Raw genomic sequence first — 72,089 nt, 5'->3', positions numbered from 1 at the left:
GTCGTGTCAGAAATATGCAAAATTATGATTTTACGATTTTAGCCTTTGTCAAAAATCCACCGTCAACACCACTTTGTTGATGAAGTTCCCTAAACGTTTTCGTTTGATCGTCAGTCTTCAATCTTCGAGGATTATTTAGTGATCTATGATACTCAACTACCATACTCTAATCCTACTCTGAGACTTTACTTTTATAGACTCGAATTCAAGATATAGTTTTGTGCTACTAACATTGACAACAAGCTTCAGATAGCAAAATTACAAATTCGACCGAGCGATGCTCTAATAACTGGGTAAAAGAGGAATAAATTTTGTGAGAATTGCAATAATGATCTTTCAACAATTACATTTTGTGAACATATTGCAGGGATTCCCTAAAATGGTCTTAGTCAACGTTTTATCTCACTTGGTCTGTAACTGGCAAGGAATAAAGTATAGACGTCCGTAACTGACGTAGAGAATAATTTTTATGTGAGTCATATCGCTTAAATTATATTGTTTGTTTGTAATTGGCATTGAGTGATGAATCTTAATTCCTCTAGCATTAAGACCGTTATTTTTAACTTCTTTGTTAGTAACTAGAGATAAGAGAGAAAATATGTTGGGATACAAATTTACTCGTAAATTTATCAGTGTCCAATAAATCCTTTTCTTATAGGAGAAAAGCTGCAATTACAGAAAAATTCTAGGACCTCGTCCAGCTTTAAACACCACATTTTAGTAAACCGCTACAAAGACTAGCCCACGATAACATTTAGGATTGGATTGTAGTTGATACCAAATTAACCCTCCAAGCAATTCAGCTTACATTGTGCTCATGTACTTATCTGAATCCAACATGGTTCTACGCACTTGATTCCATTATATAACATCCTTTACAACCTAAAAGTTTTTCAGCCTCAGTGAAGACATTTAATACTTATCTGCCTCTAACACACAATCCTATTTGATTTTCCTTCTGATATGTTTCAATCAAGGTTTGGAAATCTGTTTGCAGTAGAAAAGTCTAGCAAACCTCAAGGATCCTCAACACTTACACTCTTATCAAAGAGAAGCCTAGGTGACTACCAATTCACAAGAACAATCCAAACTAATCAGTCAAGAGTTTAGATATCTATCTTGCGGAATCACAAATTTTGAGATGAAGAAAACTTTGTGATTTCGGTATGTCTTTTTCCTGATCTAAAGTTCTTAAAATTTGATGACCAGTAGAACAAGATCCGGATATAGAAACTATCAGGTAAAAATAGTCTGACCGGGATTCAGGAATCCCTAAGCAAAGTCTTCAAATTCCCAACTTAATACAATTTCGTAAAGATACCTAGGTTATAGAGGACGACTTTATCCTTGAAACTTGGACACAAGAGTGCTATGAATTGAGAAATCCACCTGCAAGAGTCTCTTTATTTATATATTTTCAAGGCTACAGGTAGATTTGAATTCAAGATAAGGTTACTTAAAATCCAAGCTAAATTTTTTCCAGTTTAGATGAAATTCCAAGTTAGAGGTTAATGTAAGCATGTGAAAAGGTTGCCTTGAAATTACCAAGAAGAATATGCATTATGGTACAGACAGTAAAGGAACTGTACACAACGATATCTCACAGGGACTAATCAATTACGTGATGTCCAAGCAATAATGATGTTCAAGAACACTCAAGACTAATAAATAATCCACAATCCCAATAAGAAATTGTGATAAAGCTGTCTTAGGAGTATTTATGAGATATCTAGACAAAGTATAAGGATCCTTAATAATTAGTGTACAAAAGTACAAGGACTCCTTAAAAAATAGTTTCCTTTTTAATTTCTCAAAAAGTATATATGAAAACACGGGGTACCAAAATACACCACCAAATTTTTCGTTTGGACCTATAAGACAAAAATTGCAAGGAAACCAACCTAATGATCCTTGAACAATATGTATATACAGTTTATCTTTCTTGTACAATCGATGTTTTAGATCAAAGATCCGTGAACCTGATTGAGTACAATAACTCTTGGACGGTATCAAAAGACAATATCCAAGACAACCGGGTATGCACCGTAACAGTACGTGAACGGAATTCCAACAAAAACAAGTCTTGTAATCTTTATTTCAAGATACGAATTTTCAAGAACAAGTCTTGTAAGTTCTATATAGTTTTAGTTAAAAACTGTCTAGGTTGATTATCGAATCACTTGCTTTTACTTTAATGATATCAAACACAAATATAATGCGGAAGTAAAAGTAAAGCAAGATATAAATAAAATTTGTTAACGAGGAAAACTGAACCTGTAGAAAAACCTCGGGACCTCGTCTAGTTTGAACACCAATTCGTATTAAACCGATACAGATACTAGCCTACTATCAAACTTCAGACTGGAATGTAGTTGAGACCGAATCCACCCTCCAAGCAACTCAGTCACGCTGTTCTCCTTACGTCTCTTGAACCTCGCAAGGATCTGCGCACTTGATTCCCTTCGCTGACGGCCTTTATAGCCTAAGAGTTACTTCAGCCGCAGTGAAGACTTTTTGGGTTTTGAATCCACAAAACATCGGTTTTGATTTCCCTTTTGATGTGATCAAGGTTTGGAAATCTTGTGTTTGTACTGAATAATTACAAGGTAAAAGTAATATCAAAACAAACTTGTAGATTAAGGATTATTATACTCTTCAAAACAAGAAGAGAAACGTAATTATTCTACAAAACGAACAACTAGAATAAATCTAGAGATATCTTGTTAAAACTTCTTAAGGAATTTATAAGACGTCTTAGTTGAAGTTTTCTTTCTAGTTCGGAATTCGACCAACTAGTGTCAGTATACGTTCGTGAACCAAAATCTATCAAACCTAGGGTTTTTGATCAACAATTCTTGAATGATCTTATATCAGAAGAGAAAGACCTTACAAATAGACAAGAATTATTGAATTAACCTAGATTAAAAGTTTTGTAACTATCAATAAGATTATTACCAACTCGTGCTTTGTGATACGCAAAATAAAGTTTTATTGTCTCACTCTTGTTCACGAAAAACATAAGTAGTGAAAAACAACCTTATGAAGCTTACAACAATTTTCTAAGGGATGAAATGTGTAGCTTACATGAGCCCTATATTTATAGTAAACGGTTGCCTGAAACCTAAGCAAGTTCGTGAATTATTTCCTTTTTCAAAGACTCTCCTTATTTTGAGAGTCTTTCCTAAGTTAAAACTCTTGCATAAATAATTTAAATGAGTAATTACTTTAACATAAAGTGTATTTTTTGTAAAGTAAATTCCAATTTAACTTAGGAAGGAGTTTAACACATCACACACACTTGAATATGGAAATCAATTGTGTATGGGAAAAATAGCCGTCTTGCCTAAATAAGGAAACATCAAAAACTTGACCAGAAAAGGCATCTAGTCATGTTTTCACGCTCAAGTCCATGAACCATTACAAATAGTTCGTGGAGTGTTTCCTATTCACGAACTGCAACACTTAATAAGTGTTGCTTTAATAAATCACTCATAACTTCTTCGTTATAACTCGGAATTGAGTGATTCTTGGCTCGTTGAATTCATATGCTCATTCACTACAACATGATTGAGGACCTTTCCAGGGACAAAGGTTATTATCACTAAATTCATGGCTCAAATATCCTCGAGTCCATACATAAATGCATGTTTACCTTCATAGGAATTGATCCATAAAGTGAGCACTTGTTTTGATAAATTTGAAAGGTAGAATTAGGGATGTCAATGGGTACCCATTACCCGGATCTGGAACCGGACCCGGTATATTAAGTTCCGGTTCCGGGTCCTAAAGTTGGACCCATTAGCTACTTAGGACCCGGCGGGTAATTACCCGATTGGACTCGAATTTAAACGGGTCCAAACGGGTAATACCCATTGGGTACCCGCGGGTATCGGGTACCCGTTTATTCATTCTTTTATTCATGTTTTTAGCAAAATTATAAGTATTTTTTCTAGTTTTAGCTTTGATATTTTACTCATTTAAATTTTTTCTCTTACATTTAATCTTTATTTAGTACATTCATAAGAAATAATAATAATTTTTTATAAAAATTACTTAAATCCAAGATAAAAAGAGAAATATATTAAGTTTTTGAGATTTTTTAAATAATTTTCTTTAGACCCAATGGGTACCCGGAACCGACGGGTACCCAGGTATTTAAACGGGTCAGGTTCTGGGTCAACAAGTTTAGGAACCGGACCCGACCTTTATAAGTAGGGTCCGGGTCCGGAACTAGTGATACCCGGGAGGACCCGGACCCGTTGACACCCCCTAGGTAGAATTGAACAAGAGTCCAAATGAAATCAGTCACCACATACCTTTGTTGATGAAGTCCTCGTTGATGTCTTCGTTTGATCTTCAATCTTCGAGGGTTATTCAGTGATGTATGACTATACACTACTGATTCTAGTCCGAGACTTGACTTTAGTAGACCAGAAATCAAGATATAGTTTTGTTCATCTAATATTGAAAACAAGCTTGAGATATCAAATCTTGTGGGTTCAACCGAGCAGTGCTCTAACAATATAGAAATATGTCAAAAGTGACATGGTATGTATACCGAGTTTACATACCCCTTGGAGAATTCGTGAACTTTTGCCTTTGTAAAAGATAATGTACATACTGGGTATGCATACCTTAGGCATACCTTGAACTTTTTCCTTTATAAATAAAGTCAACAGAATTATGTCATAAATAGAGACAATATATGCACTGGGAATACATACCCTTGGCAGTTTGGGTACTTTGCCTTTCAAATCTAAATCCTATAGAACTATGTCCAAAACGACATGGTATACATACTAGGTATACATACCCTAAGCGATTCGTGTAATTTTTCTCTCATATTCAAATTCTAAAACATTCCTAATATCCATAGGTATACATACTAGGTATGTATACTCAAAACAGTTCGTGAACTATTTGCTTAGGTAATTTTCCAAAGATCAATTTATACAAAAATAGTTCGTGAACAGTAAATTGTTCTTGACTAAGGTTGTCAATGATCTATGGAGTCTTATTACTCGAATCATATTTCGGGAGTTTATATAAACAAGCTTGAAATAAAAGTTTCTTTTTCGCAATATTAAATCAACTAAAATTATACGGCATGTTCTCATAAGATAGAATGATAGATACAATGAGTAAATAGGATAAGTCAGTCTTCACATACCTCTTGCTGATGAAGTTTTTGCAAATGTCTCTGTTTGTTCTTCCGTCTTTAATCTTCAAGGGTGTTCGGTGATATCTGATACTCAACTACCATGCTCTAATCCTAGGCCAAGACTTGACTTTAGTATCTAGAAACAAAATATAATTTTTTACATCTAGCATTAACAATAATCTTGAGATAACAAAACTTGTGAGCTTTACCGAACAATGCTCTAACAAAAATATATACTCTTTTGTTAAACTACATTTTAGTTTTTGTTTTTAGTGGTTAGTTGAAATCTGTTTTAGTAAATTTTATTGTAGTTTTCGTTTTTTGAGTAGTTAAGAAAATGTTACGGTCATGCTTTCACCGCGCGGCCATCTCTTCATTTATACCGCGGTTCTTCTTTTGTCTGTTTTTAGGTATTTCCCATAGTGAAGAATTGTATTTGCCTATCTATGTGGCCTAGAAAAAAAACTTAACCCATTACTATAGGAACTGCCTGGTTGATTTAAAGCTAATGTCTGACATGTTTGGTGGCTCAATAAAAATTGTATTTCCTATTACTATAGGAATTTTCCAAATATAATATATTTTGGTGAATACTGTTGGAATCTTGCAACAATTAACAACACGTTAGATTATCAAAATAATATGTAAAGAACTGAATCAAAACAACTCTACTGAAACAACTTGACGAGGGAAGAATCACAGGTTCAACAAGTTGTCCTTAACGCATTAGTTCGCGGGTATACGCAAGATGAATAATGCTAAACCCCTCACAGCGAAGATGTTTCCAGGATAAGACTGCCCGATATAACTTGAATTATCACAACACAAGTTACCCACTCTTGAACTTAGCAACATGGATTGGAAGTGAACACGCCGGGAAAAACAAAGCAAGAAGAAGTTAAAAGAAGCCTAGAAAGTAGTCGCTTCTGGTATATCTAGAAAACAAATTTTCGAATTGTATTTATTGGAGAAAATTACTTGTAAATCAAGTTAGGTTTAAGGTTTCCGTATAAAACAAGTTTCTTGTAAAACAATTCAAAAACGAAAAAGGAATTCTCCTAAAAATAAAACACTTAAAGAAATCTATCATACTTATCATTCTTTTGATGCTCGAAGTTCAACTATTGCTACTGCTAGCTGGTACTGGGTCTATGATTTTCTATGAGTATTAAGAATTGTGCCCAACGATTTGATCATACCCCTGCTATGAACCGTACGAGCACGTCCCCTGTCACCCCATCGCGCTTATGGATCTATACCCCAACCCAACTTGCTCTGGCCTCGGGTCCTACCTTTCTCTTCCTCGGTAAGGGACCGTACTTCATTTGAGTTGCCAACATGGCAAGGAATTGAGACTACTACTACAAGCTTCAGGACTCGACCAGGTCTTGCTTAGGGTTCTAAGCTCTTTCATAGCTATTTCTTTGATCATACCATCTCATATGAGAAGTGAATATAAAGATTTGGCGCCGCTCACTAAATTATGTGGTTAGTGAGATTTGTAAATCGGTGATTCCTGTTTGGAGAAGAATCAACGGCCAAGAACCAAGGAACGAATCAGCTGATATGATCCCACTTTCTTCAGATCATGCCTAATCAACAAGCACATAACCTTTTCTCTTTGGACTCAGACTATACCACTTTCTTCACTAAACCCAGTGATTTCAAGTCCAGTAACTTCCCCAGAATCACCAGTCATTTCACGATCACCAGTAAATTAAGTGGTCATTACTAAGTAAGAGGTCTTTTTAGGGCCTTGTTAGATCTTCGATTCATTTGGACATTGCTGTTATACGCTGTGGATGCCAACTCAACAATGCAAAGGAACGAAACTCATAACTAACACTTACAATCCCTAACCTTTTGAGGACGTTGAGATAACCTTCAGCATGCCGCGGTGAATGAGAGATCTTGGGAAGAACCTTACATGCCTTGATACCAGTACTCAATAGTCACGAAGGCATGAGAATCAAATAAGAGCATGAGAAAGGAGAAGTCATTGTCACTTCGGCCAACACACAAGATGAGACTTTATCATCATGGAGCAGATTTCTTTCTTTGTGCATCAAGTTCAAAGAATATCTCAATTTATAATGAAGAAATGATAGTAGCTGGTTGTTTTATAGGTTTCATTATATTTAGTCGAAAGAGTTTGGAATGTCTTAGAAAGATAATGGCGTTTTCAAGATCATTTGTTGGTCCAGGACCCAGGACGGGATCGTGAATCAATGATATCAGGGAGAAAGACCATGCGGTTAGCTTCCCTTCTTTCGTCGCATACCACGCGCGTTTTTTAAAGCATGGGAGTTTCCTGACTTATTTTTGGGCGCAAATTTCTTGGGTTGGGCCATGTAACTTTCGCCTCACCCGTTCCATCCTCGTTTGTCGATATATCCATAGGAATATGGTTGTATAGTGGAGCTCCTTCTCTAGTATACTTAATGTGGGACTAAAGAAATTCATTCACTCAAAGAAATAAGTGAGCATCCATAGACCCTTAGGTCCTAAGATCAAATCACACCAAGACCAAATATTTAAACCAAAAATTCATTTTTCTCCAACAAATACCACTTCCATGTCACACACTTTTAGATCATATGGATCATACAATAGTGATTATTCACAGACCGAGTATCAGAATACCTCCAATGGAATCGTACACCGGTTCCTCCATGTCATTTCTTTGAAGAAATCCTCAAAGTAAGTTGGAACTAACTTCTCTATGTACAATGAAGTTTACAAATCATCTCTATGGGTGATATGTCTTACAGGAATATTTGAATTATTTACAAGAATCTAAATTGTTAAACAATTTTCAAAAAGTGAATTATAAGAAACGCTAGACATTGAAGAAAAATGATGATCAGGGATCTTCACCCTTAACGCGCGGTAATGTAGTTTTACCAAAAGACATCGAGTTAACCGTTTTTCACCTGAACTTCATATTTATTACATTCCTAGTTGGAGACTATTTTTCCTTTGGTAAAATGAAAATAATTTCTAAGTGACCACTAAAATAAGGAATATAAGGACGGGCCTAGGACAATTTAGCCTAGGGATGAAACAAAATTTGTTTGGCACTTACAAACTCTTTTGACTGCATTAGGGACATAAAACTGCTGCCCTACATATTCTAAAGTGAGAACTACTGTCGCACCCATTTCTCAATCTTTTTCCACCCTCAAATCCACGTGCGGAAAAACACATGCGCGCACCCATCTAATCTGAAGAAATTTTTCAGACACCCATATATTCTAAAACTCAGGTTTTCTTTTCGTAAGATAAAGAGAAACTGAGAGGAGATTTTATTCTTAGATCAGAACCGGCTGATGTAAGATCTGTTTTTTTTTTTTGTTGTTGATTTTCGTAGGGTTTCTGAAGGATACTTACAGGGGACGGAGCTATTCAAGATGAGTTTCCGGATTCGTTTTTTGACTTTTTTTGTTCCACCTGGTTCGATTTGATTTTTCATTAGATCTGTTCATTGTTGCATATTGTGTTCTTCGCCTTCTTCATAGCACTTTCAGGTAAATTTCATTTTTTAATGAAAAAATTAAATTATAATAGATTCCTTGAAACTCAGCACCAACATTAGAATAATTTCATGGTTCAGTTTCTTGCTTGGTTAATGGTATGCCTTTTTAGTGGGTTCATCTTCTTAATACTTTCACCTTACCATCAGAAAGCTTTGTGATTGAAATGTTACATTTTTATTTTTCTAATCCTGGATTAGTAATCCATACTTAGGAATTGAATGACTAGTTTTACGTTGCTGGTTTTGAGTGATGAAGAAACCATGTACAGTGATATAATGAAGTTGAGAAGGAATGGGGGAAGTGAGTCACGAGTTTGCACAACATTGGACAGATTTTTGAAGCAACAAAATAAGGATTTGATGTGCTGACGTTGATTGTTTGATGACCAGTGACATATTTTGTATAGTTTAGTGCTTGAATGGGATTTGAATTTTTGGGTTCTTATCCGTATTGCAGCTAGAAAAGAGCTATAAAATAAAAAATACAAGTTGCTGAAAGAAGAACATCCATACCCACTCACTACTGCTTACGGTTCCAACAGAGAGGAGCTCTCCAAAACCAGCAGTTCTTCTCTTTCCCTCTCCAGTTCACATCCATCACCCTATATTCCACTTGCAATTCTAGGTACGGAGTTCATGGGTTGTTACCTACTCTATTCTTTTTAATACTTAACTCCTGGCACATGATACTAACAGCGGTTCGGCTAGTGGTTCTATGTTTCTTCTTGACATGGCGTGTTCAACATCCAAACGAGGATGCAGTGCGGCTTTGGTTAATGTCGACTTGTATGAGATATGACTCGCATTTTCATGGATCCTAGACCAAATCCCAAAGATATGACTCGCTATAAAATATGTTTGAGAATGTCTTTTGTTGGTCTCAGAGCTGGCCAAATGGAACATTTTTCTTTCACGGAACTATGATAGTAAGCCAGTGCAAGCTTTTTATTTGCAACACTAGGCATGGTATGTTTATGTGGATCAGTGAAGTGAGTTAGGAATGGTGATGTTGATGTTGGTTTCAATGGGTTATGCATTTCAAAAAAAATGGAGCTAAAAGGATGTTGCAGTGGCAAGGTAAAGGAGATGGAAGTGCAAATGGGTTTGGTGTGTGTGTGACGTACATTTAAAAGAAAATGGAGGTGTGAATAATGATGCATAACAGGTTACGCATCTACAAAATTTGTTGTATAACTTGTTATGCATTCTCGAAATTGGTTGCATAACACGTTCTGCAGTTTTTTTTTTTGCATAACTTGTTATGCAGTTCAGAAAACGGTTGCATAACACGTTATGCAGCTACTTTTTTCTTAGTATCGAAACCAACAAAAAATAAGGCTGCATAACTTGTCATGCACCTACAATAATATCTACATAACATGTTATGCAGTCGTGAAAATGGATGCATAACCTGTTATGCATCCGAAAATATGACCGCATAATGCATTATGCATCGAGAAATTGTTGCACAATCTTTTATGCATCGAGAAAATAGATGCATAACCTGATATGCATCCGTAAATATGGATGCATACTGCATTATGCATCAATTTTTTTATGTACGCGCTAAAATCAACCAAAACAATGGTTACATAACTTGTTATAGATGCATAACCAAATACATAATTTGTTATGCAGTGGAGAAAATGGTTGCATAATTCGTTATGCGTCGGCAGAATGTGTTATGCATCTTTTTTGGTGGCTGCATAATGTATCAAGTTTTCGAAAATTTTGCCTAAAATGATGATCACCTCCGATTTTTTCGTGAAAAACAAAAATTTGATATTCTTGTTTGTATTCGTTGCGTAGCTCTCTTAAAAAGATTTCCAACGATATAAAATTTGTAAAATTCTAAGGTGCGGATTTTTAGATATGTTATATCCAAGTTGCGTTGCCAATTATACCCCTGATGCATAACCCGTCATGCGGATGCATAATCCTTTATGCAGACATTTTTAATAATTTTATATAATTATGGGTGTCAGTGAAATAATTATGGGTGTCACGGTACCTAAAATTAATTATGGGCATGACAATGAGAATATTTTTTTTTGGACATGCGCCTAATTTTCCCTATTCTAAACACAAATCTATTCCACTCAAACCCAAAATCATGTTAAGTCTGTACATAGATGTATAAAACATGCCAACCCAGCACTACCCGGCCCATGAAGTCACACACGCTTAGGATATTGCATGTCGTGTTATTTTATGCCAGAGTTTCAGGAGAATTATTTTGTGTTGTGTTGTGTCGGCACACTTATTTTATGTTTTCAACATAAAATATATTCAGATGCTCAGATATTATATGCATTATTATAGAATAAATCAACATAGTAATGTAAAACATCAAACATTGGCTAAAAAGAAAAAATATAATTGTGAAAATGCATTAAGTTTGAAAGTTCATACCGTGTTGTGTAGTGTTATGTGCATGTCATGACGTTTTTATTTAGTCTATGTGTTTGTGTTATGCGGCGTGCATACCGTGCCGCGTGCTAATGTTGTGCCGATGTGCGATTAGTCTTGTATAACAGATCATACTAAGCTAAAATGATGTGACGCGTCTTATTGTAATGTGTTGTGTTCGAGTTTTAGCATGGAGTGTTTTGGAGTCTTGTTATTAAGAGGGAAAGAATGGATACGAGGAGGAAAGGATTAGGAGGAGGGAATTAAAAATTTTAAGTAGGGATCGACTTTTTTAAGGAACGATGAAATGCCTATAATGTCCCTGATTTTAATTGCAGTTAGTGTTAGGTTTACCAAACAAACAACTCTTAAGTAAGAACGTACGGAAAAGCTTCAATCTTCTTCTTCTCCGACAGATTGTACATGGTAGATACACCACCGACTACGACATAAAGTTTTTTCCAATTAATCACGTGAAGATCAGGCTATAAACTAACTAATCCTTTGAAGATCATGGTATAAACTTAATCGCCCATTAATGTATGAGTGATTCACTAATCCTGTACATTGAAAGTGGTATTCTTGATATCTTTGGTAGTTAATGAGATCTTCGTGTACCATGTTGCAATTTTGAAAATTCGCACTTGAAAATGTTAGGGTTTTTTCTTTTCTTTTTTTCTTTTCCTAGACGAAAAGATGAATACTAATATAATATGATGGAAGTTTATTAAGGGTAGGTTGGGTATTTCAAAAAAGATTATTTATTTTCATCAATATTTTATTTTGACCGATTGTTGACTAGAATTTGATAAAATCTTTCCCTCCTCAATCCGTTTTTTCCCTCCTAATAACAAGACTCAGTGTTTTGCTGTACACATAACATGATAGAATGAAACAAATAATTTTGTGAAGGTTTGACTAATTTCAAAATGTGACATGGACCTAAAGAAGAAGAGAATATATTGACTTGACTATCAGTGTTCTTCGCTTAATCCACTATACTAAGCTGTGATAAGCAACACATACCCATAAATATGCTCTCTCCTTTACTGATCCGAGAGAGTGAGAGAGCGATGGCCGGTAGTGGAGAAGAGGACATACAGCTTTTTAAAGGTACCCATATTGCATTGAAGTTAGTAAGAGATTCCCTCAAGACTAGACTATTTGTGGATAGATATCACACAACACCAGCCCCTTTTCTCTCTCAAAGCAAAACCACAAACATAAAAGGAAAAACATAGTGAGGTGGAAAGATCATTAAAGAATATGTTCTTCTATTTGTCCACCATCAAATCCATTGGATTAGGTGTTAGATTTAGTTGTATCTCTGTTTTGAGTGTGCTCGCGTGTTAGATTTAGTTGTATCTCTGTTTTGAGTGTGCTCGCTCTTTGATCCAGGGGCAACAGTTATCCATTTCATCAGTGTTACATAGCTTTTAACTAAGGTTTACCTTTATCCTTGGATTCCGCAAGAGCATAAACTGATAACAGGCCCCGAGTTATAATCCCATAGGTGTCACTATTTATGTACAAAAACTCCAATAAAACAAACTATTCACAAAAACCGCATTTAACATAAACTGTCAATATTACCCTTCTAATTTAAATCACCCAAAAAAACCTAAAAATCAACTCCATCTTTAATTTTTATTATATTCTCACAACAACACACCACAGCAGCACCACCACCGTGCCACTACCACTGACCGCCACCGCCGCAACCACCACCACTGGCGCCGCCGCCACCGACCACCACACATCGCCGCCGCCACCGACCACCACACATCGCCGCCACCGACCAAAATCACCACCACCGCCAACACATGCCGCACCGCCACCGGCACCACCACCGCCCACAGGCGCCGCCACCGACCACCGCCGCAGCCAACCACCACCTCCGCCATCGACCACCGGCCACCACCGCCGCCGCTGACCACCACCGCCGACCACCACCGCCGACCACCGCCCAAAACCAGCACCACCGCCACAAGCACCACGACCGTCCACCACCACCGACCAAAAATTAGATGAAACCAAATTTGGTTTCATCATAAACCGGTTTTGGTTTTATCATAAACCGGTTTTGGTTTCATCATAAATACGATGAAACTGGTTTTAGTTTCATCATAAATAAGATGAAACCATAATTGGTGCGAACCGAGTGTCATCCTGCAACAAAGTGAATTAATGTTAGCAAGCAGTGATACAACTTAAATACTCAAGAATGAACAAAAAGTAAATTCTCAATAGACAATCCAAAATCAAGTTGATCACCAATCGAAAATCAAGTTGATCACCTAAAAAAAGTTTCCTTGTCTACTAACTTATATGTCCTAGAAAGTTTATTATTTAATTGTACACTATGAATAACAAAAGATACCCATATGAACATCTAGAAAGCTTGACGTGATTGGTGAATAGTTAAGCAAACATGACCACTATATATCAAGAGATTTGACATTGCAGGTGCAAAGTTTATTGCTAAAAACAGGTATCCTATTTTAGTCGTCAAGAGCCTCAACAAACTATTATCTATTAGCAACAACAGGCAATAGAAGATACATGCTAGGTTGTCGAATAATAATATAAATGTTGTAACTGTAGCATGCACTTACGGAGTTGCTAAATTAAACTTTTGTGGTCTATGTCTCTAATAGAATTAAAAACTCTTCACAAGCCAACCAGACAATACTAAGCATATAATTCTAACATGATTTTATAAACCCCACCTAGGAGCTGGACAAAAGTTTCAAAATAAGGCACCAAAATGGGATACGATATACAGAGTAATATGTATGATTTCTACCTCCATTACGGTTCCGATGGCAACCACTATAGGAATGTATTGGAATATTTGACTTCTCAAGCATCTCAAGGGCCTGCAAAAGGAAGTTTCGGGCACCACAGTCGGAAATGAAGGCAGACGCAAGGGCCTTTTCTATCTCTGGTTGTAAGGGTGCCATAATGTCATACTCAGCCCACGAAAAATAACCAACAGGAACATCTGATGAGAGACTAGTTGTCATTACAACTTTAAACCCTTTCCTAATACAAAAGAAATTATAACAAACGTTAGTCTTTAGCAACTCTTGATAGTTCTGGAGTGGTAACAACAATAAGACACAGTTGATGTCAAAGATGGTTACTCGCCAGTAGTTTCATTATGATGTGCTAAGGTTAACTTTTGTAGCCTAAAATTAAGACTTGTAGGGATGCCTGTGAACGCTAAATAGATATTTTCAATTTAGCAGTGTTCATTTAATGCTTACTGGAACGGTTATCAAGTCACAAAGGAGATTACTTCTAATTCAGCGCCTCACATATATCCACAATCTTGCAAATTTTCATCGTCTAAAGTCTGAACTATCAAACTAACAAGACTAGCTAGTGCATCAATCTTATTTCTAAAAATACATTTTGGATTGTGCTTACCCACTCTCGTGCCGGAGCAACGTTATTCTCTGAATAATAATGCGATGACTCCACTGTCCGAAGAATCCCAGGCACTCCATTACCAGGTTGACCAAATGAAGCATCCGGCGTCTTATCATCTCCACTTTTATGTCCAAAATGACATCCAACAGAGCAAGTATCCCACTCCTGAGCCTATATGCACATACAAAAACTAACCATTTTCAGGCCCTTTCTTCAATTTCATGTAACAAATCCTAGCATACATCTAATCCATTATCAAGCACAACAACAATTCAAACTCATAAAAAAAATTCAATTTAAGTAAGGACAAGATTAGATGGAACCAATTATGGTTTCATCATAAATACGATGGAACCAATTTTCGGTTTCATCATAAATAGGATGAAACCGTAATTGGTTTCGTCAGAATTCAACTGCAAGAAAAATTGCAAACTATGATTCATTATGTTTGACCACACCAATACCAATAACCTGTGTTGGTTTATAAAAAAAATAACTTGAAACTCGCACAAATATTGTAAGGCATGGACACACACAGAGGTCTCAACTATTGAAACAAACAAATCATTTCACAAGTATCTATTAATGAATCACTCAACTTGGTAAACACATAACTAACAAGCAGCCACACGTTGAGGACTGCAACTAAACATATGCTGCACCAAAAAAAACACTAATCAGGAAGAAAAAACTGCGCAAAAACCAATTTTGGATTTCCACGATGAGAATAAAAAGTTTCTACACATTTGAACCTGCTAGAAAACACTCATAGTTACTAGGCTCCATCTCGTCCCACATCCTATTCACCATTTTACAATACCATTCACCTCAACAATAGCACGTATCCAGTGGATTAGTGCATCCATGTTCTCCCTACCTATGGTTACTAGTTGCTAGCAACATTAGGTGGAAGTCTGTTCCACATTCTATATACCGTTGTATAAGTTTGGAGCAAATATAAAGAAAATAGAATTTAAATACATCATAAATCTAAATAGCAGAAGAGTTATATACAGAAATCCCATTCAGAACAGTCAAATAGGCAAAATACATCTCCATATGACTATAAGGTCTACCCATACATGACTAAATCTTCACTTCGCTTCGCTTGTAAACCTCATCAGACCACACTAGTGATGCAGTTGTTGTTTCATATGATCTCAACACATCTCCAACTACATTTACAACAAAACATTTCTTCTCATATAAATAGATAAAATTCATTTTTATTTACCTTAATTGTTGTAAAAACCCAACTCAAAATTCATTCAATTTTTAACCTAAAAAATCAAAAGAAAACTGCTTACCTTCCATACAAGAGGCCGAATTCCAGCACCATCAGGTATTCATACCGATGTTAATCTTTTGAAAGCTGATATTCATAAAATTAAAACCAAATTCTTTAGAAATCAGATTCTGGTTGGAAATTAGATACAAAAAAACCCTAAAATGAAATACGCACCTCTTGTAATAGTTGAGGTTGAGGTGAAATTTCTTCAAATCAAACAATAGATGATGATGATGATGATAATGATATATCATCATTGTGATTCAACTTTTTGTTTAGTGATTCTCGGAGATGGTCAGAAATTGAAGGTTGGATCGGAAGAGGAGGATTAGGAGGTTCAGTAAAATTATATGATTTGGAGTACCACCACCGTCATCATCATTGATACAAATCGATTTAACTCAAAAAATTAATACCCAATCTTCGTTGAATCGAGATATGTATTTCGAATTTGCTTGTAGATAAGGACATGGAAATGGGTTTGATTGAGGTGTAATGGTAGGAAGAGGAGTTGTGGAGGTGATTTTGGTGGAGGATCAGGATATTGCAGTGGGTTTAGTAGTGGTGCAAGAGTAGGAGGTTGAGGTGTTGCTGTTGGTGAAGGAGGCGGCGATGGTGTTAATGAAAGATATAGACGCGGTACTGGTTTCAGTGGTGGTTTGAGAGTTTAAGAGAGATTGGGGAATTAATATCTCGTACAAAGAAAAGCATAAAAAAGGGTAAGCCTGGTATTTCTGAATTAGAAAAAGATCTAATTTAGATTATTATTTTGGATTTGGAGTTTTTGTATTACTTTTTGGGGAAATGGAGTTCTTATAACTCTCAACATATGGTTGGAGTTTTTGTATCACTAATTTGGTCACCTTGGTGTTTTATGACTAGTTTTGAACCGATAAACATAAAGTGGAGTCCAATTTTGTGCACACTCCTTTAAAGAGTGTGCACAAAACAAAACAACCCTATTGGTTATTTCAAAAGGGACGTTTTCTACTTAATAAATTTAGTTTTTCTTTTATCTAAATCTAATCTTTAATTTTAGAAAAAGAAAGAAAATATATATCATATCTAAAATCTCCTAAAATATAGTTATTTAGTTTAGAAGGATGAATCATCAAAAACCGTGATGATTAGTTTGATGATCGTCCTATTAAAAAAAGTTTGATCATCGTGTTATTCAAAAAAAGTATTACATAGATATTTTTTACATCTTATTTCTCCCAATTGAAAATATAGCAGCGGTGTCCGTCGGATGAAATGATACTAAATTCAATTACAGTATAAGATGTTTAGTCAGTCAAAAGTTGATGCGCAAGGCTTATCGTGATAATTTCACAATGCACTAGGCTTATCTTTTAAACGACACTTAGGCTGGATTTGGTAATGCTTTTATTTTTCCAAAAGCACTTTCAAAACCTATATATGTTAATAGTTTTTTAAATGTGAAAACTACAGCCACACCCATTTTCTCACCTTCCACCACTGTCAAACCCACGCGTGTAAAAGTTCACACGTGCACCCAAAATCGGTGTATAAATTCTGCCGAAACCCAAAATTTTCAAAATTCAGTTTTCTTTTTATTTTATTTCCAAGTTTAACCTCACTTGATGTTTTGAGATTTTGTATTGAGATTTTGTTCTGAGAGATTGAGATAGAGCCGGAGCGAGAGCTGAAGTATTGAATTATCGAGAGTTGCGAAGGAGCTGATTGAGAGATTCAATTTACTCAGCAAAGATAATCTGAAATTCAAGCTCAGGTTCGTTCGTTTTATCTTTGATTCTGATCTTGTTTAACTTTGATTCTGATCTTGTTTAATCTTGATTCGATTCTAGGTTTTAGTTTCTTTAAGATTATGATCTATTATTTTAAGTTACAGAGTTTAATTTAGGTTTTCGAATGGATTTTTAGATATTTTAAGCTTGTTTTTGAATTTACGATCAATGCAGATCTTTTCGATTCAATCTTTTAGTTTCGATTTCACAGAGTTCCAACTCCATTGCACTGTACTCATCTCTAAAGTTCTCCTAAAACTGCAACATGATTTAATAACACTCATCAGGGAAGGCATAACTTTATATGCATAACAGGTTATGCAGATACTCTAAACAATGCATAACTTGTCATGCAGTCAATGTTGGATCTGCATAAGATGTTATGCAGTTAAATAATGTGTGATGCAGGGTATGCTTAAACAATATAATAAGGCTTTTTATATGCATAACAAGTTAAGCAGATACTCTAAATAATGCATAAAAGGTCATGCAGTTATTTTTGGATCTGCATAAGATGTTATGCAGTTAAACAATGTTTGTATTTTAACTGCATAAGCAGTTATGCATAATAAGTTATGCAGTTCACCATGTTTGCTTTTACTGCATAACCAGTTATGCATAATAGGCTACGCAGTTCAGCATAGTTGCTTTTACTGCATAAGCAGTTATGCATAATAAGCTACGCAGTTATGCATAGTTGCTTTTACTGCATAACCAGTTATGCATAACAAGTTACGCAGTTATGCATAGCTGCTCTTACTGCATAAGCAGTTATGCATAGCTGTTTTTACTGCATAACCAGTTATGCATAACAAGTTATGCAGATACTCTAAACAATGCATAACAGGTCATGCAGTTAATTTTGGATCTTCCTAAGATGTTATGCAGGATAGATATGATTTGATTTTTTAAATTTGATCTTTGTTGTTGTTGATTTGATATTTTAATTTTGAGTAAGAATTTTTTTTCTGAAGCAACATGCAGGATAGATATGTTTGATTTTTTCTCTTTTTGTGTTTTGCAGGGTGAAATGCCTGTTATTAGTGCACTACCTGTGATTCACTACTTCAGTGAATTCTTAGCACATCATGTTGATGTCAATTCAACTCTGGAGAATTTGAAGACAGCCGTTTGCCTGAAGTGGACTCGTTTACTACATCATCATGTCAGTTTTTCTTTTAATGATGGAAGCAAGTTTTTGCGAGTTGATTCTGATTTTCTGCTTCAGTGTTTTGTATCTCGTTGCCACTATAAAGGTCAGAAGAGCTTTGATTTAATTGTTGAAGTTGTCTCAAATTCTTTCAATTGTTCCAGCAGTCGTAGTAGAGCTTCATCAAGTATGCATTTAATAGAACCTGAACCAGAACAAGCTATGGTGAATTTCCTTGAAGATGGTTCTGTCCCTGTTAACAAGGTTCTTAGGACTGAGGGTTGGGATAAATTACTTGGTGAAGTTAGTAAAGTTTTTTTTGGAGGTGTAGCGAGGTACGTATTGCAGTGAAGAAATACGAGCTAAAGTCTGGGAATGTTCTTGTATATAATAAGAATGAACCTAGCAGGTTCTATGCAAAATGCTCTAAAGAAAATTGCCCTTGGGAGTATAAGGTTTGTGCTGTTGATGTTGAAAACAGGATGCTTAAGGTTAAGAAATATTATAGCAGTCATCACTGTGGTGTGGGATGTCAAAGGATTTTCCACAGGCTCAGCAGTAAATTTGTTTCTAGTCTTATCAAGGAAGAAATCAGAAGTGATCCGAGTATCAAAGCTTCTGATTTGAAAAAGTTTTTTAAACATAGCTACGGTATCAATATGAAATACTACCAAGCTTACAATGGAAGAGAGAAAGTGTATGAGGATATATTTGGTGATGATGCCATTTCGTATTCGCATCTGGTATGGTATGTAGATGCCATTCGCAGCACAAATCCTGGGAGTTGTATTGATTTTCAAGTTCAAAGGGATGAAACTGAATCGAACAAGGATAGTTTAACTGATTTAGAAGTTGAAGCACCTTCAAATAAGTTTGTGCGTCTTTTTATTGCTTTCGAGGCATGCATCAGTGGTTACCGTTACCTTCGTCCCATGATTTATGTCGATGCTACCTTTCTTACAGGGAGATTTAGAGGATGCCTCATGGCTGCAACCGGTATCAATGCTGAAAATGGTTAGTTTTCTGATAATGTATCCTTTTTATATATGTGCATAATGTTTCATGCATTATTTATTTTGGCTTCATAGTGTTTTATGCATAATATCTTATGCATTACTCTTTTCACTTTTCTGGTTATGCATCAGTTTTGTTTAGATACATAAGACATTATGCATTTTTTTATAGCTGCATAATGCCTTATGCATTACTATTTCCACTTTTCTGTTATGGAATTTATGCACGTGCATAATGCATAAGACATTATGCATCATTTTTTTAGATGCATAAGACATTATGCATCATCTTATTTAGATGCATAAGACATTATGCATCATTTTATTTAGATGCACATACTTTATGTATACGTTGGCTTGATTTTATAATTTTTTAAGTCCTGAACCATGTTTTCTTGCTGTACAGGGTTCTTTCCACTAGCCATGGCCCTAGTACCTGCTGAAGATAATGATAACTGGGAATGGTTCATGAGGAATTTGAGTAATGTTGTTGATCATGATCAAAGGCCAATCACATTTTTATCCGATCGTGCAGAAGGATTAAAGAGATCGATTCCAGTTATTTTCCCTGGATCCTTCCATAGTTTCTGCTATTATCATCTTAAGATGAACTTACCTATTAATGCTTCTGACGAAAGGTATGGTGCCGTTATTGATGCATTTCATGCTGCTGTATATGCTCTTAGTCCTGAAGGCTTCCAAAATCCATTGCTACGATTAGGGGTCTTGGTTGTGGTTGGGTTGCAAACTATATTGAAGATATACCTCCGAGAGATGGTCAAATGCCTTTTTTCAGGGTTGTAGGTATGGAAGGACATCTTCTACTCTTGCTGAATCCTTCAATAGTTGGATGAAGGTACATAAGAAGCTCCCTGCTAATGCTCTTCTGGATCAGATAAGGAAGGATGTGATGAGGATGATGTCAGAAAGGAGAAATACCGGTAAAAGTTTCATAACAGTTCTCACACCGAAGAATGAAGTAAAGATGAAGGCTCTTATTGATGAGGGTTTAACCTGGCTGGTTATACAGTCTGATACTCATGTTTATGAAGTGGAGGGCGGGGAGAGTTCTCATTGTGTTAACCTTGATCTAAAGACATGTACCTGTCAGAGGTGGCGCGTCTATGGGTTTCCATGTGTGCATGCTTTTGCTCCGATAACAATGTCTGGTTCTAATCCATATGATTTTGTTGAACCTTATTTCACTACTTCATACTTCAATAATACCTACAACCATGCCATTCATCATATTCCAAACTACAACAGGCCCGAAGTTTATGAAGGTAATCAGATTATCGATGTGCCTGATGTTAGGAGGCCGCCTGGGAGACCACCAGCTAATAGACATTTGAGCAGTTACGAGAAGCCGCCAAGGAGATCTATTCGATGTGGTAATTGTTTTCAGATTGGTCATCACAACAAGCAAACTTGCACAAATCCTACCTGCTACAAGAAGCCGTTGAAGCATCCTAAGGGAAGTTAAGGGAGAGAATTTAACTTGTTGGTTTCTTCAAGCTTAGTTTTACGTTTGAACCTAATTCATTTTTCTTCATTTTAATTTCTGTATGGGATTTTATGAACAAGTACTTTTTCATTTTGTATTGGTTTTTATGAAAAAAAAATAATTCTTTTTTCACTGTTCTTTTCTGCTTATATCAGATAATGTTATTGCATAGTAAGTTATGCATTATTTTTGAAGATGCATCTAATGCATAACTTATTATGTATTATTTCTTGAAGATGCATAGTAAGTTATGCATTTATTTTTGAAGATGCATCTAATGCATAACTTATTATGCATTATTTCTTGAAGATGCATAGTAAGTTATGCATTTATTTTTATGAAGATGCATAACGGGTTATGCATCATTTTTATAAGATAACGTTATTCATTTTTATTCTTAAATGCATAATAGAAAATGCATTATTTTTGAAGATGCATAACTTGTTATGCATTATTTTTGAAGATGCATAACTTGTTATGCATTATTTTATGAAGATGCATAACTTATTATCCATTATGATAGTACAGTTTTTCTAATTTTTGTGAAATAAGATTGTAGCAAATATATATAAGAAGCACTGGAAAAAGCATTGATATATAAGTATATAAAAAAATCGAAAGTTAACAAGATATAAATTGTTTAGACATGCTTCATACCAACACATTATGCATAACATTACACAGCTTAATCATATTGTTGAGCAATTGCATCCCAGACGTCTTCATTTGCATCTATCTTCCAACTGTTAACTGGATCTGTCAACATTTTCAATACCAGACTTATTCTTTTCTTGTTGGCTTTTTTTATTGCATCTTTCTTTTTCAACTTCAGCCATTTCTCTCTGACTTGACATTTCATACTCATCTTCATATAGTAGCATACAAATATGAGGCAGTCTGGGTGATGACCTTGTTCAGGAATATTCTTGCAAATAATATCCTTGTATATAAGAGGTTCCCTCTTTATATCCACAATTTCTGGAGATATCTTCATTTGGTCATGTCTTTTGATCAAATAAGGCATACAAGCCTTTGCCATTATCAGAGCTTGATTCTTGCATTTAACTTTAAAGCTTGAAACACTATTATAGAAGTTCCACTCACCCTCTGAAAAGTCATACTCTAACAATGTCCAATGTGTACCAGCAGGATTTTCCTTTGTTATATAGTTCATTGGAATGAACATTTTCTCAACTGAGATAGGGATATTCAAGATGAATTCTTCAACAAATTTGGCAATCCCATCATTGACCCTAGTTTTAACAAAGTACTGGAAAAAAAAAGGTTAGAGTTTGTCATTGAAAGGGTGCACAACAGGTGTAGGAAACAATACGGCATAAGTAGTTATGCAGTTAAATTTATCTGCATAACAAGTTATGCAGAAGTATGAATATGCCGAATAACATGTTATGCAGTTCAAATTTAACTGCATAACTAGTTATGCAGAATAACTTGTTATGCAGTTCAAATTTAACTGCATAACTTATGCAGATAACTTTAGGTTATAACATATTATGCAGAAGTAAAAAAAAGCTGAATAACTTGTTATGCAGTTAAAATTAGCTGCATAACTTGTTATGCAGAAGTAAGAATATGCTGAATAACTTGTTATGCAGTTCAAATTTAACTGCATAACTAGTTATGCAGTTCAAATTTAGATGTAGCAAAATAGTTTTAAAAGTTAAAGTGTTGGGAGATAACTTACCCAAGCATCTGGCCTCATGAATGAACACTCCGCATACTGCTGTTGAAAACTCACATTATTCTCTTCATTTTTCCGCTTCTTGAACAACATGTAACTGTAATAGCGTATAACTTGTTCTTCTAGGTATTCATTGTTCATTAGCTGCGTTATTACATCTCCGTGAATCCGAATATCCCATAAGTACGGGTCTTCTCCGTCTCTGATACTCCAAATAGTATTTCTGTAGAAGACACAATTAGTGGCATGGGTTCTTTTATTATGCATGGGTTGTTTTGAAGCATAACTTGTAATGCATTTATTATTTAAACAAGCATAGAGGTAGTTTATATATACTTACAGGTTGTTGGCATGCTCAAAGTATGTCTGCAGTACTTTCTTCATGGGTGATTCTATTGTATCTTTGTAATCTTTGAAACATGTCATTGTTTCCAGCGGAGGTAATTTACTGAATGGCCTGCCAACAGACGTACAGGCTTGTCTTTGTTCTTCTTCTTGAACTTTATTGTCATCAGGCTTCTTCTTCTGCTGCTTCCCTAGTTCACAATCTTTGAGTAGTATACTGGCTGTCCTTTCTTTACTCAATGTCCTTTCCTTGATTCTCCTTACCTTGCTTCCTTGTTGGTTTCTTCCTTCTTTATGTTCATGGTCCCCATCCTTTTTTCTCGAGTATTTCTTCATAGTTTCCTTCTTCCCAAATTTTGTTCCAGAAACAAATTCTTCTTCCAGGTCTTCTAAGTACTTCAGTGCAGGTTCCATAATTTCTTCTAAATATTTATCACATGTTCCCTCATCAATGGACATCTCAACAGCTGGTTGTTCCGGCTTTTTTGTGGATTGCTCTTCTGGCATCTCAACAGCGAGTTGTTCCGGCTTTTCTGCGACTGTCTCTTCTGGCATCTCAACAGCTTGCTGTTGTTGTCCACCAGCATCATCTCCTTGTGAAATATGGATATCAAATGTGGGTTGTTCATTTTCTTCAGCTTTCTTCTCAGTTTCTGAAAGAATGTCATCATCATCATCACCATCCAAAAAATCTTTCTCTTGCGCTTCAATTCTTTCCTGAGTTGTTGCAAGATTTGGTGTTGTCTCCGATTTCTCTGGTGTGTCAATTTCCTTGTAGATGGAGAGATCAACAGCTTTTTCCATGTCCATGAACTTGAAAGGTGAAGACTTGAGTCCTTGACTAGCAGTTTTCTCTTGGCTATCAAGTCTGGTAACTTCTGGAAATGCTTCTTGAGTAGGTGGTTCAGTTGAAGATACTACTTCAACATGTGTCTGATTCTTTGGAAAATTTTCACAAAGTGGGACAATAGTATCAGCTGATGATGGATTTAAGCTAGGGCCACCTGACGACTCTTCCTGCACCTCATTTATGCCTGAATCAATGAGAAAAATCTTCACATATCCATACATCTGAGAATTGAAGTCTCCTCCAGTCCGTCTATATGTCTCCTGAGTCTTCTTCATGTCTTTCAGCTTTGCTTGAATAATCTTAAACCTTGCTTCAATACTATCAGGACACTTCTCTTCTTCAATGATTTGTAACGCATCTTGAAATGCTTCTTCATACTTGTCCCCGTTCTCTTCAAGATTCATTGCAACGAGTTCCAATATAGCTGACCTTTTTCTTGGTTCTCTTGGTTCACAGAGTTCCAACTCCATTGCACTGTACTCATCTCTAAAGTTCTCTTGAAACTGCAACATGATTTAATAACAATCATCAGCAAATGCATAAATTTTTATACGCATAACTACTTATGCAGATAACCTAAACAATGCATAACAGGTCATTCAGTTAATTTTGGATCTGCATAAGATGTTATGCAGTTAAACAATAAGTGACGCATTGAAGGCGTAAAAAACCTTTTATATGCATAACTACTTATGCAGATAACCTAAACAATGCATAACAGGTCATGCTGTCAATGTTGGATCTGCATAAGATGTTATGCAGTTAAACAATAAGTGACGCAGGGAAGGCGTAAAAAAAAATTTATATGCATAACTACTTATGCAGATAACCTAAACAATGCATAACTTGTCATGCTGTCAATGTTGGATCTGCATAGGATGTTATGTAGTTAAACAATAAGTGACGCAGGGAAGGAGTTAAAACTCTTTTATATGCATAACTACTTATGCAGATAACCTAAACAATGCATAACTTGTCATGCTGTCAATGTTGGATCTGCATAAGATGTTATGCATTAAAACAATAAGTGACGCAGGGAAGGCGTAAAAACCCTTTTATATGCATAACTACTTATGCAGATAACCTAAACAATGCATAACTTGTCATGCTGTCAATGTTGGATCTGCATAAGATGTTGTGCATTAAAACAATAAGTGACACAGGGAATGCTTAACAAAAACAATAACACTTCTTATATGCATAACAAGTTATGCAGATACTCTAAACAATGCATAACAGGTCATGCAGTTATTTTTGGATCTTCATAAGATGTTATGCAGTTAAACAATGTTCGTATTTTATGCAGTTAAACAAGTTATGCATAGTAAGTTATGCAGTTCTGCATGTTTGCTTTCATATGCTTGAAATATACATTCATTCTTAAGGTTCATAAACAAGTACCTCTAAGCTTGAAATATGCTTCTTGAGCATTGATTTCTTCATTGCTGCAAAGTCCCACCTTGCAGCTTTTGGTGTAGCATTGGGATTGACCTTGACAATGTCTGATGATGATATCTCAGCTATGTTAGAGTGCTCATCCAACCAAAGCTGAAAAAAAAAGAAAGATATTATATACATTTATTTTATTTGTAATGCATATTTTGTTATGCACATTTTGTACTGCATAACTTTTTTTTGTACTGCATAACATGTTATGCACATTTTATTTGTACTGCATAGCTAGTTATGCAGTATAAAAATTATACTGCATAACTAGTTATGCAGATTTTTATGGTACTGCATATCTAGTTATGCAGACTTTTTATGCAGATATTTTTTAAGAAAGTTTAAAAAAGAAAAAAAAGAACTCACAAGAGAATATACAGTGCAACCACCGCAATTCCTGATAAGAAGATTGTCTCTTTTGACAGTCTTGATGCCATCCATCAGGTGTTGGTGAATTAGATCAGGAAAAGATACAGAATCCATGGTTTCCAAATCCTTCACCAAACCAACATACGAGACGTCCAGTGAGTCTCCCATTGATCGACAAAAAAACAGAACCACTAGCATGTAAAGGCATGCAAGGGAAACAACTTCCTCTTCATGACCTTTCTGATCAAGTTTTTCCATCAACAACCTTTCAATATCATCTATCCACACCTTTGTTACTTGTGATTTGGGAGTTTTATTCACAGCACCTGCTCTTGTTTTGCATGGGAATTGCTTGACGAGGGCAAGTGACTGAGTCATCCCTATCTCTTCTTTTGAGGTCAGAATATCTCTTCCTCTGTTTCCTTTAACTCTTGGCATCTGAAAAATAACAGCTAGCTCACTAGCCGTTGACTGTATATACTTGTTTTCTGACACCTTGAGTGAATGCTGACTCAAATCATCATGGTCATATGATAAAAGGACCTCATCCATCAGCTGGTTTCTCTTACCATCCAAGTATGAAATGTTCGCAGCATTTAACCAGTTATAGACTTTCCCAAATGGAGACACATTGATATATTAGCCTGCAACTGACTAAAACCACCTCTTTCCCTTATCCTATTGAACAATGCAAATATCCTTGGAAAACCTGCTCTATAAGTACCTCCTTGAGTTGCAGGCTTGGTCTTAGCTTTAACTGCACAAACAAAATAACAAAATAAAAAAGTATTTTACTAAGTTAGAATTGCTACTTTCACTGCATAACCTCATATGCCTTTTATCCAGGCTTATGCATAAACTGTTATGCAGATTTGTTAAACAGACAGTTGTGTGCATAACCTATTATGCATAGTATATAACCTGTTATGCATTTATTTTTTGAACATAAGAAATTATATGGGGATAACATGTTATTAATGATTGCCAGGTTAACGCACCTTCTTTATAATAATTGATGCATAAGGGGGCAGGTTCTTCTTCTTCATTTTCACCTTGGTTCTTCTTCTTTTTAAGTTTTTCTGTTTGTTGGGGTTCACGTCTTTTTCTTTTCTTCCTATTATCAACAACTTGCTTGACTGAAACAGACAAATTCAACACAAAAGATAAAATATAATAAGTACTTAAAAGTAAGAAAGGGGTTAAATCATCATGACTTATGCATCATGCAAGTTATGTACCTGCATAACTAGTTATGCACATAGTTGTTTTTACTGCATAACCAGTTATGCATACTAAGCTACGCAGTTCAGCATGTTTGCTTTTACTGCATAACAAGTTATGCAGTTCAGCATAGTTGTTTTTACTGCATAACAAGTTATGCATAATAAGTTACGCAGTTATGCATAGTTGCTTTTTCTGCATAACAAGTTATGCAAATAAGCTATGCAGTTCAGCATGTTTGATTTTACTGCATAAGCAGTTATGCATAATAAGCTACGCAGTTCAGCATGTTTGATTTTACTGCATAAGCAGTTATGCATAATAAGCTACGCAGTTCAGCATGTTTGATTTTACTGCATAACAAGTTATGCATAATAAGCTACGCAGTTCTGCATAGTTGCTTTTACTGCATAACCAGTTATGCATAATAAGCTACGCAGTTATGCATAGTTATTTTTACTGCATAACAAGTTATGCACATTATGTTTCCTGCGTAACATATGTTATTTAAAAGTAAAACAAATGACTTATTATAGATGCATACCAGACAATTCCTTTTTCTCTTTCACAGAATCTTCCTTTGCCTTCATTGTAAACTCAATCAGTGGTCTTTCACTATCTGTTTCTCCATTTTCAAATTCAACATCAACAAGTAAAAATGATGTTAAAATCAAAGAAAAAGAAAGTGATAAATGGAGAAGAAATTAAAATAAAATGATGTTGTTAACCTGATTGTGCTTCTGTTTCGTTCATTCTTGTCGAAATGTTCTTTCTAGGGTTTGTAATTTCAACTTAACTAGTTTCTAGGTTGGTTTTATAGAGTATGAAATTGATTTTCTAGGGTTTAAATGGAGAAGAAATTAACTCCTCAAATCAGTTACAGAGTTTTTGGTGGAGGAGAAAAGAAACTGCTGAAAGTTTTTAAACCGCTTAGGGTAATAACTTCTCAGGAGAAAAGAAAAACCGCTTTAGTTCGAAACTGCCGAGGGTAATAGAGTAAAAACATATTTATAAAAAACTTTGGGTGCGAGCATATCCAAAGTTAATTAAGGGCCTGACGGTAAGAAAATAAATTATTTTGGGCCAGCGCCTAAAATTCGCTTTTGAAATTGGTGTTTGATAAAAAAAAATCAAAGTGCTTTTTACCCAAAGCACTTCCCAAATTTCTCAATTTTTAAAAGCCGGGGAGGAGGAGCTTTTAAAAGCTACAAAAACATAAGTTTTGGTCCCACCAAAATTTAATGCTTAATTTATCCCTTTTGTCCCTATTTTATTTGTAAATGACATAAATTACCCTTAAATATATATACAATCAATTTTTTATTTCTTATATTTTACTTCTTAAATATTATTATATTTTATTTTCAAACTATTTTATGATACCATTTCATTTAATTTATCAAAAATAAAAATAAATATTAAATAATTACTTAATTTTAGTTTGATTTTTTGTTTGAAAATTATATACATATATTAAAAAGTGGTTAAGTAAAATACTCCCTTCGTTTCACAAAAATAGTCCGGTTTGACTTTGTCAAGATATTAAGAAGACCATTGTAGTTTACATGTCTACCCTCAAGTACTTGCCTAATTTAATTCAATTAAAATGTTAATAATAAAAACTTCCAAAAATTGATATGGAATTGTAAATAGGAAATAAAAAAAATAAAATTAAAACATATCCCATTTTTGCAAAAAAGAAAAGAGATGAAAAGAATATAGAAATAAAAAGATTGTATACTTATGGAGGATAAACTTTATAAGGAATTTAATTTGGAACCATATATATTGTCTTTTAAAAGGAATGTAGAATTATTGTATTTTCTTAATTATATAGATTTTTAAATTGGGTCTCATTAGTTTTTTTTTTATAAATATATAAGGTTTAAGGGTATATTGGAGAGATCATTGAAAAAATACGTCCATAAACAGAAGCTGGACACAATTTTGAAACATACCAAAATGGAATAGAGGACAGTCTTTCAGAAACAGAGGGAATAATTTTTTTTAACAATCATAATAGCTAGGGCTGCACAAACCCGACTCAACCCACCGACCCAACCCACACCCGCCTGAAATTACCCACACCCGACCCAACCCACCTAGGAGCGGGTCGACTATGGGTCACAACATCAAAACCCATAGTATTGTGGGTCGACTATGGGTCAAAGCTTCCCTCACCCGACCCAACCCACCCACCCACCTAAATATTTCTTAGTTAATATTAACCCTTAGATTACCTATCCTAGATGAATCACAGCCGTTGAAGTAGTGATATATAATGCCTAAACCTAAATCGCTAACTTCACTTCAGTCTTCACTTTTTCAATCACTTCCTTGAATAATCTTTTATCTTTTGAGCTTCGAACAATTGAACTCATTTCTTGTAATTTGTATGCACTTTGCACCAACTTCTTACTTCTTTGTATTATAATTATCATTTGTTTACACTTGACCTGGGGTCAGTTCTTTAATTGTCATCTGTAAGAGTCTTGGGTAAGTCTGTAACTTTTTTTTTTGATGCAATGTAACTGTAATGTGTATTTTATGGTGGGTAACCCACCACCCACCCGACCCAACCCATTGTAATGTGGGTCGGGTGAAAACCGACCCATTGTTATGTTGGGTTGGTTGTGGGTGACAACTTCTGCTACCCACCATCAGTGGGTTGGGTGGTGGGTGAGGTCAAACCCGACCCAAACCGACCCATGTGCAGCCCTAATAATAGCAGTAACACTTAGTAAAATTTAATATTTTTATATTGAATAGTAAAAATAATAATAATTAAACCCAATAAATTGAATAAAACTATTTTCAGAGATATGTCTATTTTTGTCATTTGCCATAACAACAATGGTTGAATCTAATATTTACCAAACACACTTTGGTTGTTTTTTTAATCAACTTTAACTTTAATTAATATTTTACCAAACGTCTAACTGCTTTTGTCTCACAACACAGCACAACAACGCACAGCAGAAAAGTGCTTTTAGAAAAGCCGCAGCAATACCAAACTAAGCCTTAAAGGGTCTTTATCAAATAATACATGGTGAATATTTGAATGTCTTCGCCATGGTTGCAGACTAAATAAAAGCACAAAGGCAATTGTCTTTCATCATGGCCAGTAACAAATAACTTATAATTAATAAATAACTAATTAAAAGAAACTCAATTTTCTCTGATCATCCGTTATTAATTATTCAAACTCAAGCATTTTATTTATTTGGTAACTGAATTATTATCTACTTTGACAAAGTTTCTGGTGATTATCCATCCATTCATAGTCACTCTTCAATCCATGCGTCCCAGGAACAAATTATGTGACTTCCCCTTTTTATGAACAAAAGTTAATCATCAATTTTCTCTAGGTAAAAACTTGATAATTTTCTTTAGATAAAAACTTAATCATAAATTCATGTGTAACCTTGTTTCCATTGATTATATCTTGGATATAAGTACTAGTCACTTTGATGTCTGATCTTAGGGTAATTTATTTTTGAGGGGTTTTTGTCTTTCGATATGCCACGCATCTATCTAATCGAGCATGGTAATCAGCTGATCATCACATTTTGTCGTTTAAACAAAATATAGATGATTCAGGATATATTTTAGGTAATAGTTACATATGATTTATGGCTTTTGTTAACTTGTATATCCGTATACATGTTAATGTTTAATAAAGAATTATTTTATTTCATTGGAAATTGTGTTTTTTTGTCTTATTCTACTAGAAATTGGTTTTTCTTGCATAAAGAACAACAAATCTTTTTCCTGATGCAAAGAATCACTATTTTCAATGCAATGAAACAAACAAATCTTGTTTCCAATGCAAAAGAAAATAGTTTTTTAGTGAAACTTAACATGTACACGAGTATACAAGTTAAAAAGACTCATGATTTATCCTCCTTACCGTTTTAAGATTAAAATTAAATTAAAATAATAATTTATTAAAAAGATAACGGTGTGTTTAAAGCAGCCAATAGAGTTGGTTTGTTATGTGCACACTCTTTGAAGGAGTGTGCACAAAATTGGACTCCATAAAGTGGTACTATTTGTTTCATAATAAATTTGGTCGTAAAAACATCTGATTTGTTTAATGAGATATTATATCATCTACAAACAAGATTTGTCACACATTAGCAGACATATTTGCTTTCTGCTCTAATTCTCATTTATCAAGACAAAAGACAATGTAAGTGGGTTTAAAAGAATATTTCAAACTGGATCAACATTAACGACATCCTCAGCTAATTACAAAACATAGCAGCTAGCTAAAGGTACTCCTCAAGCAACGTGTGTCATTCAAGCTTCCAAAAGTGAAGCATAATCAGATATGCTTCATTTCCTCTGGACCTTGAACGGCCTGTATAGTACTGGATTAATATCTCAGATATGCTTTTTTACTAATTTAGAATTCAAAACATGAATGGACGTACATATATATTAGCTGGTAAGGGAAAAAGTAGTTTTGTTTTGGTTTTTGTTGTTTGAGCATGTGAATATGCAGGAGAGTGAAGGTAAAAGTAGAACATAATGCAATGGTTTAACAGCTGTTATTAGAGCAGTATTAACAAGAACCACTGCAACTTCATAGTTGACTACTGCAAAGTTCTTTGTAATGTTTCTTGCGATTTGGAGAGGAGGCCAGTGGATGATCAGATCTTTCTTTATTACATGTTTGACATTTGTCTTCAACTTTTGAACTACTTTCTCTTTCTGGACCACCACAAATGAGCGATCGCATGAGGTAGTAGTAGTACTTGTTAACTACCCCGGGTTATATTTGTAGTTTGAGCACAGGCATCACCATGTGATTTGCAAGTGAAATGATATCTATATATATGCCTACACCTGCATGTATTTTTATAACACTCACCTGTGCTCTCACTGGAAATCGTCTCTCTCTCTCTCTCTCTCTCTCTCAATAAACTAGCAGAAGTGCAGAACCCAGCCATGAAGTCTCTTATGGTTATTTCGTCTCTACTATTATTTTCTCTATTCATCATATTCAACGCAACAACAGCACTCCATCCTCTAAAATCCGCAGTAGACGAGAATTTAACTACTAATGGGTTATCTCATCCAAATGCTCCCATGCTGGAGGTGTTGGCAAAGGATTCGATGAATGTAAGACGATCATGAACTTTTTTTGTTTGCCTAACTAGTGTTTTTAATTCTCTTCAATTCCTGGTATTGATTATCTTCTGTATTTTTTTTTATTTTACTTCTTTTGATACAGTTGATGGGAGCAGAGGAAGACGAAGAAGAGTGTGGGAATCGAGATGAAGATTGTTTAAAAAGGAGAATGATTGCAGAGGCTCACTTGGACTACATTTACACCCAAAGACATCATAAACCTTAAAAGGGAGTAGTAGTAGTAGTTTAACTATCAACAAATTATTAACTCAAGAAATTCATTAAACACATGGGTCTAGAGTACATGAATGATTGTCTGTGACTGTTCTTCATTTATAAATAATCTCCAACGTTGAGGGATCTAATAGCATAGATAGAGAGTGTGTGTTGTGTGAAAGGTATGAGTGTTGTGTACGTGCCAATAGCACGTGAGAATTATACAAGAGACAGAAGAGAACATATGTATTCTCATCTCTGTCATGTATACATTCTATCTTGGGGATTTTAATAAAGTGCCACACTTCAGATTTTATGTTTAAGAAAGTGCCACCGTTTTTTTCAGAATTTATTAAATGCCATATTCTTGACCTTTTCCATCCTGTTTTTTTGAGAAACCGTTAACTTTCGTTAGTGCCTATGTGGCAGTAAATGAATCCTAGTAAAAGACATTTAAGCCCTCAAATCATCTAACTAGGACTGATTCAAATCGACTTAGTAACGTGAGTCACTACCGAGTGAAACTGCTAGTAGAACTGGTTAGTGAACTGAAAGGGAACTTCTGTCGAACAGGTGATGTGCGTACTGATGGTGAACTATGGATACATCTCTGTTGATGGTTTAAGACTCCTTTACTATCGATCTTCCCTGCAAATATGAATAGGATAGAGACCCAACAATCAAAACGTACACAATCTCTATAATGTCACCGATCTAAGTTATGCATCTTATACAATTAACGATAATAACATTTCATGTCGACTGTATTCATGGAAGCAAAAACAACAGTGACACAACAACACCATTTCTTCTTCGATTCTCGATCTCGACCCTCAATTACAACCTCATACCCGTTAACATCTTCCATCTGATTTCTTCAACTCTTTCTTCATTGTTGTTTATTGAATACATCTTCAATTATGTTCTCAGATTCAATCTCATCTACAAATATTGAACCCATCTCACAACAAACCCCTCTCTCAATCGATTGAAGCACTTCAGAAACCGTAGATTTGTTTATTCAATCAATTTCAGGAACCCTGGATTAAATCCTACTTCTCGGCAAATCAAAAGATCACCGTCAACTTCTGATTCCTCTTCTCCATCTCGTCAACTGCATCTCTCTCAATTTCTGCCATTAACCTCTCTTTTCCATCTGTTGCAGGAACAGGTTCGAGTGATGTTTCGAGCTTAAAATCTAACCAAATCCGAAACGAGTTCGCACCCTTGTCTTATATCTTAATCAACTGCTGAAAACCAATCTTAGAAATTTTAAAATCAGCCACCAAACAATAGCAACATCAGATCCCTTCCCTGCCAAGTCTTGACCCATATTACCACCATATTTAGGGGAATCCTCTAATTGATATTTACAACAAACTATAATTGATCGGTTGAAATTCAAATAAACATCAATAAGATGAATTTTCATGAACCCATGGATGAAGAAGAAGGCACTGTTAGAAACGATGAAAGGGAAGGGAGGGATATGGTAGTAATTGCGTCTCCAAAATTGTTCTTAATCACGTGATGAATGGACTATGTCAACGAGAATTGACCAAAAACGTGGGCTCAAACGGAAAATATAACAGAGATGGCATTTTATATATTTTGAAAAAGACAATGGCACTTTCTTATATCGGAAATTGAAAGTGTGGCATTTCTTTAAAATTCCCTTCTATCTTCTTTTAATCAATCTTTGATTCAAATTGTCTTCAGTAAACTGTAGACATTCAATATATTAAATGTTAGCATGGGACCTGAATGTTTCTCAAGGGTATGGTCCACAGCTTCCGTTGTTGTTCGTCTCTGATTCATCTTCAAATTCAGTCCGGTTTTCTTTGAAGTAAAGATTTGTTCCTGGAATTGGTTAGGAGTTGGATTGGATCCTGATGCTTTTACTGGCTTACTGCAACATCTTCAAACATGATTAAGCATGTATTTGATCCTGCTAGTACAAGATCTCAAGAAATAAGATTTCCACTCTTACAGCGTGTTTGGTTCAAGGAATTGGATTCCTGGTAATCCAATTCCAGGGGAATATGATCAATTGCTTGAACCAACCGGTCCAAACCAACTCTATGTAATTGAGATTTTTGATTCCTAGGAATCCAATTCCCCCAAAATAATTGATTTCCATTGCATTGGTCTAGTAGTGCAATGGAATTGGGTTCCAAGGTAAAAACAAAAGAAATTGGATTACCTCAACCAAACGCTAATTTTTTGGAATTGAATCAAACTCCATAAAATTCATTTCCAAGAATTGGATTACCCCATAATTGAATTCCTAGGAATCCAATTCTTCCAACCAAACAAGGTGTTAAGGAAATGACTGTGAACATTTCATGAAAAAATAGCTAAATGAAACCACTTTAAACACATCGATAGAAGAAAATATCACAAATGGATGTATATTTCACCTGAAGAACATTGCCCTGTCCTTACTAATGATGTACCAGGTTGGAATTTCTACTTCTATAGAGTTGTAAAGCCAAGCACTATGGTAGCCTATTTCGCTTGGCTATAGCTCAAGTATAGCGAAATATAACTACTTTGGGCCATCGCTTGGCTTCTCCAAAGAGTGTTCCTTTTTAAGGTAAGCGATCCCTCACGGAAACTGAGTTCCCCCCCGTAGAAAGTTACTTTACAAAACTCGGTTTTCGTCCGGTTTTGGACGGAAACCGATTCATTTATTTACTCCTAAATTTTGTAGATTTCCCTGTATATAGTAAACATCACACGGAGACTGAGTTTCCGTGTTTACTATTTGGACAGAAATTAAGTTTCCGTCTCATTAGGCTAACCGATGCCCATCTCCCATAGCGAGGTGCAATGTCTCTCACCTTTTGCCTGGCTACATTTAAGTTATAGCCAAGAGAAATGCCAAACCATAGTGCTTGGCCAAACGAGCCTGAAGTGGTTTTGGCAGCTGAATTACTTGATCTCATAAGTAACCCTATGTTGGCTGATTCCAATGATGACTTTCTCGGATGGAATACTGGTAACTCCTCCTCAGTCTCTTCTTATGTAATGACAGGATCGAAGACCCATTATTTTACATAAGTTCTTGCGCTTGTCAGTTTTGAACACTATAGGCCGACTCTCTCTCACTCCGTGAAATGCTTCATCTCCCATATCTCGAAACCAACATTAGAAACATTACAAAGCAAGCAAAGGCAACTTCTAAACAATTGAACAAATTTATAAATCGGAATCATCCATATGTTCAGGAAGTTTTACAAGGAATGTAAGGATCATATGTCCATGCATCTGAAACATAAGTATATATCTCCATTTGAGAAACATCCATTATTTGGTTGACAGTAAATTGACACAAACTTGTAATCACAAGTTTTGGAATCATAATCGAACCCAAAATATTTGGTCAGAAATCCAAACGGTGATCTCATTTCCTTACACTCTGCAGTACATGGATTCCCAAATGTATGACCAGCATGGTTTGCAGAAACCAAACTGTTACAACTACCCACAATTTGAATACCTCCAGCTCCACAGAGCTTATTGAATTGGTGCACAATCTTTACAGCATCCTCACTAGATAACCATGATTTTGATTCTACGTTGTGTTTGTAGTCATAAGGTAGTCTTAACATTTTCATGTATAATATCTTAATTAAATTTCGTATTAAGAAAATTAAGATCAAGTAACTTACATCATGACTTGTACACGCACCTGAATCTTACGATAGAAATTAGTGGTAGCCGTATCAGAATTTCAATGATTAGATCTTCTGTAAGGTAGATCAGCTTTCCCCGACTCCTCGTTTCCATCCTAAATTGCAAACAAGAAGTTCAGTTTTAGGATTTAGTTTAGGTGTGTGTGTGTGTGTGCGTGGAAGGAGGGTATGGGCCAGCGTACATAAACAAAATATAGTTCCAAATAAATCAAGGACATCTATAAAGATCTCCTGACCAGCTTTCAGTTTCCCTTTTAATGCAATTTTAATAGAACTTCCTACTCCCATATGAAACTTGTAACCAGTCCTATTACAGACATAGGAAAATTAAGATGAATAACAGTAATGCATAGCATTGTTACTAGCAAGCAAATTCAGAAATCAGTTGTGTTGTCTTACCAAGAGTCATTGTCCAAGAAAGTGGATGCATGCGAAGCCATGACTGCACCCAAATTCCAGATCCTGACTCAAGTCTCATACCTCAGAACACCTGCAAAATTCAGTACTTCAAATTCTATGTTATTGAGCTGATCCAGCAATTATATAGTACGTGAAAGACCATCAGTTGAACAGAAGAAGGAAGAGAAAAATAAATAAACAGAATATCTGCCTCTGTGTTAGATTATATCTGGATTAATTGTGTAAATCCTAATTAAACAAGTGCATGAGTTCAAGAAGAATGAGCAAAAGAAAATTATAAAGCGTTTATTTTAGTCAATCATTCAAACGTCAGAAAACCTTCAACCAGGAAAATAAATATGAACCATACTATACTATCCTAAATGGCTATTATATTCTAGTTGTCTGGACTGCTTTCAGTGTCATTGAAAGACAGTTCATCATCGGCCCACATATTACTTCCTGAACCTCCAGCAGCTTCGAATTCCTGGTCCCACAGATTTGAAAATCCACCTATGACTTGAAGATCTTGAGGGTCAAAGTTGGCAATATCACCCCATATATCACTGGTAGAAGTAGGCAGACCAAAACTGATTTCGGATCCCTTGCTCCAGATGTCCTCCTCTTTAATGATGCTTTCAACTCCTGGCGACATAAAGTCAGGAAACGTCTTCTCCTTCGCCAAATCCTCCGCAAAGGAGACAAAAGGTTCCCCAACAACTTCAGGTTGACCGTTTAATACTTCCTTGCCTCCCTGACATCCCAGAGATCCTACATCCAGTATCTCCATTCCCATCTGACCTGAAGCACCCACAAGTTCTTGCACTAATTCATTTGAGGCAACGTTCCAAACCTGAACTTGCTTATGAGTTGCACCAAGCTCTAGTTTCCCCACCATATCGTCTAAGAAATTGTCAGTTAGATGCTTATCTGTGACAGGTTCTTCTATATCTGAAAGTGCTGAAGAAGCAACATGGCACAATTTTGAGTCATAGTTCACGATCTTCCCTTCTACAGATGAAGCTAGTTTACAGCCATCAGCTGACTGTTGCTTGATGAATTTTCTTTTCATCCTTGGAGAAGTAATCTCTCTCTGCTTCTTCATTAGCTGAAGACGGGACAAGAATACAGGGTTCTGTAGAACTTTCGCCAAGAATGAAAGCATCTGCTTCTGTCTCTGTTCCGCCACTGTCATCCGCTGTTTCATTGCCTCTACCTGTTCAGCTCTCCCTCGATGCTCTCGGTGCAGGTTTGAGAGCTCCTGTATCAAGAAATTCCTGTCATTTCTCAGCTGCTGTACCTCACCATCCAATTTGGATATCCCTGTTTCACCAGTGAACTGTGAGAATCCCCCAATTTGCTGTCCTTGGAGAGACTTGCGCCTGTGGATGTTTTTCAACAAGTGCCTCCTCCCACGTAAAAAATCTTCATTTGCAAATTCCCAGCGATCAGTTTCAACTTTGCGAAAACCCTGAGCACAGTAACCAACAGAGACTCTAGAATCAATGGGTCACATCTTGAGAAACATAATACACAAAAACAATAATAGGTTTATATGTTAAGAACATCTGATACGAGATATGTTGCGTCCCACGTGATCATGCACACGAACAAGATCTAATTACCCTACAGAGCCAATCTGTAAGCAACTAAGCAACCATTAAACAAAAGACAATATAAGATTACAGGGAGAAATGAAAATGGAATTAAACAGGAATGAGGATTATAACATCTTAAGATACACATTTACTACCTGTGAGACTCCCGCCGCCTGCTTCAGTGATAGAAGAAAGGTAATGTTATCAAGTGGCAAGTCATACAGAAAAATTCCAAAGAAAAGGAAAGAATCTCAGGTGTATATAGGATAAAAAGAATGACCCTTCTATGACTATTTCCATAATCTATGCCGTGGAGTTGCATCAACATACACACAAACTTGAGATACCAACAACAAACATCAGAAGATACGAAACCAATTACAACTTTCTTGACAGCATTAGAACTAAAACAACACAAGAAACATAAAATTTCATGAACCAAACAAAACATTGTAACAATCATTGTACAGCCAAAAGAAGTGAATAATGTCTTCAAAGGTTTCCAGACCATAATTCTTATACTAACAATCAAAATCTAATGGAAGTAATCAATCAAAAAATGTCTGAAATTCCAATTAAACATGTACAAGCATTGACAAATCTGAGTTGTTTCCCAATTTTAATAATAAGGCTTGTACCTTGGCAGTAATCTACATCGATTCTTGACAAAAATAGGTTACAAAGCGATCAGTGAAACGAAATTAGGAAAAAACTACACAAAATTACAAAGAAACTACACAAATTTACAAGAACAAAAAATTAAGGGGGGGGAATTACAAACAGAGTACAGCAGCCGTTAGAGGCTGCTTTCCTACGATACCCACATAAGTATTTAGCTGCCGAACAAAACTGGAGAAATTGTTGTGCTTAAAGTTCCGCGGAAGTACAACTTTGGAAAATTCCATCGTGTCCAAAACCACAAAACTCTGACCATTCAATCCCCAAGAAATCACCTTATCCAAGGACGGATCATCAACTAAATCATAAGTTTTCGAGAGAAATGGAGGAACAGGATTACCTTGTAAACATTCTAAAGGTTGAGGTATTGAACCCACTCTTGTATTTTCCCCCTTAATCTTCAAATTACTCTCAGAAAATTTCTCTCTATTAGAATTTTCTTCTAAAGAAAATTGTTTTATAGCAGTAAGTGGTTCAACCATCAGTGGAGTTGAAGAAGAAGAATCAGTAAAACCAGAACACTCTCCATGAGTACTTCCTTTTTGTCCTAGAAACATCGAAGGCGGAGATGAAAATGTTCCGAATTCAGAAGTTGGAGATTTATTCATTTTGATCTAAGCAGGGAGAGAGTGAGGAAAGTATTTCATTTGTAAGAACACGAGATATTTTCTGGGATTGAAGAGGGGTTTATATGGGTTTCGGGTACTTGCCGCCTTTACGGTGGAGAGTAAGATATTTTTTGTTCTTTTGGGGTGGAAACCTGTAAGAAAGTCGGTTGGATTTGATGCGTCACAACACCGACTTACTGTAGCTTTACACGGAGTACACTGTTCACTTACTTGGCTCTAACGTAATTTGACAAACACTTGAGGGACCTGAGAGTATATACCCTTTTCGTGTGACACGGCTCAGCCAATTGTAAGTCGCCAAGTATAAAATGTTGCAGATGTTTGTAACTGCGTGTTATGTAGGTCGCCATGTTGTAGACGCTGTGCGTGTTGAGCATACCAAATTTGTGCACTCCTTTAAAACCTGAGTGTGTACATTCATGCTCGAATTCTCCAAAATTTTGGTAAGTGGTCCTTGTATTTCTTCTATTCTCTTTTACTTTTTTTCCTAAAATTTCTTTTAGAAAAAACATAAAAATAAACTCCAACTTGGACCTTGACGTGTTCAATTGAATTACTACAACACCCGTATTCATTTAAATTGAAAATTTGTGTAGGTTGGGATCAGTTCCCGCTTAAATATGGGGAATCCAAACTCAACCATACCACTTCGATATAGGATGACCTTAAAAGTATAATCACGACACACGTTTTTATTTAAATTGAAAATTTCTGTTGATGTTTCCCGTTTTCTTCTTCTCTCTTTTCCTATATATTGTAGACGATTCTTATTCTCGTCCTAAACCGCAGCTGGCAGATATTTCATTTCTTTAAAATTTCACTGGATGTGATTACCGTGTAATAGTCAAGTCATAGTTCATTTTTTCTCATTTCCCCTACATTGATACTAACTAGTTATGTACGTGGTATATCTAGAACCACAAAGAGATAGAGAATGAGATGTTACAAGAGGCAGAATCACCACGACACTCGCTTTCATTTTAATTGAAAATTTTTCTGGATTATCATGTCCCACTTCGATATGGGGTGGGTGTGGAATTCAAACCTAACCATAGCATTTCGATATGGGATGACCTTAGAAGCAGAATCACGACACACGTTTTTATTTAAATTGAAAATTTGTATGGGTAGGGTATCATTTACTGCTCTCTTCCTCCTCTCTTCTCCTATAAACTGTAGACGATTCCTCGATCGTCCTAGACTAAAACTGATACAGATTTCATTTCTCTAAAATTTCACTTGATGTGATTAGCGTGCAATAGTCAATTTATGGTTCATTTTTTCTCTTTTCCGTTATATTGATATTAACTAATTATGTACTTAGTAAATCTACAGACACAAAGAGGAAGGAATGACATGCACAACAAATATAACTACCGATGAGACACATTGGCATGATTTAGAGAACTTTGTGAATCTAGGCTCATTTAGAGCTGCTAGATCCCACCACTTTCATAAAATATTATTCAACGAATTGAACATAATGGTACCAAAAGTTTATGTTCTCAACAATTAATCTGTAACTCTTACAGTACCCTTAACGTCGTCTGCATTTTCGTTGAATAATAACAATCGAACAGAACCTAATATCCCCTTTAAAGATGTTGTCAATATAAGCGTCAATAAGGTGTCTATGGCGAAACTTTACCATTGGTGAATCTGAATTATAGACAAATTTGGGAGGTCAAGGACAATGGTTTATTATTACATAGCCTTGGTCACTATACATCCATAGCTCTTCCTCTAAACGGATAATCAGTGACTCATGGTTTAACTACATGAACGTAAAATCCACATAGCTCATACTAGTTCTAAATAACATATATTTTAAAATAAAAGGTAGAATAAAAGCCATTTATTTCATATTAACGAGTATTGTTATAGACTAATACGTTCAAATAGCGAAAGTTTTAAAGTTTTAACAATGTTTTGATAATAAGAAAATAATCAAAAGATAATACTCAAAATAAACAATGACAACCTTATCGACAAAAGGGAAAGTCAAACAAATCCAAAAGAAACCACAACAAGGAAGAGATCCTACTTCTTCCCAATTACTGCAGCAGAAATTTGAGAAAAGCCTATCACTGACTCACTTACTTATTCTGCTACCTGAAAGGGGAGAAAATCAACACAAGGTAATATCATTGCATCGCAAGTTCACTCTTAAACCATCAAATTTACCATTATATAAAAGAGCGTCAAAAAATATCAATCCAAGATATTCATCTTTAATTATGTCAAGAATGCCACGAGACTATACAAGAATGATATAACACCCCATACAATTATTTTTTGCCTTCGGTCGCTAATACTCCAGAAACACACACAAACACATAACCTATAAAAATTCACATTTATTTACCACGGGCACTTACAAGCATGATAGATATTGTGGCCCTGTTCACCGACGCTTACAAGCATGATAGCTACTGTGGCCATGTTCACCGGCGCTTACAAGCATGATAGCTACTGTGGCCCTGTTCACCGGTGCTCACAAGCATGATAGCTATTGCAACCCTGTCCCCATAGCATATGTAGATGACAAAATATGGCATGTACCCGAGAATTGACAGGTGAAGAATAATACAACTGAGACGTGAAGTAAGACTCAAGGTCAGATGTCGAAGACTTGAACCAGATGTCTAAATATCAAGCCACATGATGCCAAACACAATAGAGACACAAACATAGATGTGGAGGACCTGAGTCCAGATGCGAAGCTAAGAAGAATTTCAATGATGTCAGCTGAGTGGGGACCTCAAAAGCTGGATGTTTATAACGAAGAGTTGTCTTATGTCCGAACATGTGCAAGGCGTAAAAATGATTTCAGGTCCCACCATCACGTGCTTAGTTATTTTACATGTAATCTTCATGTTCATACAATGTATAAATAACCAGAAAGGCTAAGAATGTAGACAGAATCATTTCATTAGTAGAAATAAGACTTCAAATAATTTTCTCTCCTTTCTGATTAGCTTTTAGATGCCTTACTCTAGAACCGACTTAAAGATAATCAAAAAACCTGACTAAACATCACTGGAAACTGATCCAGAGATCGTAAATTAGAGTGATTAACAACGATCGAGTTCACAAATCAAGGACTACGATCATCTATCTATGAAGATATACTTCTCGATAAAGTTGATGCATCTCCAGCATAGACATATAATATCAGTTGTATAATCATTCCATTTAGCTATACATGCTGCAACATATAATGATTCAAACGGATCATAACCAAAGTTGCAACCATATACCTAAAAAAATTCAGAAAATAAATCATACAAACATAGTTTGTTTTCCCTATCAAAATCATGGCTTATACTAGTTAGAACATGATAAAATTGTATCATACATTCACAACTGTATTAGGTGCATTGCATAAAATTTGAAATAAAAAGTGACCGGTAGATCTCAAGTTATGACAAAATACATATGCACAGTTCAGACTGAAATCATACAGTCACATCCGAAGAACATTGCCTAGTTGGGGAACTTCCCAAGATCCAATTACTCTGAAATTTTGACAGTAGTACAATATATAGGTATCTATTGGTACCCATTACCCGAAACTACAACAAGACTCGGTATATTCGAGTCCGGTTCCGGGTCCTAAAGTTGGACCCATTAACAACATATGACCCGACGAGTATTAGGTACCCGGTTATTCATTCTTTTATACACATTTTTAGCAAAATTACAAGTTTTTTTTGCTAGTTTTGGCTTTGATTTTTTTCCATATCTAATTTCTTTATTACATTTAATCTTTATTTAGTACATTAATATAGTAAAGAAATAATAATAATTTTTTGAAAAAGTGATTCAGATTCAAGCCAAAAAGAGAAAAATATTAAGTTTTTAGATTTTTTGGTATAGTTTTCTTAATACCGGGTATTCGGAACCGACGAGTACTCGAGGTTTTTAACGGGTCTGGTATCGAGTCCACAAATTTAGTAATCGAACCCGAAACTGTCAGGAACCGGATCCAACTTCTATGAGTAGGACTCGGTTCCTGGTCCAGTGGTACCCGAGAGGATCCGGACCCATTGAAAGCTCTAGTATAATCATTTAAATGGGTCTCTCCTATAAAAAATCATCTAATTCCATATAACTTACTTCTAAAATAAAGATATCAAACCGGTTCAGGTTTTACCAAAATAATATACACAGGGTCTTCATAACACCGTAGTTTCAGGTGTTTTCTGATCGGCATAAAATTTTGGTCGTATATTATTAACTTGTTATGAATAACATATCCGAAAGTCACTACTTTCTGACGGATCAAATTAAATTTATGATGTAAACAATACTTAGAATTCAGATGTCAGAAAAATCAAGCCCAAATCTAAAGTTAGGGATTCAAATTGAACTAGGTTCTCTTATAACTATAAAATTGAAACTCAATCTTTAACAATAAGAATGTATAGAGCAAGAATTAACATGTCTTTGGCTTGAGCTACACCACCTCGAATCTCCTCTCCTAGCTGCTTCCCTAGACTTCACTTTTCGCAACTACATAATTTTTTTCTTCTTATTTAAAACTAGCTGAACTAGCTTTTATTTAATGTAACTCAACCAACTTAACTTAGGTTTATTTATCCTCTCATTACCTAATTATGTATGAATCTAACTATCTTTTAAAGGCTACACACCGGCTAACAATAATACAATATAAAGATCTTTAAAGGGAATCCTAACAACTAATAGTTTTAGAAACTAGGGTGTTACAGATATATACACAACAAAAACGTTCTAGGACCACTTCCCTGAGATCCTAAAGTTATTCTAACTCAGCTGTGACACCAACTGTAATAACCCTGTTTTCATATAACCTCGGCCGATGATTACGTAAAAATATGTCATTAAATTCATATAAACAATTTCCACATATCAATCGTAAGCATAAGGGAAATGAAAATAATTTATTGTAGAATTTGATAGGATTGCATTGCTAAAGCAATGTTCCTGAGGAAATATGTCAGATACATATAATAAATGTCAACTAATATATAGAAAAAAAAATGAATAACTACCCTAGTGACTCACAACTACATGGCGAAGAAAATAAACGGATGGAAAAAGTGTGTCCACCCTCCGTTTGGTATCTCTAATATCCACCTGAAATTGGATCACTCGAGTCCTTCGCGACTCCTAATAACGCCTAGAAAGATCATCAATAGGAGTTCAACTCTAAACAAGTTCACTAAGTCTCGGGGCCACGACAAACCCAAGATTCAAACCAAGCAAATTAAAAATTTTGGACAGCAAAATACAACGACGGAAATTTAACAAGACAAGTACTAAAATAACACCTAATTTTTTAGCGACCGCATTAGGATTTCCAAATAAGAAAACTCAATTCTCAGGTGAAATGTCAACCAAATGCATTTTAATATTCGTAGATTTTGTACTACCGGTGTAATAGAACCAATCTCATAATATCCCATACACTATTATCAAAAAGGACAAACCCAAAGCTACTTTTTTTTGGCATCATAACCTTGAAATGATGTAATTGAATAAGCCTCGTACATCGCACCACATACACATCGAATCTACTACTCATTTTTAGGATAACCACTTGGAATTTTAATGACATAAGAGAGTAGATTCCATATATAATTTTAGATTTAGAACATGTGAACTAATCCCTGAACTATTTATTTCGAGCACTCACGTAATACATTAGGCCATATGATTAAGCCTTACTGGGAAAAAAACCCTGATATTGAGCCATCCAACCATACATTATGTACTTCTAATGAGCATTGTCATTAATTCACAATCTACACACTCGACTACCATTCAAGTAGGCCAAAAAGGTCATACCAAGGCTAACTTCCCTTGGGAGGTCAGTCATTAGATTCAAACGAATGTATAACTTGTAAATCTATAATATATATCATACCAACTAATCTTCTCAAACAACTTGAGTGACATTAAAAATAATAGAATACAATAAAATCCAATAAACAATATATCATACTAGACTACTGTGTATTTAAACTTGTATGGGCCAAATAAGACGACGCCTAAATAGTTTGAATAATATGAAAGAGTCCAACTTATTCATATGATCAAGCAATATTCACAAAACTCAAAGTTCTGAACCTTTAAACATATAAGTTAATTAAGAATTTTTATTTTCCATACAGTATGTGCTGGAGCATGAGATATAAAGTCATAGTGTATCCAAATTATTATTCAAGAAAACCTTCATAGTTAGATTGCTATGATATTTATATATATCCACATGTCGTCTAGACAACAAAATATGGTCAAAGTACTTAACGAAAAAGACTTGAATACTGATCTCAAGCATGGGCTAATGATATTTCAAAGGGTTAATTGACGTTTGGTACCTATATTTTGTGCAACATTAGTGTTTGGTCTAACTTTTGTCCAACTTAGGTGTTGGTACTTGGAAATGACGTTGACCCACGTTGACTCTTGACTTCAGTTCAACTTCAGTTCAACTTCAGTTCAGTATTAATTATAAATTATATAAAATCAAATAGTGAAGTGATTTTACTTACACCCTTCAGTTTGTGTCAAAACGAGTGATTTGCTTCTCAATTTTTCACTTTCAGCATTTTTCTCTGATTTTTTTCATCTGTTGAAGAACATAAATACTTGCGCCACCATTAACAAAATTGCTTTCAGAACTCTAATTTCTGAATCAAACGAAACCCAATTTCACATTTTTTTCGTTGACTTTATACGTAGATTTGATGTCCATAGCATGTAGTAGAGGTGTATCAGTGACAACGATACTTCTTCTTTTTTAAAAGGGAAAACTTCAATCTATTATTAAGCCACTGGTACAGATCAAAAAAAGTTTTATTAAACCACCAGTGACCTTTAAATCTTCTATCGATTCAAATCTCGTATTTATCTTCCCCCAAACCCTAACTATGGTTAACGTGATAATTTTAGGAAGTGGTGGTGGTTGTGCTGGCGGCGGCTATGGTGGAGATGTGTGGTGGATGTGGTGATGTTATGCAAGAAGACGACGATGTGATGGAGATCATGAAATTGGAAAGAAGGAGTTCTTCCTCCATAAACTTTTTTTCTAGCCCAATTCATTTTTTCTTATATACAAAACCCACCATTAATTCCATATTTGAGAAACCCATAATTATTCATAATATGACTTATTTACACAAGTAACCTCTAACTAACTAAGTAAATTAATTTATTTTATTTTTTGATACAAAATATGTGTAACCGTGTGATAAATTGTAATCCCTTAAAATACTCCATACATAACTCCTTTGACTTACGTTGTTGGAACAATTACCTCCCTAAAATATGTCCCTGATTCTTCTCCTTAAGTGATTCCTTTTGACGCTCATTTGTTTGACTCCTATGAAGAAAAACTTTTTTAATAATCACATTTTTCCCATGTAAAGTTTAGGAAAATTTAGTTTTCACTAGAGCAATTTGTGAAAATTTTATTTTTCACCCGTAATTAACCATGTAAAATTCGTGAAAATTCAAGATTTCATTGAGTCTTGATCCGTGATAATCACGTTTTCATCTAGTTTTCATGGTTTAATGATGTAAACATTGTTATTGATAATCACATTTTTCCACGTTTTAATAATCACTTTTTTTTTCCAGTTTTTGATGATTACACTTTAATTTTCACATCTATTAATCGTGAAAAATGCAGTTATTACGGTTTAATAATGTGAAAATTGTAGTCTTCCTTTTTCATTATCAGGGAAGGTGAAGTTACCACGTGCGGGAATCGTGAAAACAATATTTATCCCATGTTGGTAAAAATCCAAGTTTTCACAATCTCGTGGTGATGAATAAATCACAGTTATCAAAATGTTGGGATCACAATTATCAAATGTTGGGATATTTGTAATTATCACGGGTACCTCCTTGTTTGCAAGGTTATAAACAACAACTTTCACCCCAACATCACCTTCTTTAATTGGTATGTTACGCAACTGAGACAATCACATTGGAGACCAGAAGATGTACATTGGGAAATTGGGGCAAAAAAAAAAGTGCATAACACCCAAAGCATGAAATACAGATGACGCCCTAATTTGAAGATACATTTTGGATTATCCCTCCCTGTATCTTCTCACCGGGTCATCTAATTAATTGTTGCTATGTAGGTTTTTCTCTGATAAAGATGCTACATGGGCAAGGATTAATTTCTCCTTGACGATGAAATATGATTGATATACGACAAGATTTCATATTGAGATGGTACTAATGTGAACTTCACACTAATTAATCTATCTTTAAATCGTCGTTAAGAAGAAAGTTTTGTGATCAGAGAACATTTGATATTGAAAGAAGGAAGAGAAAGTAATCAGTGACAAACTCACAAGAGAGAGAGATTCCCAATCAATGAAAATAAGTGAATAATAACCTTAACCTGCCGAAAATAATGGAAATAACCTTAATTGGTCGAAATTTATGGACAAATTTGGTTGACCTTTCAGTTAATATAAACTAATAACGCCCAGTCCCCCACAAATATTTAACCGTAAGCTTATGATTTTTTTTAAATTTTTTTTTTTTAGTTAATTATAGATTATGGATGAAGGTTAAATTCGTCCATCTTAAAATCTGAAAATATAAATCTAATCTAAATAACTATTCTTAACCGTAGATCTTAAAATTTGGGCTATACATATATACCATCTTAATGATGGGTTTGTGGAAGAGAGAGGTATCAAACTTGGGTTCCTCAAAAATTTTCACATTATATAAATATTTTAATTAACACCTATATATATTGATTTGCATAGAAACTCTGAAATGGTGTTCTTACTGTTAGAGCTTCTCCCAATGGTCACTTGGTCAGCTTCATATGTGGCATTATGGGAAGACATCCTCTATCCTATTTTACAACCAATTTTCCTAAATATTAGGAATAAAAGAAATTCTTCTCTAACCCACTTGCCTTTTAACCGCTTCTTTGTCGGTTGTTATCCTCTTTACCTATTGATTAGAGATTTTAATTGATAAAAATAAATTATCGGCTGCGAAAGAGAATGAGAAGAAAATTTGCGAAAAAATTACTTGAGAACATATCTTTAAGCCATTGACGAACCAGAAAGATATAATAAAAGTACTGCAACTGATGCAACAAAGAAAAGGAGTAACGAAATCTTCATTGTTTATGTGAAAGTTAAGAGTAAAATTACTAACATTGCCTTGTTCATCAATATTACCAAATAAATGAGCAATACCCACAACGATTTAAGTTCTTCCCCACACACCAATTAAAATGAATTTTTCAAAATTAATTAATAAGGACGAAGCTTATGGTGAATCAGTTTTTGGAAAAAGTGAGATCAATTTAACTTTTGGAAAATATCCTATAAACTACAAACCAATGAATCCAAATAAGAGCATATTAACTAATCCTGATATGTTTAGATTATGATGTTACCATGGATATACCAATTGAAGCTGACAAGAAGAAGAAAAAAAGTTACCCAATCGAAAGATGGTGTATTGATGAAATGATTGACATTTCGAGATGGTATGATAATGGCTTTCGTTGGAAACAAAAAAGGAAGAAAAAATTTTGTTCATAAAAAAACAGAGAAAATGAACAAAAAACGTGGGAAACTTCAGACGTTGATTTATAAATCATTTTTGAATATATTTAATATGTTTTTATTCATAAAAAGCTGACTAGGATGGTAACATATCCTCTTGGTGAACCTCTGAAACAAGAGGTTGGCCAAGAGGATGTCTATTCCCCGTCACTTACATATCAATTAAATAGGTTAGGGTTGAAGAAAAAACTTAACGAAAATCAATACGGATCCCACGTGGATGAATACTTTTTTCTTCACGTACATACCATTGGGGAAGCTCTCGGTGGAGGCGAAATAAAAAGGTAGAATAAGCGAAACACTTAAGGTTGGGGTTAATTGATTGTATCAAGACTGTAGGCTAAGTGAGTTTATTTAAGACGTCGGATCGTATGTAAATCTTTGGAATGTGAAGGGTAAGACAGTAAACTCCAATAATAATTTTATCTGTTCTTTTCTTTCATTTTTTAATTTTTAAACAGAAGTCAATATTTAACCAAGTCAATACAAGTCAACGTTATTGTGAACTACCAACCCTTAAGTTGGACAAATATTAGACCAAATACTAACAGTAGACAAAATGCAAATACCAAACACCAATTAATAACCCTATTTCAAAATACCAATAGTCACCAAAGTGCATATTCAAATATCACATCGATATAAAGTTCTCACAAATACATAACAGACTATAGGCCAACATGGATACAAATTTCAGAAGAATATTTATATCCGAAACTCTTGATATTTACTACAAAACTCAACTTAAATCTAAAGTTTTCCCCAACAAAAAAACGAATCAAACTTTTTTCAATTCCAATAGTAATCTCAACCCGCGAATATGAATTTATTAAATTTAGTCCTAAACTGATATTGCACCTCATATAAACATTGTTAGTAATTATATTGATACTTGTCGGAAAAATATATGATTAACAAACCCATCCATGCTAATCATTGTTAAGAAAACGCTACAAACCTTTCTTTTGCAACACTTTCACGCCTCTATCCCTTCTTATTCAGCCGACTAAAGTTCTACCTCTTTTCATCTTGGACGTGTAGCAAAAGTTATCAATACTTATAACCTTTTCCCAATTTATTTCGGCCAAAAATTTATTTAACCTAGATAAACTAATTCAAACTTCTTTGATCACTTTATTATTTTATGGGCACCCATCCATATAACAAACACATAGTTATTTATATATATCCATCTCGGTATTCTTGTTCTTCCATAGTATAATTAAAATTACTAAGGGATGGATATCACAGACTCGACGCATTACCATCTTCTGAGAATTCGCTTAATCAGTCCTTCGCATTATGTCATTTACTGACGCCGTGAAACTTGAAAATCTCAATTGACCAGCTAATAACCATTAGCATGCTTACAGGTCGTTACATGTTTTTCTCCTTCCCGAGAGTGCAATTAACTGCAGGATACTTTCAAAATTCCGAAGCCAATTATGCTAAAAATACCTCGGTGCTAGTAAAGTCCAAACCACTACTTATATTCCATTCAACGGATCAGGGGTGTTACAAAATAGTTATTATAACCTAGATATATATAGATATATAGTGGTCAAAAATTCTCAATATACATCTAAAAGTCTTCTTAAGCCATTCCTGACAATCTTTCTTGATAAAATTTTCATCGTGTATACCCTTTCTTAATCATTATTCTGAAAAGGTTTCTACTCGAAAATAATTTTCAAGAAGGAATCTCATGTTTTCTGATAACAAGAAAAAGACGCTTCACTAAAGTGCGGCACAAATAAATACACATTGGAAAACACTTTTATGGGAATCCTTAAGAACCTTAGTTGTTGCATGAAGTTTACAACCATGTCTAACATCCTCTAAGATTAACTAGTTCATCTACTTGTTTCGACAGATATGAAAGCCGAATAGTCATCTTTTAAAAGCATGTCCCAATAATATATTTATGAGCAAATTGTTTCAAAGCCGCAATGCAAAATTAATAGCTATGCGTAGTATTGATGCGATACGTATGATATGAATCTTCACATTGTTTTCAATTTTAATATTGTTGTTTATCTTCAGTAAAAAGATGAAAACTGTTTTTGTAAATTTATCTAATTCGATCAAACGGGTTTTTTTCCCCTAAGAGTTTCATAAAAAATATGTAAATAAAGGTAAAGGAAAAGCTAGCAAAAAAAATAATCCAAATTCGAAATAAAAACCAAAACATACCTATAACCATGTGTTAAATTTGTACTTCACCAGAAAAAGTAAACATTCAAAATGAAATAAAGTGTATATATTTGTGTTGACGTACAATAAAGTTTAATTGAAGATTCTATCAGGTTAGTAATAAATTTAAATTCTATCTAATATAGTAAGTGGAATTAATTTTGAATTGTATAATATTATTGATATATTGTCAAACAAAAAATAAAAATTAACAACAAGTCATGACGGTCAAAATGATCATAGCATGTCTACTGCAAATAAAAAAATCATCAAACTCATCGTATAAGTTAACCATGTTACGATGATTGAGAATTCAAGGTGATAATCCTGTTTTTCGGACCGTCCATATCGAAAAGGTATGTAGGTAATTACGACCATATTAATACCGTAAATACACCTTACAAAATCGTTCACATCTGGTAACATACCATTTTGGAAAATCGTAAATTTCTTTAAAACCAATTGATTCGATCAATTCTGAAATTGTTAGCTTTTCATTGGGTGTAGTCGTCTACTTTTCTAAACTAGCATTTTCTGTCAGAACATATAAATCAGATGCTAAATGTCAAGGTGCGTTATCTCTCTTGATCTTTTTCTATGAAAGAATATTTTGTATTAACATCGTAATGTTTTGACATATTCATTTTAGAAATCTTCTCTAGTAAATTTTAAAATTTAGTCACACATGCGTGGTGAATCCCTTCGTAAAGAGTTATGCATTGATCTTTGATCTACAACTATCTGTATATCATTTTATTAGTATATATATATATCCAGTTTGTCCAGAATTACTCATAAAATAAACAATTTAAAATTCTATAGCATACGCATATTTGCTTTTTACAGTTTGACCACAAACATCTTAAAACAATATCAATCAATATACTGCATATGCTACTAAATACTAAACGAATTCTAATGATTCCAAAGATTTCACTCATTTTATAAATTTAATAATCATTCGATCAAAGCTAACATAATTATTAATAACGACCCTATAACATATCATACTTCAATATTATTTATTAACAAAGATATAAACCTTATTTAAAATTAATTTTTTTCTTGAAATTTACATACATGATATCAACAAATTTCATCAAATTTTTTCAGTTAAATACAACCAATAAAATCAACTGACATTATCACATGCAAAAACAATAACACAAAAGTGATATCCATGCTATTGTACATTAGTCGTCTTTACAATAAATTATAGCATTCACGTCAATGATTTAATCATTTTGAGAATTTAAATACATCGTTTCATGCTATATCATGATCTATACAAGTAACTAACGTGCGATAAGACTGCACTTTAGTACTAATTTATCACATGATTTGCGTGCTGATTGTAGCCATATTATTCCAAGTGATTCCTGTAGCAAACATGTAACTGTTGAAAGTTGTACGTCATAATTTATTAATTGAAAAACCTATGTATCGAAATCAAGGATACAACTTATATAATGGAAAAACATGATAATACTGATAAAACATAAGTAATAAATTGAATCACACAAACATGAAGTTCCTAAACCTGATTCCATATTCGGAAATACCGTTGCTATGAAATCAAATTACAAGGATCAAAAATCAAATGTACCTTGGAACTTTGGTTCCTTCTCTGATTATAGTTTTTCAATATAAAAACTTAGTTTTGATTATAGTGGGTGTGAAGACGATATAAAACAAAACCAGTCAATAATTTTATCAAAATATAACGAACTCAAAGAAGAAATCAAGTAAAAGAAAAAGAGAGAGAAAAGAAGATAGTAAAAATGGAAAATAAGGTTAGGGTTTAATAGTGAAGTTCTTACAGTAAAAAGAGACAAGCATAACGTGAACTTCAACGTAATGAAAAGGTCGACATGTATTTGAAAGTATTGTCCACCCTCAAGTACAGTTAAGTATTGGCAGCAAACAAAATGTAATTTACATTTATGAAAACAACCAAAAATTTCGCCAAAAAATCCTCCTCTCTCCAGATTTATTAGTGATGACTCGTAGTTGCAAAAGAGAGTGGAAAGCATGCATGATTCACTCTTAAATACTCCCTATTATAAAGGCAGAGAAGCAAAATTTTTCAATCTCATTAGATAGGCAGAAAACTTATTCCAATGTTCTTCTTTCCCTGTATACCCCTATTAAAGAGTATGGCTATCACTAAATTTATAGTATTCCCAACGATAATTCCACCACTCTAATATTTTAATGGGTTTAAAACTCTTAATGTGATATTTTCTAGATAAATTCAATTAATTTTATTGGAACTTGTTAAGGGTAAATTAGGTAAAAACTGAAAATTTGTAAAAGCAAAAAAAAATCGTATTTTATAAGAAACTCTCTTTAGATCAAGGGAGTGGAAAAAACGTATTTTATAAAATCGTATTTTATAAGAAACTCTCTTTAGATCAAGGGAGTATGTATCAAAAAAAACACTTTTGTTATAGGGAGGGAGTCTTTAGATCAAGGGAGTGGAAAAAACGTACTCAACTCACCCTATACTACCGATTCATAAGTTTCATATGAGTTAGACAATTATACCCTTACACAAAATCCAAATCCTCTTGCTTCTTCTTTCCATCGACTGTGAAGTTTAAGCACACACCCTAAAATTGTTTTTCAAAACCTATCAAAATATTTTAAACTCACCATCCATAACAGGTTAATCAAGGTATTATTGGACAACGAAACATGATTCTCTTTTTTTTTCTATGTACTATTGGCATTTAAAGCATAATACTGTCTTTCTTCCATACATGTATCAAAATATTAGTCTATAAAAGCTTGGTTCGTTTGTATCAGTGAAAAGGAAATACAAGATTCACGTTCGTAATTCAAAACGCGAATTAGAAATTTCTCTACCATACAAGATGCAGCGAAACACATCATTTCACTATAACCCAACTTCGAAAGCTACTGTAAAATTGAGAAGGGGCATCAACTATACAATATACCCTCTTCGTTTTGATCATTACTAGTTCAAACTAAGTTTCCTCTCGAGTCTGTGACAATTTCAAGTTCTAGTTAGATAACCTTAAAAGTCACCAATCTTAATCCATCAATTTATACATTCATCACAGAACAAAATTAAAACCACTTAGTGAAAAATTCTTAATTCTCAATTTCAAATTGAAAAAAAATAATAATTAAAAATCAAACCATCTAATAATAAACACATGAAACTTAATATACACACTATCGTGAACATGATTCGAGAGGTTTTAAAAAACAATTTCGGGGTTTATGTTTTCTCTTGGCAGTTGATGGAAGGAAGAACAATCAATGTGATAATATGATTTGGTATTGGGTTGTTTGAAAACGTGGGTTTGGTATAAGGATAGAGTTGTCCAACTCATAGGAAAGTCTTGAATCAGTATTATTGGGTGGGGTGATCCAAAGACTCCCTCCCTGTAACAAAAGTGAAAAAAATAGTCTACTCCTAAATATTAAGAAGTGGGTAAAGAAATAAGCGGCAAAAAGTGCCAATGTCCAAAATTCGAAAATTTTAAAATCCCTCCCTCCAATTTTTTTAATTATTTTTAATCTACTAGATGGATTTTCGCATTTCATATCTTCTCTCTCGTGATAAGCAGAAAATAAATCCCTTCTCTCTATGGTGTACGTCTTCAACATCAATAACAGCAGGTAATGCTTCTTTTAATCATATCAGCGAAGATTTCATTATATGAAACCCTAACTTTGAGTACTTCAAAATAGTATTGATTCATAGCAATCCGGTTATTCGTTTGTGTTTATTTTAATCTGTTTATTTGAGTAGTCTGAAGATCTTCAACTTCAGTTTCAAGGATTCTATTTCGATGAGAAATGTTGTTCTAGCTATTTCTAAAGGATATTAGGCTATTTTAGAACTTTTCGAGTGAAAAAGAAGATCTAGGATCTGAGAGTGATAGTTGAGTTATGCTCCAGGCATTATTGATGTTAGAGCGAGTATTTGATTCTGGAAAATCCCAAGGCATGAATGATATGGGGAATTATAGATTTGGAATCAATTGAGTCACAGAGTACATAGTTATCCTGTATCGGTATTTGTTTGCTTATCCAATGCTATGATTTCATAAATTCCAGCTATGTTTGAAGATGTAAGCGCAATCTGGATAGGTGTATCATTCTTGTTAATAGCTTTATCTCTGGATAGGTGTCATCTTTCTTGTTAATAGATTTATCTCTACTTTTATAGTCATTTAACTCTGTGCTACTAATGACCCTTTCTCGTGGTGTTCCACCACAAAACCTTAGGATAGGATAAGCGTACGGCTAAGCGCTGGATTTCTACAGATTATACGAGCAGTGTAAGTGTAGTTACAAGCAGTGCGAGTGGTTTGTTTTTGTGCATTGTGATTCCTCATCTTTGCACCTTTTAAGTTTGTTAGTAACTGAATAAGAATAATCAGCAAGCAGATCCGGTTTGAGATATATTTGATATTTCTCTTGCTTTGAGCTCAGCTACTTTATATAGAAGAATGGCTCGATATCGAGCATGTAATGAAATAATCATGATATGTTAAACCATGTACAGACTACAAGCCCATTTACATGGTGACTTACAGGTGGGAACTCTCATCCTACATTTTTTTCTCTCTCGCTAAGTAAATTGGGGAAACTGCTGATTGCACATTATGTTAGACAATAAGTAAATTGGGGAAACTGCTGATTGCACATTATGTTAGACAATGTAACCGTTTAATGCTTGGTAGTTTCTTGGTCGGTGATCTGTTCTTTTGGCTTTCAGATCTTGGTTAGGATATATTTCTGATTATCATCCTTGCATCATGATCTATTCCTTGGTTGCATATAATTTATTTTTGACCAATTTGCTTGCTGGAAAGTGTAATCTTGCCATAAGAGGACGGGGTGCACGCGACTTCTGGTCGAATCCACGAACACACACAAATCCTGCAACCGGATAATTCATTATTTATTAGAAAAATGTTCTCTGCTGTTGGTCATAGCACGCTTATGCAGTAAATGAGATCTAGTAGATATCAATTAATACCTTTCCAGAAGCAATTTTGAATTTCTTGTGTTGTTTGACCTACAAACCAAAAATTGAAGTTCTGCAGTTAGTTGTTTTGACCTAGTACTGTAGACTTTGAAATTAACCATCTCTAAGGATCCTCTTTACCTTTAAATATCGTTGATACTGAGGTTCCAAACAGAACAGTTCGTCTTGGTAGGTTCCATATCCAGGCCCTCGGAACGTCAATTGGATTAAGGCTTGAATCATGGTCAGCGAACACCTAAAGGGCAATTATATATTAGTTTTAATACTGCTCGATCTGAACTTAACTCGACATGGGATGCATGGAAACACTTAGATTAGAATGGGAATATCAAAAAAAAATTACCTCATTCACTTGAAAATATGTTCCATTCAAAGGAAAACTTCCTCTCATTGCTGTTCTGCAAGGTATCTAGTCATGGGATGCAAAAAAGCTAATCAGCATCTAAAAGTGGGTCTAGCGAGGTTTCTAAATTAAAAGAGTTACATTTTCTTACCAGAAGTGTTCCTCTGACTGTTTGGGAGCTTGCTTCACGTGTACTGTTGCATGAAAAGCATGTCTTCTCACTGCATAGGTTACCTGATGCCTGGGAACTACAACATCCTTCGGGTGGTTGAATTGATTCTGCCGTTTCACCTGATATTACACATTTGCATGATTAGTTAGCTTTTGATATGTAAGAATGCCAAATGTTTTATAGGTTTCAAGTTAGGAAGAAACTTGAGTATCTTAAAACACAGAATTGGAAGCATATTAGCTCAAGGATTTAAACTTTTTATCATGCCAGGCGGCACAACAGGTTTTAGGTTATTTATTCGTTTACAGGGTAGGATCGTATGAAATTGTAGGTTTTCTTAAATACTGTTACAACTGTTTCACAATCATGCTCACCTGGTGTCCATATAGCAAGAAGATACGAACAATGATCATCAGGGTCTCGTCTTGGCACCTGTAATCAAGAACATTTAAGTGCATTAGGTGCTGAGATGAGTCAGTAACAAATTGAGAGGCCAGTAGTGGAGAGAATAACTAACCCCTTCCAGTAGAGGGTGTGAATCTGGAAGTTCATAGCTGCAATCAAGGGGAAATTGTTAGCATAGAATCCCATAGATTGCCGTGGTTCCAACAATAGATTTGGGCCTCATATGGCGAACTTGGTATTCATCATTGTACTTACACTAGGTGTTCTGTTCGGAGTCGGTTGACATTCTTCAGCTTTGGTACCGGGATGGAAGCAGCTCGAGGAGTTATCGCCACCAATGCATTGGAGAGATCGCCTTCTTGGAGTTCCATTTTGTTTTCTTGCATGTAATTCTGTAAGGTAATCGTGAACTCTTCAATGTCGAGGTTGATTGAAGGAATTTCATTGGGACACTCGCCAAAAGCATCTTCTATATCACTCTCCAGTGTTTCTGCATAATCATTCTCCGGTGTTGCCGGCTCTTCGATAATAGGCTCACATTCATTCTTTCTGATTCTTGTTCCTGAAGCCAGATTTGCTTCTAGTAGAGGAAGTGACATCGGATTGGCATCCATGGGCGGATTTTGGTATTTCTCTGAAGGAAATGAAGTTACAATACCCTTTTCCTCTGGCCCTGGCAGGGCGAGCCTGGCACTGTACCCAACATTCGTTATCAGTCACCTCGTAATAATTAAGATGCTAGTTTCACAGTGTGTAACCGTGCATCGATAGTAACAACATAGAGATTCAATCATGTCAACTCTTGAGAAATTGTTTAAATTATAGAGCACCAAGATAGTTTGAAAAGGATATACCAAGCTCAATCTAAATACTAAGGCCGTGCCTCTCTAAATGATGTCCATAAGTATCCAACACCCATCCTCAGGGAGTAAGAAATTAATCTTTAGGGATGACAAGTATACCTTGCAAATGCACTTGCAAAGTGTCTGCATTCTGCTCTCATCGGACATGCATTGCAATTTGGCTTGCTCTTGGTACAGAAAACCTGTATGAAGTCATGCATGCACTTCAATTAGCCAGGTTATTTAACTTGTCACATTCGCATTCACATCAGCTCATATTCTTAGTAAATACAGTACATACCTTTCCAAATGTAATCAACTGGTAATGCAGCTCGTACCTGTGGTTACATGATGTCAATCAGCAATAGTTCATGAAATTAGATAAACTCGTAAACTTTTTCCCACCCAAATAATCAAATACAGTTTGCAATAGATAACAGCTTTAAAAGGATTATGAGTTTACAATGTCGGTTGGTCAAGTGTGCACAGCCGTGGCCAAAGAAATTTCTGGATGGTCTCCAACATTGGGTACCTATACCAGAATTGCAAATTAGCAAGTTTCATCATTGAGAGAAAAATTGTGTTTAATGATCTTTGTTATATGTATAAAACTCACAGTTCTAGCAGATGCAGTTGAAGGGACTCAGGCAATGGTTGAAGTGGTACCCATCCTAGTCTGACAGCAATACGTCCAACATTTGTGTCGACCTATTGCAAATTCATAACATAGAGATGATTTGTGTAAGTTTTTACGTCTTTTCAGCTCAGCACAAAATTAACAAGATTATGCAATTCATATCTCACTGGGAAAGCGAGGTTGTGAAGTGTCAAAAGTCTGACACACTCCACGCTTTTGAGTCCCAATCCCCTTATGCTTAGCAGATATTCCCTACAAAATGGCAAACTATTATAATTAAGTCGGAATTAACAGAGGAAAACAAATATTACTAACAACTGACACCATGGATTGTTGCTTGAAACAAGAAATTGAATAATTTCCAAAATATATTGAAAGAGGTATGCTCCAAGTTTGTTGACTTACTTTGCCTTGTCAGGCGGAACATCCCTTAACCACTCAAGGTCGATACTTCCATGATCACTTACAAGCCTGTTGAGGAAAGCCTGCAGATGGGGCAATTGTTTTCATCTCTATTACTTTAAATGCATTCATACAAATTGATGATACTAACAAAGTTTTCCTGAGTTGTTGAGTCATAGAAGATGAATGATTATAGGCTTACCTTGATTCTCTCTGCGAGCATATTATTCATTCCTCGCTCTTTGATTGCGTTGGCAATCTCACTAACATCAGCAGTTCTCACTGCTTCCCAGTCCAGAGAGTCCATTGTGTTGTTGCTTTTTTCTCTTTTTAAACCTTTCTGATACACATCCCTTCGCAAGCTATCCCAGTCGAATTCTTTCTTTTTTTCCTTATCAGGCTTTCCTTTGGCTTTTGAACCATTGATGGTTTTCCCACTAAATACCCCGTCTGAGGAACGTATTTGCTCTTTCTGAGACGTTTGCTTATCTGTCAGCGACGTACTGACTTCAGCATCTAAGTTCCCGTGTGAGAGATTTACGAAGTTTGAGTGAGGTTGCTGCATCACGCTGCCCATTTGAGCTTGGGTCTCAACAGGGTTTGTAGATTCTGTGGCTGTACAGCTTTGATATCTGAAGGTGCCGTCTCTAACCTTTTGAAGGTTATTCCATGAATCCTGGTGCTCTCTAATGAGAGTTTCTTGTCCTGCACTTATATCTGGGAGCTCTAAGCACTTGCTTGCCAATGGGTATGTATCGGTTTTGAGTGCAGCTTCAGCATTTGTCGACAACATTTGTCGGTTACTTACAGTTTCAGAATTTGGCATTACCGTTTTGCACATCCAGTTTGTGTCTACTACGGTTGTCATTTGAGGAGCATCTGATGACAAAGAAAACCTACTGTCTATTCCCAACATCTTTGGTGACTCAACCTCTTGTACTACTGTCTCTGGGGTCATCTGCAACAAATAGTGCGGGGGATTGGGCAACTGCATTTTGGGAACTGAAGTGGAAGGGCAGACAGAAAATAGCTCTTTCCATCCATCTATTCCGCTCGTGCTTACACTTTTCTTTTCTTGTCGCTTTCCTTCTGATTGACCTCGACAACTTTTGGAGTTTAGATTTTGAGCAAAGTTCCCACTTTCTTGACTATAATGCTCTTGCAACAAGGGGGTACCTCCCATCCGCAAAAGTTCCGTAAAAGAAGGATGATTACTTACACTGTTTGATGTACAACTGGGTGCTATCTCTGGTCCGGAGTTGAAATAAGAGTATGATCTGATTCTGTCATCTGTACAAATGCTTGAAGAATCTACAGAGACTTGAGATGAAACAACATCTTCCAACTGTCTTCTGACCTCATTCTCTAACAAGCTCTCTCCTCTTATCCTTGCAGTAATGTTTCCGTCGGCTGTTTGGAATTCGGTTGAGTCTATTGAATTTTGAGACGAAACTACCGAGTTTTGTGATGAAACTACGTCTTCCACCGCTCTCTTATCTCCGGCTTCTACCAAAAACTGACACCCTGTTCCTGGGTTCGACGAACCACCAACGTTGCTTCCAAATGATTCATTGCTGTGTCCTGTCTCCCTTTCTTCTAACTGCAGTTCACGGATGTCAACATAGTCTTGTTTGGATAATAAACGATCTGGCATCTTTTCTTGCCAACTGATGTTATCATCTGAATCTACAATGCACACCTCTGGCTCTTCGACTATAATTTGTGTTCCTTCCTTGCTGCATGCATTGTTGTTGGTTGCCGTTTTTAAGGGAAATCGGGCCACAAGACACATGAAGGCAGAACTGTAAAGTAGTAGAATGAGTTTCTGCCTTTAGAAAAAGAAAATATAACTCTAGCATCATCGCTACGAGGATTTTCTTACGGAAAATTTTGATTGAATAGTACAGAAACTTGAGGCTTACCTTGAGAGAATATCAGAGACATTTTGCGTAAGAAAGACTCCAACTACTGAATCCACGACAGATCCTTTCCATTTCGAGAAGCGTCTATCCCCTGTAAAGAACATACATTGCCTTGTAAAATCTTTCACTCAGTACTCCGTAAAGAGCTCATTGTTATAGTTCATTCTTTTTTTACTGAAGGGTTTGCATAAGGTAGGCACTGTGTTTGCACTCAAATCAGATTTTGTACCAAAACTATAATAAAGGCCTCATTCAGTCTTGTCAAAGCACTATACAGTTCATCTCTTTCAGATATTTATTTTTATGCTGCCTCGATTTTTATGTTTGTCTATTCATTTATTTTGTTGTAAGGTTAAGCTAGACGGTTTTTGGGGTTGAACTCTAAAAATACAGGCCCATCTCATTTTTAATGAAATGCCCTATCGTTACTTGTAGCCTTGTAGGCACCGTGCCAATCACTAGAATTGTCAGTGTTTTTTTTTTTTTTGGTTATATCATCAACAGCACAGTCCCAACTTTGAAGATCACTGAATAGTTCCTGTGTTGCCAGCTTATTCTATCCAAAGTTGTGCCTTTCATGGACTTAAACATATGACTTATTATTATAAAGTAGTAAACATCAACTGCTCATAACTTATTAGGTACCTTGGATGAGATGCATGCGGGCAATGAATGAATCTGCCCTTCCACGGAAAACTTTTCTCTCTTCTTCCCACCACTTTTCTTTATCCTGAGTGGTCCCCTCAACACCATCATTGTTCTGTATTCCCATCAGAAGCTTCCACACTCTATCAGTTTCTGCATCAAGATTGACTTTGGGCCGCAGCTGTTTTTTCTTGATACCATTAAACAGACCTTCATATGGAACCATTTGCCCCTCTCTTCCAAATGGAACCAGTGCATATTGTTCTGGTGCCGGCACGTCTGTCCTCATATCATTGATCGTTAGGCGGTCTATCTTATTTATTATCTCATCCATGGAAAGCCATGACATATCTGATGAACCTGCAGCAGAAAATTCAAGTAGTTGCTTCAGTTAGTTTCTATAGGAATTGAGAAAAGATAGTCCAAAACATACTTTCTAAAAATTTAGTTCCATCAGGATAACCTCTTGGCTTCTCATTGACTGGATGTTGAGTATATATAAACATCTCACGCTTTTGAAGGCTCTCATTCTTTTTTCTGGAGCGGGAGACAGAAATTCCATTGTCAAGTGTCTTTGACGGCCGCCCTCTTCTTGGCTTCTTCACTTGGTTATCTACAGCCAGGTCTGCTCTGCTTTCTCGATGCCTAGAGAAGTTCTTGTTTCCAAGCTTGTCACCAGGGATTGGTGCCATTTTTTGAGGAGTTCCTGGCATTTTACTGCAATCAAGAGTTGTAGTAAGGGAGCTCAGTTCACAGTTCTGTGCAGGTACTATTGACCGGTTCTTAGTTTGACCAAGGTATGCTGTCTTCTCAGATTGCTCACAGCTTGGTTTTTGGGTGTGTGAAAGCAATGCTTCCCAAGTATCTGGCAGTCTGCAGTTTTGATTTGCGACCGCTTGTAACTGCAGATTTGGTGCTGAATGACCAGCTCCATTCGGGTGGTTTATACTGACATTGCCCAATTGAATGACACTTCTGGTTTTAGCTTGAAATGCAATGCGATTGGCATTGACAGCATTCTCTTTGCATGCCATTTTTTTTCTTGTATTTTCCAGAAAAGATGCAACCGAAGAATCCAAGCTAGAATTGACAACATTCTGGTCTCTCTCTATCCTCGTTTTCTTGTTAATTTCTGAAAAAGGTAGCTCGGCAGTGCTACTGTTTATGTGGTATCCATGTCCTCCTAACTTCTTCTGGTAAGTCTGGAGAGTATTCCCACGGCTCCTTAATGGATTCAGTGATTGGAGATCCGTCTCGGCAATGGTATGACAGTATCCTCTCTTTGATCCCCTCGCCAGGTCACACCCTTCCAACTGTATTTGGTTGCTTCGAATCAAATTATTTCGGTTTGTGAATTGAATATTGCTCTGAAGTATGGAAGCTGTAGCATTTTGTTGATATGATTGGGTATGTTGATTCCTGATAGGATGATATTGTTCTCCATTGTTCAGGCAGGTATCTATGATGACCGTGTTATCTCTGCTACTCAAAAGGGCAGACAGACTTTCCCGTGTTGGTTCTCTCCTTGTAGGTGGTGGGGTAGTTGGAATTGGTTTATAAGGGATTGAGATAAAATCTTCCAGAAGCTGAGTTGATGTACAATTGAGATCAAATGCAAGTCTTGCTGGTGAATTCTCTACCACAGCTTCCAGTCCTTGTGGAAGCTCCGTTGTCAATTTAGTTTCACTATTAACACCACTACATATCTCATTGGTTTGGGATTGTGAATTTTCCTTACACCTGCTTGAAGAACTGTCCACAATGCTGCTCAGCAACCCCTCGTGATAACCCGTTGTGCTGCTGCGGCTTCCATCTCTTACTTCTACCAAGTCGAAATTCAAAACCTTTTTGGCAGATTTAAGAATGACCTTATCTGCATTAACCTCTTCTTCAATATTGGCTGCGGGGGTATTTGAGGTTTTAAGGCCATTTTTCCTTACATACTTCCTTTTCACAGATGGAGTTTCTTTTGCACTAGGCTGCTTGGTGCGGTGGTAAGGAGTCTTACTGGGTTTTTTGCCTTCAATGAGAACTCTGGGTCTGACCTTTTTCCGTTTAGGCTTCAGTACTGGTGTCTTGTTTAGGTCAATGCCGTGCTCCTCTGTCCTGTCTGCATTTTGATTCTCTTTAAGCAATATAGAGGCAGCAGCTGATGGTGAGTTCACTACAGAATGCAAGAGTGAATCTTGGCACTGAATTTCAATACCGTTATTACTTCCTTGGTCTACTTCGTTGTTCACCAAATCTGATACTCTTACTGAGACATGCTCTGCAATTTCAGAATGCTGGTTTACTGCTCCTCCCTTAATCTGAGGTGGTGTAATAGGTGAAAACTGTAAAGATATATCACCATTTGAGACTGCATCAGCAAATGTTTGAGATGGAGAATTAAGGTCGAACGTGGGACGGTATGGAACAGGAAACCCATCTGTAGAAGTGCATGCAGTTATTACATGAATCAACAAAAGAGTGTTATCACTTGTTCAGGTCAATCAAGTTTCATGTTTGGTGTTCAGTGTCCAGGTATGAATAATATTTCAAATGAATGATAGTTTTGCCTAGTCTGAAAGTTTAGAAATTAATGGAAAATGATAGTTGTAAACAAAATAAAAGAAAGGGATAGGTTTACAGTCACTTACCTGGTGGTGCATGCGGTGAGAAGTTGCTGTGATTGTTCGACAAGTTAGAGCTTGTAACAAAATTCTGATCTGCAATTGGCCTATTTGTATATCGCAGGCTACCACGAACATGAGAATTTGAAATGGGAAAGTTTGTACTGTTGACTGCAATGTTTTCGCCTCTTTGAGAGAGAATTGAGGCGGCCCCAGCAGGCGTTCCACTGAGAGCTAATAATTCCGAAAATCCAATATTATCCCACACCGAGCCGATTGTATTACTACTACACGAAGTTTCTGGGAAAGTGTTGTCAACAATGTCAGTTGCAGTTCTGTGATTCCCAAGCAAAGCTTCTTCCCAGGTACTCATTCCTCTACTTCGATCCACATAATCCATTGAATTAAAGCATGCATTCATTACTCCTCCATTAGAAGTAGCAGTAGTAGTAGCACTAGTGAAATTACTATGAGGAAGACTTGCATTCTGGTGAAAATACTCAGCTGGAAAACCCACCCCAACAGCATCAATCCAATTTGGTTGGCTCCCATTAGAGTTCATAGGTTGTGGTCTTATTGGCATAGGTTTTGCAGGTGTTACTGGAATCCATGGACCCCTCTCCTCCATTAGCCTTCTACTGTAATCCATCTCGGTTCCCTCTTCGGGATCCGCAAATATCCAAAAACAAATAAATAAATCCTAATTTAATCTTATGTCTTCATCCTCTTCAAAATCACCTAAACTGAGTGATCCTATTTTTGGTAAATCTCTCCCCACCTGAAACCCCATTTCTCCCGAACTCGTCTATTTCCTACTTTTCAACATTCTAATCAGCTGATGAGATGAGTAAAGTGATTATAAAGACAAACTCTTGTTCCTCAAAAACCCAAAATGAACACCAGAATTCAGAAAGAAAAATAATCTTAATCAAGACATCCCACTTATAAATCCGCACCTCCTTAAATTCTCAGATCTCTACAAACCAAAATCCAGCACACTTTCTTCACTTGTTTGTAAACATGTACAGAAAAATCATAGGAAGACAATAAATCCTTCCTAAAAGAATCAGATTTTTTTTAGAAGAAAATTCAAAGCTCTTAAATTTGATACAATTTCAGGAGAGAACAAAAATTTGGTTCATCAGCCTTAGACTAAACAACCCATAATCTTAATTAAGTCACTGTGATCTCTGAAGATACTCTCATATATTAGAGAGAGAACATGCAGAGAATTTAAACGAAAACAATATATGAGTGAAGAAATGTAAATAAATCAGAAATCCCAACTAAGAAATTAATTAAGTTTCTTAGCTGTTTGTTACCTGCTAGTGTTTATGGTCAATGCCTTCATAGAAATCAATCTTCAAGGCATCATACCATAACAACAACAACCAGAACAACCAAACTGAGAAATGTGTTTGTAGAGAGAGAAAAGAAAAGAAATTAAAGAAAGAAAGAAAAAAAAGTAGAATTAAGTCCTTACTGTAATTTTTATATTTTCTGATTCTCCCTCGTTGAACTAATAAATTACATTTTTCACTAACGTCTAGTATAATACTTGGTAGTATTTGTTACAAAGTCCTAGTATACCGTATGTCTACATATACGTGTACTGTATACCATTTAATTAATACTTCTGTTTGGTTACTTTGGTAAATTAAATCAGTTAACAAGGTTGTTTTTAAATGTTAACTAGACTTACCCATTAGACGCGGCGTGTGAGTCGTCCAACTTGACATAAACACGTGGTTTAAAAGCCAACCACATGTCTCGTTTGTTTTGTTTACCCGCTTTCGCATTGGTTAATTAAACCCATTGGCCTTCTATCGAATCAGTTTCTCAATTTTATGGTCAGATTATTTGTCGGTTTCGTCACCTATATGGAAAGCAGGTCAAGAAAATCACACGTTACTGTGTAGATGCTTATTTATCGACCTGCTACGGGTTTCTTACACTAAACGTTAGACTTGATACCCGGTCTAAGTGAAAGTAGGTTTTTGTTTTGATTCACAGCTTTAATGTATTTTTATTATCCTGTTTGGGAAACAAGCACATGAGATTTTAATAAATACAGGGGAAACATTAATGAAATCAAATAGACATGCTAAAAATATATTTCCATTTTGTGATTTTTTTTTAGTGGGACTCGTTTTCATGCGACCAGTGAAACCGTGTGATTTAAGGACCACATCAAATATTCCCTCCATTTTTTTAAAATAGGCTGGTTTCCTTATTTGCATGTCAAAAAAAAAAAAAAAATCGATTTCCATGAATAAAAACTCAATTGCGATGAGTTTACAAAACCATTTATGACTTTTCTCTCCATTTTTTTTTTGTAATATCAAATAAATGAGATTAAGGACAAATTAGGAAAAAAATATGAAAAAATATCTATAATGGTTAGTTTTCTAAATTTTTGTGCAAACCAAACAAAACTATTGTTTTTAAATACAGAGAGATTACTAGTTGGTAGTACAAAAATGATTACATCACTTTTGAAGAGAATAAGGTACATAATATCTTCTTCGTTTTCTCCGATTTAAAAAGGTACATAATATCTTAAAAATGAGAGATAGTAACGCAGAAAAATGCATTGTTTGTGTTCGGTTTCTGACGGATGATCAGTTGGGTATTGTTTCACTTGGTTCTGGTTTTCAGAACGCTAGGAGAAGTTTCACTTCTGGTTATAAGTGTTGGGATGGGTTCTATTATTGGACCATCTGAGACTTCAAAGACAGTGTTAATGGTCCCCTTCTAGACGATAGTACAATTATGCAGGCTTTATCTAACTTCTTGATATAAATTGGAAAACTGTGTCTACTACTTTAACTAGTGTTTTATAAATGTCATTCTTAACCGTTCGATTTTTATTCTCAACGGCTATAAGATGTTAGACAAAGTTAGTACAAGTCTCTGCCATAAGTTTGATTGTTAAAAATAGCTAATAAATTACCTCGCGTTTTTAGGGGCCAACAATAAAACACAAAAGGTCACCGAAAGGGAAAATGTAGCCAGTCCTTATCTCGCGTAATTCGTAATGGCAAATTACCCTTATATATTCGGAGGATATGATAACATTTTTATCCTCCGATTGCAATCGGAAGCCAAAATATTACCCAGACTTCCGATTGTAGTCGGTGCAGTATTAGAATGATTTCTGTTTCATTTTTTCCATTTCTTTTTCATTTTTGAGTTGTTAGAGTTATAGAGAAGAAGGTGAAGGAAAAAAGGGAAAACCCATTTTATCACTACAAAAATGGATGGATATGAAGAAGAAGGTGAGAATCATGGCGAAGAACAAAATATTGAGGGTTCACGACCGTTTAGAGAAGACGATTTGGGGTATATGTTGAATGATCCAAACTTTTGTGGAGAGGAAAACCTAGACGACCCTTTCATGGAAGAAAATGGAGAATCGCCTGATATTGAAGCTAACGATGCATGTAAAACACAGGTATTGTGTTAAGAAACTCAAATACTCGATTTGCATGCGTTTGTGTGCTTTTGTAAACAAGAAAAACCGATTATTGCATGCATTGAATGCCATGAACTACCCAGATTCGGTAGATAATTTCTCGAATAAACTTACGAATATAACACAGAGTACCAAATATGTATATTCGGTAGTTCCAAGATAGTAGTTTACTGCCGAATATGAGAAAAAACCCCAAACTGGTTTTCCAAAAAAATCTACATTCGGTAGTTATGTAGAGTTATTTACCCCGAATCCCCAAAAACGAATTCCTCAAAAAATTTCAAAACTCAGTATTCTTATCCTTTACAATCGGTAATAGTTTAACATTATTTGACTGCCGAATATAACAGTGGCCTCAAAATAAAATTTCCGAAAACTTGAAAATCGGATGTTTATCGATTAAAGTTATCTCCCGGTTATTTATATTCGGTTGTTTTACTATATATTTTAGCTTCCGATTATATCATTTTTTGCACTCAGTAAACTGTGTACATTCATTTGCATAAATCGGGTGTTTTGGGTAACCGATAGGATTCCGAATATAGTATATTCGGCAGTTTGACTTATTTAATAACCTCCGATTATTGTATAATTTGTTGCTTTCATATGCAGGCCGTTGAAGAGTTTGTTGATGATTTCTATTTGAGGCCCGACACTTCCCTACTATGCAAACGATTTGGTATACTCATTACTATTTTTTTTTTTTCAAAATTTATATGTTAAATGGTTATGCTTATTAGATTTGTTTTGTTTTATGCACGTTTAGACATTTGGAAGTAAGAAGGAGGCAAAGGAATGGCTTATGAACAAGGCAAAAGATAACATGTGCGTGGTAGTTCAAAATAATCATGTTAGTGACACTCGATTTGAAATGATTTGTGAGCGAGGTGGGACGCGAAAGAGTCACGAGGGAAAGAATAGTAAGTACGTACGGAAGACGAATAGGAAATACCGAAGCAATACCAAGAAGATAGGATGCCCATTTAAGATTGTCTTCTATAAGCCCGATGGTATTAAAGGTAAAGAGTAAAATGTATAAAGTTGATAACGGTTGTCACAACCATGATGATCCGTTGGATTTAATTGGACATGTAATGGTTGCCAAGTTAAAACCACATCAAATGCAGACGGTGAGGTCTATGCGGATCCAAAAAGCGAGTGCGATCTTAAGTAAAATAAAGGCGGACGACCCCGACAACTTGTCTTCTTTGTCTACAATTAAGTCGGCCCTAGCTACGATCAAAAGGACTGAATGGGATGGTAGAACGGTCATGCAACAATCGGAGTGGTTAGCGGAGTTACACGGCTACACCTTGAGAAGGGAAGAAAAGGATGGTATAGTGGTTCGTATTTTCTTGGCACATCCCGAAATGATCCAATTGGCTCAATGCTTTCATCAAATTTTGTTGATAGATGCTACTTATAAGACAAACAAGTATAACATGCCGTTGTTGAACATTGCTTGCCATACTTCGGACAAAAACACGTTTACGATTGCATGGGGTTTAATGGATCATGAGAACAATGTGAGTTTCATTTGGATGTTGGAGACGTTGAGGTCCATTTATAACGGTGATAATTTTCCAAGGGTTATTGTAACGGATAACGATCAAGCCTTAATGCATGCAATAGCGGTAGTGTTTCCGGAAGCCCAAAACTTGCAATGTACGTGGCACATTCAATGCAATCTCAAAACCAATTGCCATCATCATTTCCAAGCTAAAAGACCAAGGAAGGGTACCAAGAGGTCAAAGGAAGAGGATGAGCGCATTAGTAAATTAACCGTGGAAGAACGTAAGGAAGAGGATAGGTTATTTGAAGAAAAGTGGAAGGAGGATGGAATTATTTGGAAAATGTTCATGAAATCATGGGACAAAATCGTTTGGTCGATGACCGAGGAAATTTACGAATGTAAATTGAAGAAATTTGAGGATGAATACGACACGGACTACCCAAAACCGGTTGAGTATTATAAAAAACAATGGTTAACGAATCGTAACTCCAAGAACGAGGCGACAAGCATTGCGGAGGGGTCTCATGGTCGACTAAAGAAAATACTAATTGGTAGTCAAAATGGAGTTGTGTCGATCCAAGAAGCAATCCATGAATTCACCAATCGTGATCTCGTAAAGATTAGGAAATGTATGCAATTTAGTGTACACCAATTCCCGATGGAACATATTAAGGAAAAATTGCTTCTAAGGGGAGTTGTTCATAAAGTTTCAAGATGGGCAATAAATCGCATGATGAAACAATTGAAGTTATATAAAACTTATGATGACGAGAATACGATTTGTGTTTGCAAGGATATGATAGGTATTGGACTCCCGTGTCGTCATAAGTTGGGTAGGTATGTTGAAGTGATTGACATCAATGATATTCATCCATTTTGGAAGCAATTAAATTTCACTCCAAACACCCCGGTAGTTGATGGTCCGTCTTTCTTGGAGTCGGAATTGTGTGCACGAATAGACGAGTGTTACGCTACATCAAACGGCACCAAAAAGCAAATATTGATGCATAATTTGGAGGAAGCCCTTCACCCTTGTTTAAGGGAGGTTGATGAACCTATTAAGCAAAAGAACACCGGTAGGCTGTACACCGAAGTATCGAGGACCATCCAAAGAAAAGAGTTGAAGGAGTATTTGTCTAATAAAAGAATATTGTCTAGGCACGAGCGTTCGGAAGCCGAATTTGAAGATGAGTCGGAACCTAAGAAAAGAGGTCGTCCAAGAAATGATCAAAGTGGACCAACCACCCGACAAGTAAGGCCAAAGATCTCTACAGAGCCTTCTCAAGTAAGTCAACCCAATGTTGTCGAAGAAGTTGTTGAGCAAATGAACGCCTCGCAATAAACTCAACCAATGAAAATTCTTACTATAAAAGAGGACAAAGGTACTAATCGTTGCCCTAGAGATCTTAATGGAAGACCAAATCGATCCACATATACAATATACAAAGAGTATTTGGAACAACTCCCTCCACTTATCATTCCATTTGTTTTGTCGACCAACGAGGTTGATGGGGATGGAAATTGTGGGTTTCACGTTGCTACGGAACAAATGGGTTACTTTAGAGAGGCGGATATCGAAGATGTCACCCAATGCCAATAATTAAGAAATAAGATGGCGGTACAACTAGTGAAGGACAAGGGTTTTTATATGGAGATGATGAGGCGAGGAGATAGATACGACAAAGAACAAGAGTTCAAAGACTTAGTTGCGCGTGTGAAGTGCCGAAAGGGATTGAAGACAATCAGATCCAAGTATTGGATGATAATGCCTAAATTTGGATATCTCCTAGCGGACGTTTTGAATTGCGTGGTACATTTCTTTGTTCCTCCTATGTATGGACTTAGCATGACGTTTGCACCCACAAGAACGGCTTGCGACGAGTCGGTTAAAGATAGAAGAATCGTAACGGCATTTGTGAATGAAATGCATTTTATCAGTTTAAGAGTAAAGAATGATTGTCCGTTACCTCCATTGAGTAAGTGGCACGATTACTTCCCGTTGAACCATTGCAAGGATTGGGTGAAACAATATGAGTCCAACATGGTTGATTGGGATCGCGTTATGGACAACAACTTTCCCGTTGAGTTACTCGAATTGATCCCCTCGGATGATGGCGATGTTTGATCGTTCTTTTTTCGAACATGTAATTTGTACAAGTTTTTTGGAAACTTTTTTGTGAAGATATATGATTTAATCGGTCGCAAAATATACAATGTTGTCTCCAGAATGTAGGAATCGGGCTCTTTAATTTTTCCTAACTATCCGATTATATGCATTTTGAACTCAGAACCCAGGAGAAATTGGAACACTCCTATATTCGGTAGTACATATACATATCTTACTTCCGAATGACGTGCCTTCGAAAGTATCTTACTTCGTTTTACTTCCGAATATTATAATCGGTTGGTATTAATACACGTTTTGATTCCAAATATTGTAATCGGTTGGTAATGATACACGTTTTGATTCTGAATATTATAATCGGTAGAAATCTTAAATATCTATCTACCGATTTGGTGGGTATTTCGAGTAAAGTCCCGAATGTACGACGGCCCAAAAATTAGAATTTTGGAAAAACTGATACTTTTCAAATTTTGAACTTGCAATAATCGGAAGTCAACTCAGTTACCCAAACTTCCGAATATGGGTTGTCTAACCTTCTATATTGGCCCTTGGAACCACCTAGATCCATGGCATGGTTTATTTTGAACTTGTAATATTCGGAGGATAATTTTTTTTTGTAAAGTC

General features: G+C 35.5%; 4 protein-coding genes across 4 annotated transcripts; 1 reads left to right on the top strand and 3 right to left on the bottom strand.

Moving 5' to 3' along the window:
- Nucleotides 1-13,269: 13,269 nt before the first annotated feature.
- Nucleotides 13,270-15,406, bottom strand: LOC113312785 (glycoprotein 3-alpha-L-fucosyltransferase A-like). Its single transcript, XM_026561520.1, has 4 exons — nucleotides 15,368-15,406; nucleotides 14,542-14,711; nucleotides 13,912-14,150; nucleotides 13,270-13,274 (listed from the first exon to the last, which is right to left on the bottom strand). Exons 1-4 carry the CDS (start codon nucleotides 15,404-15,406, stop codon nucleotides 13,270-13,272), a joined length of 453 nt encoding a protein of 150 aa, XP_026417305.1.
- A 16,744-nt stretch (nucleotides 15,407-32,150) lies between these two features.
- Nucleotides 32,151-32,559, top strand: LOC113312784 (putative phytosulfokines 6). The gene is made up of 2 exons (XM_026561519.1): nucleotides 32,151-32,324; nucleotides 32,437-32,559. The coding sequence occupies exons 1-2, from the start codon at nucleotides 32,151-32,153 to the stop codon at nucleotides 32,557-32,559; spliced, it is 297 nt and encodes a 98-aa protein (XP_026417304.1).
- Nucleotides 32,560-36,955: 4,396 nt separating this feature from the next.
- On the bottom strand, nucleotides 36,956-39,637 carry LOC113313300 (heat stress transcription factor A-2b-like). The gene is made up of 2 exons (XM_026562055.1): nucleotides 39,069-39,637; nucleotides 36,956-38,117 (listed from the first exon to the last, which is right to left on the bottom strand). The coding sequence occupies exons 1-2, from the start codon at nucleotides 39,528-39,530 to the stop codon at nucleotides 37,044-37,046; spliced, it is 1,536 nt and encodes a 511-aa protein (XP_026417840.1). The 5' UTR covers nucleotides 39,531-39,637; the 3' UTR covers nucleotides 36,956-37,043.
- Nucleotides 39,638-55,785: 16,148 nt separating this feature from the next.
- Nucleotides 55,786-65,788, bottom strand: LOC113310483 (transcriptional activator DEMETER-like). Its single transcript, XM_026559174.1, has 19 exons — nucleotides 64,380-65,788; nucleotides 62,204-64,168; nucleotides 61,741-62,100; nucleotides 61,096-61,186; nucleotides 59,376-60,975; nucleotides 59,177-59,256; nucleotides 58,939-59,023; nucleotides 58,751-58,842; nucleotides 58,598-58,666; nucleotides 58,436-58,472; nucleotides 58,255-58,337; nucleotides 57,548-57,985; nucleotides 57,405-57,441; nucleotides 57,262-57,319; nucleotides 56,867-57,006; nucleotides 56,716-56,781; nucleotides 56,493-56,607; nucleotides 56,364-56,402; nucleotides 55,786-56,263 (listed from the first exon to the last, which is right to left on the bottom strand). The coding sequence occupies exons 1-19, from the start codon at nucleotides 64,999-65,001 to the stop codon at nucleotides 56,145-56,147; spliced, it is 6,096 nt and encodes a 2,031-aa protein (XP_026414959.1). The 5' UTR covers nucleotides 65,002-65,788; the 3' UTR covers nucleotides 55,786-56,144.
- Nucleotides 65,789-72,089: the final 6,301 nt, after the last annotated feature.

This window comes from Papaver somniferum, chromosome 9 (assembly GCF_003573695.1).
Source record: "Papaver somniferum cultivar HN1 chromosome 9, ASM357369v1, whole genome shotgun sequence".
NCBI classification, from domain to species: domain Eukaryota; kingdom Viridiplantae; phylum Streptophyta; class Magnoliopsida; order Ranunculales; family Papaveraceae; genus Papaver; species Papaver somniferum.
The sequence above is the reverse complement of the archived record's forward strand: the minus strand, read 5'-3'. Positions and strand labels throughout refer to the sequence as shown.

Excerpts from the sequence above, each read along its gene's own strand:
- LOC113312784 (XM_026561519.1), top strand. The coding sequence starts at position 32,151 with ATGAAGTCTCTTATGGTTATTTCGTCTCTACTATTATTTTCTCTATTC. Across the intron at positions 32,325-32,436 it reads TGGCAAAGGATTCGATGAAT|TTGATGGGAGCAGAGGAAGA; the intron begins GTAAGACGATCA and ends CTTTTGATACAG.
- LOC113313300 (XM_026562055.1), bottom strand. The coding sequence starts at position 39,530 with ATGAATAAATCTCCAACTTCTGAATTCGGAACATTTTCATCTCCGCCT. Across the intron at positions 38,118-39,068 it reads TTCGGCAGCTAAATACTTAT|GGTTTTCGCAAAGTTGAAAC; the intron begins GTGGGTATCGTA and ends TACTGTGCTCAG.
- LOC113310483 (XM_026559174.1), bottom strand. The coding sequence starts at position 65,001 with ATGGATTACAGTAGAAGGCTAATGGAGGAGAGGGGTCCATGGATTCCA. Across the intron at positions 60,976-61,095 it reads GTCTCTGATATTCTCTCAAG|TTCTGCCTTCATGTGTCTTG; the intron begins GTAAGCCTCAAG and ends ACTACTTTACAG. Across the intron at positions 56,608-56,715 it reads CATATTTTCAAGTGAATGAG|GTGTTCGCTGACCATGATTC; the intron begins GTAATTTTTTTT and ends ATTGCCCTTTAG.
- LOC113312785 (XM_026561520.1), bottom strand. The coding sequence starts at position 15,406 with ATGGATGCACTAATCCACTGGATACGTGCTATTGTTGAG. Across the intron at positions 14,712-15,367 it reads GGATACGTGCTATTGTTGAG|GCTCAGGAGTGGGATACTTG; the intron begins GTGAATGGTATT and ends ATGTGCATATAG. Across the intron at positions 14,151-14,541 it reads AACGTTGCTCCGGCACGAGA|GAAAGGGTTTAAAGTTGTAA; the intron begins GTGGGTAAGCAC and ends CTTTTGTATTAG.